This window comes from Clarias gariepinus, chromosome 12, assembly GCF_024256425.1.
Source record: "Clarias gariepinus isolate MV-2021 ecotype Netherlands chromosome 12, CGAR_prim_01v2, whole genome shotgun sequence".
Lineage (NCBI taxonomy): Eukaryota > Metazoa > Chordata > Actinopteri > Siluriformes > Clariidae > Clarias > Clarias gariepinus.
The window spans coordinates 23,734,711-23,786,682 of NC_071111.1; the positions used below are offsets into that span (position 1 = coordinate 23,734,711).

The 51,972-nt window shown below is 38.4% G+C and overlaps 2 protein-coding genes across 2 annotated transcripts in view; one reads left to right on the top strand and one right to left on the bottom strand.

Moving 5' to 3' along the window:
- Positions 1-4,651, bottom strand: part of LOC128534514 (CD63 antigen-like) — an 8,846-nt gene extending 4,195 nt beyond the window's left edge. The window contains exons 1-5 of the mRNA XM_053508962.1: positions 4,336-4,651; positions 4,167-4,250; positions 3,897-4,007; positions 1,380-1,454; positions 1,181-1,276 (exon numbers count right to left, since the gene is read on the bottom strand). Coding sequence (XP_053364937.1) covers positions 1,181-1,276; positions 1,380-1,454; positions 3,897-4,007; positions 4,167-4,250; positions 4,336-4,395 — 426 coding nt within the window. The 5' untranslated portion in view covers positions 4,396-4,651. The remainder of the gene's footprint in view (positions 1-1,180; positions 1,277-1,379; positions 1,455-3,896; positions 4,008-4,166; positions 4,251-4,335) is intronic.
- A 13,074-nt stretch (positions 4,652-17,725) lies between these two features.
- On the top strand, positions 17,726-49,182 carry LOC128534274 (leucine-rich repeat-containing G-protein coupled receptor 5-like). The gene is made up of 18 exons (XM_053508642.1): positions 17,726-18,215; positions 25,716-25,787; positions 29,608-29,679; positions 34,454-34,525; positions 37,727-37,942; positions 38,311-38,382; positions 39,254-39,322; positions 39,407-39,478; positions 39,900-39,971; positions 40,081-40,149; positions 42,007-42,078; positions 42,201-42,266; positions 42,369-42,440; positions 42,576-42,647; positions 44,442-44,567; positions 46,199-46,329; positions 47,023-47,106; positions 47,187-49,182. Exons 1-18 carry the CDS (start codon positions 18,019-18,021, stop codon positions 48,251-48,253), a joined length of 2,673 nt encoding a protein of 890 aa, XP_053364617.1. The 5' UTR covers positions 17,726-18,018; the 3' UTR covers positions 48,254-49,182.
- The last annotated feature ends 2,790 nt before the right edge of the window (positions 49,183-51,972 follow it).

Consider the following 51,972-nt stretch of genomic DNA (forward strand, 5'->3'; position numbering starts at 1 on the left):
GATAGCTATGGTTTATTAATTAGTTGGCGAACTGAAAAGAAACTAAGGAAAACTGAGAGCAAAATACAAACTTTGCTAAAACTTCGACTTCGCTGGACAAGTCCACGATCAAACACATAGAATCAGACATCAGGGCTTATGTCTGATCCTAAGTGTTTTTAATTTTATTTTAGAGCAAGCGAACATACCAATGGGACTGCGTGTTGCTCTTTCTCTCTCTCTCTACGTCGCCAAGTGCTTATTAGACATTGGCTGGGTCTTTGCCTCTGTCTTTTCTTCATGCTTGATGCGCTCTTAAGGCCATAATATCATACCGGATGCTACCTAATGTTCTCTTGATCTGCGCAGGTATTTGTAAGCCTTAAATAAACCTGCCGATAGCATCTGTGGCAGCGTCACCTAGCAACCACGCATCTAAATAACCACAAATCTGTCTGTGCAGGGCTCTGCAGTATAGCCACCTGCAGATCTGCCCGAACAGTGCACAGTGTTCTCTCTTGTGGATCTGCCTGCGTCATTACAATTGGTAATATTTTGGGTGGCTGGAACGAATTATCTGGATTTACATTATTTCCAATGGGAAAAAACGTTTCACAATATGAAATTTTGCCTTAAGACCTCGCCTCCGGAACAAATTTAATTTGTAATGCCGATTTTCCACTGTATATACAGGCGTCAACTAGGCAATATAATAAATTGAATTTCATTTCATTTTTTACCAACCATTTAAACATGAATGAGCAAAAAATGTAGAAAACGCGTCATATAAGATACATCATCATGTGTTTTTATTGATGTTTTTATTGCATTTGGCGAGATCAACATTTTGTTTTCAACCCTTCCCTTGTTGTTCTAGCCTTCCCCATCGAGGTTTCAGTACCTGTGCTTCCGTATAATCAGATCCTTAATGACTGTGCTCGGCACAGTTGTAAAAAGTGGTTCCTTGTGTTACTATAGCAATCCCGTTCGCTGTTGCTTTTTTCTTTCTGTGTATGTGAACATCCCAGAAGGTAAGGAACACCCAAACCATCCTATCTAGTCTTAGTGATGTCACAAATGAGCAGGTGGACATGATTTTTTTTTTTCAGACCACCACACATACAGTTTGATCTATTCAAACTTAGGGCTTAAATTCATTCGGAATTTAAAAATACAACAGAAATATCAACCGGGTGCTTACCTGCCGTTGTAGTTTGTCGAGCTCATTATGGAAGACCTCGTCTGTGTTATATAGTGAAGTCATGTTTCTAAAACTGTCTTCAATTTTCTTCTCTACCTGAACAAACACGAGCAACACTCATGATAAGACGGGGCTGCTCTTACTTTAAAGCAGTGAAAATACAGTACAGTTTTGAAATATTCGAGTCTCTGGAGCGTACCTGTGGCTGTTTGAGAATGGCTATGATTGTCAGGGCCAAGAGGACGATGAATTTAATAGTCATGAATATGCTGTACTGTGGAGAGAAAGGGGAGAGCACAAAAGACTTAAACAAATCACAGATAAGAACTTGTGATCAGTGTTAGAACAAATTGCAGTATTGTGAAAGAGTTATACTTAGGAGAACATATTTATACAGTGATACCATAAGACAAGTACAGTACCAGTCAAAAGTATGCCGTCTTCCTAACGGCTCTAATCTGAGGTGCTGGTTGTTAATTAGTGATTTCTGAGGCTGGTGACTCTAAATAAACTTCTCCTTTGCAGCAGAGGTACGTTTTGGTCTTGCTTTCCTGGAAGGGTCTTCATAAGAGGCAGTTTCATCATGGTGCTTGATGGGTTTTGCAAATGACGATACTGCTCTTGCAAGAACTGTTCCAGATGACGTTCAGCTGACCGCCGTGTCTTAAAATAACAACTGACTGTCGTTGTTGTTGTTGTTGTTATGTTACTTAATTACTTAATACCATATTTGTCATTTTATTGTTTTTGTTTTTTTTAAGAAAAAAAAATTGTTCTAAAATGTAGAAAAATAAATCCAAACTTGTGCCCAAACTTTTGACTGGTACTGGACTGCATTATTAATAAGCACTATGTTGCTTCAGAGAGAAGTTGATGTTTTCTTGATGAGTTATTTTCTTAAGATTACGACCTGAAAGAAACAGGATGTTTGAAACTCTCGTGACATATTTATGGCGTGTCTCTCAAGTGTGTGGAGCTGCCAAGAAACCCAACAAGCTAAAAAATGATAAAGGGATGTCCTAAGCTCCTTTACAATGTTTGGCTGTTTTGGAGTTTGGAGGACAGCTGTGCACAAATCTGCTGCTGCCATTTCCTGAAGATCTCTCTAGTTTGGTTAAGTTTAATGCTAATCAATCGATTTTATGCCTTCATTCGATTGTATGCATTCTTTCACAAGACAGTCACGGGCAGTTGTCTAAAGCATCTCACTGCATATCGTACTGTGTATGACTGTGTATGTGACAAATAAAATTTGAATTTGAAGACTTAAAGACCCCACGTAATTTAATGCTTGAAATAGCATGCAACTTCTCTTCTGAAATGAGCAAATAGTCAAAAGCAAAAGTTATAGTCACATTTTTAGGTTTAACATAAAAGCATTTTTTTTTTAAGTTTACAATTATATAGTGCCCAGCTAAAAGAAGAAAAAAAAGAAAAAACACTACCTGGAATTAATTAAGCACACAGTTACGAGCATTCCATTAGATAATTACTGCATTATTGGATAAATATGGTTCAGCCGCAACAAGTTTTATAACCCTAACTAATGCAGTGAATAGCTTATCATTTCTTAAACAACCATGGCAGAAGACACATCCTGTGGTCAGGGCAAAGGTGTTTAGATAGGTCAAATAATTGTTTTCCATCCATCAAAGAAAACAACTAAGGAGATTGTTGAAAGTACTAAAATTGGGTTAAGAACTGTCTAACATATAGAATAATGCTGAACCATCATTTTCAAGGAAGAAATGTGGTCGGGAAAATTTATTTTTTATTTTATTTGGTGAAATAAAAAAACAACAACAATAAAGCTTACAGCTATGTTTAATTATCAAAGGCAGAGTGTTTCAACATGCCATGTGCTAAGAGAACTCAAGGGATTAACCCTAACCAGCTGTGTAGACTTAAGAAAGACACACTTCGGGGATACTTATTGGGAAAAAAGCATAGATTTTCTAGTGTGCATAAAAAATAGATCGTCGAGCATTGGAAAAAGGTCATGTGGTCTGACGAGTCCAGATTTACCCTGTTTCAGAGTGATGGATGCATGAGGGGAAGAAGAGAGACAGATGAAGTGACACACCCATCATGCCTAGTGCCTACCGTACAAGTCTGTGGGAGCTGTGTGATGATGTTGCGTCTGTTGGTCAGGTCTAAGTTCAGCAACATTATGCGCCCAAAAAGTGAGTTAAGCTGACTACCTGGATATACTGAACGACCAGGTTTTTCCAGCAATAGATGGCACAGGCAGATTCCAAGATAACAATGCTAAAATTCATCGGGCTCAAATTCTAAATGAGTGGTTCAGGCAGCACAAGACATCATTTTCACACATGGATCGGCCACCACATCTTAGCCCTTAATCCCATTGAGACTCTTTGGGATGTGCTCGAAAAGGCTTTACACTGTGCTCTGACTCTCCCATCATCAACACAAGATCTTGGAGAGAAATGAATGTGACTCTGGGCGGTTATAAATGCTGTGACATTGCATAAGCTTATTAAAATGATGTCATGGCTGTAATCAAAGCAAAAGGCAGTCCAACAAAAATATTAGTGTGTGTGTGTGCGAGACCTTTTTTGGCTGGGCAGTTTATGTACCATAAATCAGTGTGTACGCCCACACACATTATTAAAAAAATTCTACTTTTAAAGCACATTTACTTAAACACCCATACACTGTGCATAAAAACAAACAAACAAAATAACCGCCTTACCAAAAGAAGAGCTAAGACATGCTCGTAGTACGCTCCATACACTCCGAGGATGGAGAGCAGGATAGTGACCAATCCAAATCCAATGCTGAAGAGCACACTCTGAGTCCCATCCTGAGGGAAAACAACATAAATACGCTATCACGATCTCTTCAAACGTTTTAAATCCATGAAAAGAGAATGACTCTGAAGATAAACTGTATGAGAAACAGAGCTAAACAACTGAATCTGTAATCTATCCATCATGCAGCAGGTTTATTGGTGTGCTTTTACCTGCCAGTAGTAACCACTTATAACTGGCTCGATCTTAAAAGTGCTTGCCACGATTCCAACCAGAAGCAAGACCACCCCCAAGAACTAAGAATAGAAAGGTAGCAAAAAATTAAAATAATCTGCGCCACCGTTACATTTTAAACAACTCCATCAAGACTTGGTGACTTACCCCGAGTAGAATGTTGAGAACGATGCACAATCTCCTCATGAAAGCGCTTCCTTTAGCCATTGTGCGCAGAAGAAAAGGGCACTTGTGTTCCTGTTTCCCTTATGATAAATAAGCCGAGGTCCCACGGGTGTTTTTAATGTGGTTCTTGGCTGCGTTGATTCAGTGCTGTTTAAAGATACCTCATCGCAATGTTTTGGTTACACGGGTGGAAAATGACCAAATTTGGAATCCAGAGAGCCTTCCCTGCACTGTCAAGCAAGTCTCCAGGACATTCTTGGCCAGGAGAAATATTCATAGGAGTGTTTCAATTGGACTCACTTCATGACGTCGCTACTCAGAATTCTATTATATAAGAGAGTGAGGGGAGGTGGAGCTGAGAGGTTCTGGGTGTGTTTCCTCACATTATCAGAAAATCCTAAAAGCTTGGGAGTACACAAACAAACGTTTAGTGCCAGCAGTAATTATCCTGTGTTGACAATCACACACACACGCGTGCACACACACACACACACACACACACACACTCTCTCACACACACACACACACACACACACACACATACATACACTCACACACACACACACACACACACACTCACACACACACACACACTCACACACACACACACACACACACACACACACACACACACACACACACACTTGTCTTAATGTCATTGTGGGGACTTATCACTGACAAATATGAATACACTGAATTAATGTAGATTTATGTCCCCAGTAGCATTAAAGGAAACTTATGGCTTTACTTTTTTAAAGTTATAGTCACATATATCCTTAAAACCTAAAAAAACAAACAAATAAACAAACAAAAACACACACAAATGTTTACACACACACATAAACAAACACACACACACACACACACACACACACGCACAATGCGCACACACTTCCCCTAACAATAATTAATGGAGCAAAGGAATGTTGTGTCCTCAGTAACCTTAATGGAAACTTATTTAGACTTAATGGAATTTTAATTATTTATTTGTTTTATTTATTTGTTTATTAAAAGCTATAGTCACAAATCCCCCAAAGCAAAACAAACAAACAAACAAACAAAAACACTATACTTGCATTTTTCTTGTGGACTGGCTACATGTCCCCACAAGGTCACACACACGCACGCACACATGCACGCACCATGCACGCACACACACACACACACACACACACACACACACACACACACACACACACTGACTTACTGTACTTGTGAGGACTTTCCATTGACAATTATTAGTGCAGCAAATAAATGTTACATCCTAGTAACGTTAAGGGGAAACTTTAGTCTCTTTTTTTTATATATATATATATTTTTTCATTTTAATTGTATATTTGTATGCTCCTGTCACCAAACAAATATTGCTTGAGAACCAGCAAAATCTGTCTTATATTCGTATCCTTGTGGGGACATTTGGCCTCAGTCTGACTTACACCCCTCCATATACTCAACCCGTCACGCACACACACACACACACACACACACACACACACTCTCTCTCTCTCTCTCTCTCTCTCTGTGTGACGGCTGTTTTGAGGTATTTCCATCAACTCTTCAGTAAATCTAAATAAATGCCTCTTAAGTTCCTTAGACGCTCCACTCACACAGAGAAACAGGAAGAAGAAGATGAAGAAGAATCAGATTGAAGCAGTTTTGGTCCCCGGTATCTGTCAAGATTTGAAGATCTGGCAAGATTTAAATGTTTGTTTGAAAGCCGAAGTGTGCAGACTGTGAATGTGATTTATATGTGTTTAATCTTAGACAAGACAGAATTTGGATTGGATCAGTTGGAAGGTTTGTGGCGAGTTCAAGCAGCAATTACAGACCGGTAACTATTTAACAAACAGGAGCAGAGTGAAGTGGGAGGGAGTGCTGCCTGGGAAGTGTGAGGTTATTATTGCCGAGCTGAAGTTTATTGAATGAGGTTGTAGACTCTCCCTAGTTGGATCGCTCACTGTAATGAGACTGAATAACTGTGCAGCCCTGCATTCAGTCATTACTCAACATAGACAGGAGGAACAACACAAGTAACTGGGTTTCGTTTTCTTTTTTATATTAGAGCTACAGGATTCAAACTGGGCAAATACAAGATTGTTAGTATTCTAAAACAAAAACACAAATTGAATTTAAACAACCTCTGTACATTAAACTACCAGTCCTTAATTAACCACCTAATCAAGATTAGATTAGATTAATTTCAGCTTTACCGTCATTAAGTGGGGTAAATACACAAAGCTAAGGAAATACACTCACTCATCTTCTATACCGCTTAATCCTGAATTCAGGGTTGCGGCACCTGGAGCCAATCCTAGTAGGCTTAGGGCACGAGGCAGGGTACACTCTGGACAGGGTGCCAATCCACACATACACACACTTACATACACATTCTTGTATAATTGCATAATTGGGAACGCCAATTAGCCTAACCTGCATATCTTTGGACTGTGGAAGGAAACCTGCAAACTCAGGACGGGAATCGAGCCTGGCTGGGAATCGAACCTGGACCCTGGAGGTGCAAGGCGACAGTGCTAACCACTGCACCACCGTGCCGCCTAAGGAGATATATTTAGTGCAAAATAGCAAAGAGACAATGATGTAGAGTGGCACAAAAGTACCTGAATTATATAATTTTGCATCTTCTTCTGCACACTACATTCAAGCTTGTTCTTTGTTTTATGTCAGATATTTAATAAAATCTGTGTGCATGGAGTTTGCATGTTCTCCCTGTGCTTGGTGGGTTTCCTCAGGGATTCCGGTTTCCTCTCACAGTCTAAAGACATACAGATTAAGCTAATTAGTGTTTCCAAGTTTCCCGAAGTATGTGAATGAGTGTGTGCGTGCTTGTTCCCTGCGATGGACCGGCTCCCCATCCAGAGTGTCCCTGCCCGGTGCCCCGAGTCCCCAGGAATAGGCTCCAGGTGTGACCTTATCCTGTGCAGGACAGAGAATGAGAAGTATTCTTTGATATTTTCTATATTATTGTTTATTTTTATTTTCCTCATTGCATGTGTACAATGTCCTTGGGCACCTTGAAAGGCACATATAAGTTAAAACTTATGATGTTTTTGTACCTTGTTATCAAATACTGTATTGGCCTGGAAAAATGAGATCGGGGTCAATAAAAGTGAAAAGATTAATCCATGTGATTAAAAGATATGTTTGGAAAGTATGGCACTTTCCAGAAAAATATGACATAGAATTATAGATTACCCAACAATGCTTTTGAGTAATCTATAATTATATTTCATATTTTTCTGGAAATGAAAACACTTTTCATTTTTTTATTTAGAAGTCCACAAATTTGCAACTTAATACCATGCTGTTCCAAATGACCTATGTAGACTTTCATATAATATGATGTATATTATATTATATTAATATAATATTAATAATATTACAATATATAATAATATATAATGTATAGCAATAAACTAAGTATTCAAATATAATAAACATTATATACAATAAACACACAAAATAAAAATTGTGTGACTATATATATATATATATATATATATATATATATATATAGTCCGGGTAAGTCAGGGCAATAGGCAGGGTACTTCCTCAGTGGAGTGATAACCCATGGCAGGGTTGACACACTCCTGCTCCCAATCACACATAGTAGTGATTGGAAAATCTGTAGTGATCACATACACAAGTTGACTGTCTATTGAAACACTCTGTGAGATTTCATACATTGACAGAATGACATCTGATTGGCCAACTGTCATAAAACAGAACATTAGAGTGTTGATAACATAAGAAAGTCCAGGCAACTCATTCAAAATCTCAACAAAAATGATGGACCTCTATAAGTCCGGTCTCATCTCATGAGCAACTTCCAAACAATTGAAGATACCATGAGCATCTGTACGCATAAAAATAAAGATACAAATCTTGCGATCACACAGTCACTGAGACATTTAGAAAAGAGGCACAAATGATTTTTCCAGGAATTAAAAGCTTTGATGTGTGAAGCCTGGGAGTAGCAGCATCCTGTTGTTGAGATGTTTTTGCTGGAAAAGAGGGTTAGTGTGCTTAGAAAATTGATGGCATCATGAGAAGGGAGGATTGTTGAGAAATACCGAAGCTCCTCAAGACATCAGACGGAAAGTTAAAACTTGATCACAACTGGATCTCCCAACAAGACAATGATCCTAAACATACCTCTAAAGTAGTAACAAACTGTTTGAACCCAGCAAAGTAAAAGAATTGAAGTGACAATCACGAAACACTGATTTGAATCCCTCTGGAAATCTGTGGACTGGAAGCATGTCTGAGTATAGACGCCCGAAATCCTGACTGAGTTACACCAGCTCTGTAATGACGAAGTATATGTAAACTCACTCACTCTATATTGCTTGTGCTGTACAGGGTCGCAGGAGGCCTGGAACCTTTCACATCACTAAGCATTATAGACCATGTACAGGGGGCCAATCCATCACAGTATGTATGTAAACTTTCAATCTCAGTTGTATATATTGTGACAAAAAACCCTTAAAGTTGGTTCTTAGACTTTTTTTTTTTTTTAAGACACATGGCCTACATACAGTACAAAGCCAAAACTTAATACCAATTTCCTTTCAGCAGGGGGCAGAAAAACACAAGTGAGTCATATACGCCAGTGGTTCTCAACATTATTCCTGGATATTTGAGTGTTTTCCCAGCTCTACCACATTCAGTTCAATTAAGAATGTCTACTTTAGGTGTGCTGGGAGATAAGAAAACACGAAAAACACAATATATTGAGAACCACTCACACCATGACAGTTATCAACCTGCCAAGTCCTTGTGCTGACTTCTGAAAATTCTGTTTATCTAAGCTATAAAACGTCTAGACAGCTGCGTCAAGCAATATGTAAAACATTTTATTTTAAATTATATGCACGTGTGATAAAACAGAGTGACTATCTCATCTTCTATCAAACTGTAGGAATACAAGAGAAAGTGAATATAATTTTACTCCACACTGTGACAGGTGAAGTGAACAACACTGATCATCAACTTTACACCAGCAAAGTGCTGATAGGATCATGGTCACCCCAAGGGGCCAGAGAGCCCATCTGATGAGACAAGGGAAACCCAAAACCTAGGTGGTTCTAATAGCATTACCATTAGAACCACCTAGGTTTTATGTTTCCCTTGTCCCATCAGACGGACGCTCTGGCCCCTTGGGCATGACTCCTCAGGGACTCTGGGGGTGTGCTGTGTTGTCTTGCACCAGGACGTTTCCAGTGGGTGCTCTGGGTTGCAGGGTGGGGGCTCGGCTTGTTTGTCCAGAGCATCTTATAGGTGCTGGATTATATTTGGATCTGGGGAGTTTGGAAGCCAGGTTGGCGGCCATTGGCTTTTTGCCTGTTGGGCCTCATGCACAACACACTAAGAGCATCTGCGTGTTATTTTGCCTTTCTCTCATGGCCAGCATTGACATTTTTGATTTTTTTTTCCTGTGGCATCGGACCAGAAATGTTGGCCTTTGGTCCCAACGGTCATGGGTGAGCCTTGGGTGACCGTGATCCTATCACCAGTTTGCTGGTGTAAAGTTGATGATCAGTGTTGTTCACTTTACCTGTCACAGTGTGGAGGAAATTTATATTCACTTTCTATTGTATTCCTACAGTTTGATAGAAGATCAGATAGTCACTCTGTTGTATCACACATGCATATAATTTAAAATAAAATGTTTGACATATTGCTTGACACAGCTGTCTAGACGTTTTATAGCTTAGATAAACAGAATTTTCAGAAGTCAGCACAAGGACTTGGCAGGTTGATAACTGTCATGGTGTGAGTGCGACCACAAAGATACTGTGGATGGCAATAACAACAAAAATCCCCTGACAATGAGAAGTGCTGTAACTGCACAAGCTCTATAAACCTAGATATCTTTTTCTTCTTTCTCAGACCAAACCTTTTTTTACCTAAGGTCTTACCAGAAAGTATATATACAGTATATCATTCTATTATCATATACAGTGTGTATGATCCAGTTAGTTGTTTGACTACTCCTAAGTGTCCTAGTATCAATTGGGTTATGATTTCTTCCTCTCTCTGGTTCCTGCCATATACTTATACAGATACATACACATTTCTGTATACAGTACAGGTATCTTCCTGTATCACCCGTGTTTCAATATTTTCGATAGATCTTGTGCATATGATCCTTAAGTACTTTCTTCACTTCAGACCTGATGAATGGAATTTCTACTTGATCTCCAGACCCGTATTATACAGTTTCAATAGTTTATGTAATATTTTAAACAGTATACCATGCCGACATGATAAACGTCATGCTGGTAAGTGCTGACAAGATGTTAGATATAATTATGACAATGTGTTGATATTTTTTTCGATAGCTTTCTTTAATTCAATAATGATATTGATATTTTTGTCATACACTGATATGTCATCTGTTGTTCTCTTTTGACCAGCTAAGTTGAACCATTTGTATAGGAATGGGAAAACTAATCACATACAAATATTTAAAAGAACCCAGATCAGGAAAAATGTAGGTTTTGTACAGGTACTGTTACACATCTACTTGATTTTCTGTTACAGAATTATACCTATGGATGGCATAAATAATTGAATAGAGTTACATACTATTCTGCAGAAAATACTAATCTAATGATACTAACCAAAAGTCAAAAATTTATATACTGTACACCTTAGTCAAATACACCAGATCTTGTGGATCAGATGATCCCATGTGGTGACCCCTACGGGTAAAAAGGGACAAAGCCCAAGAAAAAGAATCCTAGGAAGCAGTCCATGTGAATATGAAAAGTCAGAATAATAGTCCATAGAAAAAATCATTTTAGCTTTTATTTCTTTTATCTCATTCCCAGTGGGATGGAAGTCAACATACACTTAGATGGTATTTTTATCATTGCCTTTAATTAAATTCTTTAACTTGGGTCAAATGTTTCGAGTAGTCTTCCACAAGCTTCTTACAATAAGTTAGCTAAGAAATATTAGTCTATTCCTTCTGACAGAACTGGTGTAACCCCAGCCCGGTATGAGAAACAATTTTTAGTTGTTATATAAAGATGACTTTTGAAGCATTTATTTTCAAATGATATAAAAGATTAAGCGTCTTAGAATCGGAAGACTGCGACACTACATCCTCATTAAGAACAAATCCATGAATAAAGTATTGCAACTAATCATGTTTTTCTTCCTTTTCTAAGTCTCCCTAGCTTTAAAGTGGGAACAGTGGGATTAAACATACGAGACAATAGTATAGACAAACAAGTTAAGAACAAATTCCTCATCAATTTACAACTCTGCATGCTTTTATACTGCGATTTAATATTTGTTGGCTCTCCAAGCAAGACAAACGTCAAAAAATTGTTAATCGGTGCTTAATGCTTGCAGACGAAGTAGACATAAATATTGACTGTTTCAGTTTTTACGGGCATTTCTTAGCAACATTACCTTAAAATAATATATATATTTTTTTTTTCTACCCTCCATAACTGCACTTTCTTCTGTTTGCTAACAATGAAGTGGAAGTGCATCTGGCTGCGGTTTGTTGGTGGCATGACAACATCCTCAACTTAATTGGTTAATTCTTCTTTTCTTTTCTTAACCAATAGGGAGAGCTAATTTCACCCTGGCTTCCCTTGGCATGGTTCTGACAAATCACAGTTTGATAATGATAGGACGATAGTCTTATCTGATTGGCCTGATCTGACATGCTGGTAAAAGTGTAATACCGTGTTTCACCACACATTCATTACTGTTTCACGCACTGTGTGAAAATACACAAATGCTTAGTGAAAACAGAGATGACAAAACAATTTGTGCAGTTTTATAAGGAAATTAGCTATTAAGTTTTACTGAATATCCTGCAGAACCACATGCAGATCTTCTGAAAACAAAATTTAGTGTGTAACTAGTCCCGTCTAGTCCCGTACTGTTTGTTGTAGACCCATAAAAGAGGGTGTCAAATCGTGAGGCTTATTCGGGAATGAGGTGCTATGACGTTTCTAAGGTGTGTGTGTGTGTGTGTGTGTGTAAAATCCCATAGACTTTATATTGAGACTAACTAAATATAAAATTTACCACATTTTAAGAGGCTTGCAGGTTGTGTCAGAACATTTCCCGCAAGAGGGTGTAAGTTGTATCCCTAAGGCGCGAGAAGTGCCCAAATTTGCCCCATTGACATACTGTATTATGCTAAATGTACCCCCCATTAAAACAGAAAGTGCTCACATTTGCATTCCCTACGTTGGTAACTTTTATAGGAACTTAAACTGTGGATCCCATTGTCATAGAGAGATGGATGTGGGCTCATTTTAATCAGGCAACAATCAATACCACCCTCAGGATCATTGTGAAGCTGTCAAGCCACGCCCTAGCACCTCTTTATAGCACCGTAGCAACTGATCCTGTAGACTGTCATTATAATAGGCCCAGACGTCTGAGTTGTGCCACGGCAAGCACCGCATACCTACAGAAAATGTACCTGTCTAGTTTTCATTGTTATAGTGAAATCTCATACCAGAAAAAAAAGTTTACCAAATCGACAACCACATATTCTCTTTAGTTAAATAATGATGATACATTAAAACGTTTTATCTGTTTATTAATAGCCCGAAGTGTTAATAGTGCGAAGTGTTACTATAGTTACCATACGGCAATAAACACACCTAGTCTCAGAGCCATCATTATATCGTTTCAATAATCAGGTTTTGTATACAAAAAAATGAACTTCTCCACACATTACTGTTATCCTGTTTGAGCAGCCTTCTTCCAACATCGTATTCTGCAACAAGCTCCTGTGATGCTCTCACGTGTCGTGTAGCGCTTCACCTCCTGCTCCTGCGCTTCTTTTGCACTAGTCTTGTAGCGCCGCCTCTTACGTTCTGTATGTCCTGAAGCGCCGCCACATATGTTCTGTAGCGCTTAACCTCCTGATCCCTATAATCTATAGGTAAAGTGTCGTTCCAAAGAGTCAGTGTTGGATCTGAGATCATAAGGTCTAAAACCCTCTGTATCTCGGCCTTGTAGTACTCGAGCTGCTGCTCTAGAGACAGAGGGCTGGGGAAGGATGGTATGACTGGAGGGCAAAGTGCTTCCATGTCGTGTGAAACAGAAGCGAGTGGAGGAGCAGAGTAACGGGCAGCGATGCGGTTAATGATTGCAACCCATGATGTCTGATCTGTATCGTCCTCAGCCTGGAAGAAGAAGAGTCTGGAGTCTGCGGTCATGAGGCACAGCACATGGGGTCTCTTTTTGTGATCCAGAGGGTACGCCACAGCATGATGCAGATTAATGGCGTTCTTGTCGTCGGTCTGGCAGGTGTCAGATGGATCTTTTTGCAAATACAGAACCATGCCTTTCAGAACTGCAGTAAACAGCCTCCATGCTCTCTGGCGCTTTGTGGTTTTTATCCCATCTTTGTTCACAACTCTTTTGCAGATGAGATTTCCTGTCTTGTGGACAGCAGTTGTAGAATTGTTCTCAGTCCCAAATGTTGAACTGCAGCCAGAATTCCCTGGTACCGAGGTTTCATTTTCCTCCTCAGTCTGAGATCTTGTCCCTACTTTGATCTCTTCAAGTGGATTTGTTTTGTTCTCAGAGAACATAATTAATTTTTGAGAAACCAGCTGTGATTAAAAATGCATGCGCTGTGTATAAATGCGTCCTGTTTGTGACATCATCATACACGTCACAGCACCATGACGCCGTTCCAAATCCAGCCATTCGATGACATCATGGAGTACTGATCCCAGACACTGACTGCGATCATTTGGTCACAGTGGTAACCAGCTTTAGCTGGGTAGATATTTACATGTCCTACAATTTTTTGGCTTACCTCCACTCATATTTCTTTGTCTTCTTTTTTTTATTATTATTTTTTTGGGGATTTTTTTTCCCGATTTCCTCCCTAATTTAGTCATGGCCAATTCCTCCCTGTCACTAGGGGGCTCCCACATTAAGGCTACTACTACCATTTAGCCGGGAGGGCCGAAGACTATCACGTGTTTCCTGCCAGCCAACCGCATCTTTTTGAACTGCTCGCTCACGCACCGTTAGGGGCGGAGTAACACACTCAGAGGAAAGCGCTAGCCGCTCCTTCCACATGCGCGAGCTCACAGACGCCCCTGATTGGCTGTAGAGCCGTGATTAATGTGGGAGCACGAGGTACCTCTCATCACTTCCCTCTGAGAAAGCTCGGCCAATCAGCTCTCTCTAGACCTCCGGCTGTGAGAGGTAATCTTCTGATGATAGGACAAGCACTTTACCACTGCGCCACTCGGAGGCTTTTTCTTCTTTTTTGTTATTTTTGTCTGACTTAGCCAGATATAATTTTAGTTACTCGAAGTGTGAGCTTCCTCTCTGTGGAGCTTCTCTCCAGACAGAACATGTGCTGTTTACGTCGTGTTTGTCCAGTCACATGTTTATTACCTGGAGCTTGTGATGGGCAAATGAGGCTTCATGAAGCAAGAAGAGGCTTCAAAGCTGATTAATTTGACAAACGTTTCATTACTTGAAGACTCATTTATCACACAATTCCATAGCGCCCCCTACTGCTGAAACATGCATCACAGCATAATCAACCGTTATCCAAGGACACCAACCCTTTTCCTTGCATTCATTGAGATTCAGTTAAAAACTTGTCTTAGCAATAACAATATCAATGTCATTGTAAAAAAATTAAGGATGAACATAAACCCAAATGAAAAGGTGTGACGTTTAGTGTTTAGTGCTTATGTGACAGGACTTGCTATTGAAACCGCAGAGTTCATGATACAACAAATAAAAAAGTGTATTTTTATTTATACAAAGAATTTCCGCTTCTGTAATTGGCAATCCTTCTTCTTAAACACACCCTCTCACATGGAAATGAGAATCCAGGTGTACCAGTTCCAACTTGCACACAGTAATCAAGTGTATCCCCAGTTCATAGAATGCTTGTCTCAGCCAAATACCAGTCCACTTGAAGCAATTTCAATTGTACAATAGGGTATCTTTGCACATAATATTTTTCAAAGTTGAGCATACAAAGTAACAACCATTAAGATATGCAGCTTAATTCAAGCACCATTTCTAAAGATTCCCCCAGAGGTTAGGACTAATATTTCTTATTTCTCACAAGCTTAATCTTACTAGACTGACTAGATGTTGTGGCTATGGGGCCAGGTTGCTAGCCCGACACCCAACCTCCCTCCATTCTTAGAGCTTTGGGACCAACAACAGCAGCAACCCTGGTGCTAGGGTTTTAAACCCATGACACTCCAATCAGTAACCTATAGCCTCAACTGTATGAGCTAGCAATGGCCTGGAAAAAAATATTTAGTCTTAATTAAACCTAATGAGAATAAAAAGCCTTGTTGGGCACCATGCTGCATTAAAGTGCCACCTTAACTTATTATCTAATCATAAACTTTCAAAAAATATGCAAAAGTGTAAGTTTAACACTGTATATTTGTGTCCTGGGTGTTGCTTTGATCTTTTTGGTAGATTCTAATAATAAGAAAAAAGAAACATATAGAAAACAAATATCTACTCACATGGCAATACATGAATATTGAACATTTTATTTGCCATAATTTGGTGTCCAAACTCTATTACATCTAACATGCTCATAAAGCATTCATAGTGTAACTTATTTCAGTAAAAAACAATGATGCATTCATTCCCCTTCTATAGCCTCCTATTCTGTATATGGTCTCAGGATGCCTGGAGCTCAGAAGTCTTTGGGCACTAGGTGGGGTACACTGTGCCAGTCCACCGCAGGGCACACACAATCTTACACATGGCAATTTGTAACTGCTATTTTGAGGAAACCCACCAAGCACAGGAAAAACATGCAAACTTCATGCACACAGACCCAGGGCAAAAATCGAACCTTCGACCCTGGAAGTGTGAGGTAACAGTACTAACCACTTCACCACTGTATCGTACATCATTTTTGGAAAGTTTACTGGATTTAACATTCAAATGTAATGTTTAAAGTTAGAAAGTAGTTTAAAAAGACATTTTATACTACAGTGGAACCTTGGATTACGAGCATAATTTGTTAGGGAAGTGGTATCCCGAAGCACTATCAAAGCAAATTTTCCCATAAGAAATTATGTAAACTCAAATTATTTGTTCTACAGCCCAAAAAAATAAATACATAAAAATAATTAACACAAAATATAAATTAAAAATAAAAAAAGTAAAAATAAATCTGTTTTGTCTGAAAAATTAGCAATGTTTCCTTACAGAAATATATTTTGGCATATACTTCCAAATAAATATAAAAAAATATTATCAAAAGGTGAATTAAATAGTCTTGCCTTACATTAATGTTAAACTATTTTGGGGTAAAATAGTTGAAAGTAAATAGTACACGGAGGAAGTGAACTTGATCCTTTATGTACACAGTGTTATTAAACCCACACAGAAACAGATAAACATTTGCCTGATTTTATTGACATTTCTCCCAAGATTAGAGAGTATTGTAACTGACTTCATTGATACTCTATGATATTATAAGACATTACCATATACAAGAGTAAAATCTGCAGTCAGACATAAAGGGAGACAGACTGGAGAATTTCTTCCCCTGAGGTTGAGTGTGAGTTCAACAAAAGACAGAATTATCCCTTAAAATTTTACAGTGAAACATGGGAGTCTAACAGTACCACAAGAGTATCATGGTGTTTTTGACAGTACCATGATACTTATTTGCTGATAAATGTATAATAAAATTGTTACTTTAAATAAAATTGCTAGTTGTTCTGTTACTCTTCCTCTTTTCATTGTTTATGCACTTGTCATTTATGATTCGAGAAAGTCAGAAACTTTATTATGTTTAACAACAGTTAGTAATTTTATCATTATATGATATGATATTTTGGAGTGCGGGGTGAATCTAGTGAGTTCTCACCACATAGTGTGTCCATGGAATGCTCTTACTTTCACTATTAAACATACTGTAGCTCTGGTTTCTACTGTTGTTTTGCATGCAACTTCACCAAGTGATCTTCATTCATATTTCTTTCCTTGACCACATCATGCTCAAATGCTATTAAAATAGATAGATAGATAGATAGATAGATAGATAGATAGATAGATAGATAGATAGATAGATTTTAATCAAAGAATTGCAGCACGCACTAATGTATCATTTGAAGGTTTTTTGTGCAAATAAGAGTCTGTAATGTAACCCATTAAATATAGTACTGTATATTGTATTGCATTAGATTTGCATGTTCAACTGTTTTTTCCCCTTTCCAACAATTTTAGTGGTCGTTTCAGTTCAGCTGGACATTTTGCTGAAGCTTAGTGACCCTGGTTTAATGATAAGACCTCTTCAGTGTGTCCCACGACAGACCATCACAGCCATGTTGGCATTTGTATTGCATACTCTTGAACTGAATGAATTCAAAACTAAGTCAAGACAGGCTCGTGTCATTTAACCCTGACACATCCTCCTCAGCGCGAGCCGACTGAATCCACTCTATTCGCAAGGTAGTAAGTGACGTCACGCGCGCGAGACACACGGTAGTCTGAGAGGTAGAGAGCGAGCGAGAGAGAGAGAGAGAGAGAGAGAGACAGCCGAAGATAAATACCAGCCTGCACTCGGAGTAACGCTACTTGTGTTCCCGAAACTGTTATACGGTTATTTATTTGTGTGTAAACACCAGCAGCGCTGCGGTGATGTTGCCGCGTGCGCCTTTAATCCACTGGCTCGTGCTGCTGCTGCTGCGCTGGTGCTGTGAGTCGCGCGCGCGGACGGTTGACGGCTGTCCGGCAGAGTGTAGCTGTGATCAGGACGGAGAGTCTGTGAGAGTGGACTGTGCGGACCGCGCGCTCACTGCGCTGCCCAGGTCCATCAGCGCACGCGCCACTTACCTGTGAGTCTCACCAGCTTCTGTCTCTCTCAGGGTCTTTAAACTATTTATCTCCAATTTTTTGTCTTTATACCAGTTACCTACAGCTGTGCAGGTGTTTAAACTACTTATCTCTAAGTGTTTATGTCATTAAACTATTTATCTCCAAGTCTTTGTCTTTATACCAGTTACCTACCTTTATCTCTAAGTATTTAAACCATTAAACTATTTATCTCTATGTGTTTGTTTTTAAACTATTTATCTCTTAGTGTTTATGTCTTTAAACTATTTATCTCTTAGTGTTTATGTCTTTAAACTATTTATCTACAACACTGCAGGTCTTTAAACTATTAATCTCTAAGTGTTTATGTTTTTAAACTATTTATCTACAACACTGCAGGTCTTTAAACTATTAATCTCTAAGTGTTTATGTTTTTAAACTATTTATCTCTAAGTGTTTATGTTTTAAAACTATTTATTCCTAAGTGTTTGTCTTCAAAGTATTTATCTCTGAGTGTCTATGTCTTTAAACAATTTATCTACAACAGTGCAGGTCTTTAAACTATCAATCTCCAAGTGTTTATGTCTTTAAACTATTTATCTCTAAGTATTTATGTTTTTAAACTATTAGTCTCTAAGTGTTTATGTTTTTAAACTATTTATTTACAACAGTGCAGGTCTTTAAAGTATTTATCCCTAAGTGTGCAGAGTTTTATACCATATATCTAAAAGTGTTCATGTTTTTATACCAGAGTTTAAGTCTTTATACTATTTATTTCTAAGTACGTATGTCTTTATATCATTTTTCTCCAAGTCAATTTAAACAATTTATGTTTAAGTATGCTCACCTTTATACGTTTATGTCTAAGTGATTAAGTCTTTATACAGTTTTAATCTAAGTATTCATGTCTCTATACCATTTATCTCTGAGTGTGCAGGTCTTTATATAATTTATGTCTAAGTGTTTATGGCTTTATTTCCTTCATCTCTAAGTATGTAAACCTTTAAACCATTTATCTACAAGTTTTCAGGTCTTTATACCTTTTATCTCTGAATATTTGTCTTTATATCAGTTATCTTTAAGTCTTCATACCATTTATTTTCAAGTGTGCAGGTCTTTATACCATGTGTTTATGTCTTATATGTTCATGTCTTTACTCGCATTGGTACCCGTCATTGAGGGGAAAATAGTTACTGTAGAAATAGAAAAAGTTAAAAGATTAAAGCTAAACATAACCTGATCAGCTTTAATGTAATTAGTGATATGATTTCAAGTTGAAATCATATCACTGATATCGTACATGTCTGTATAGCAGAACTCTCTGTCTAACTTATTAATACAAAAAAATAAAATGAGTACGTTACGCCTTGTTTACTCTGAGTTGTACTTCTTTTGTAATAGCCAAATAAACACTCCCTGTTCGGTAATTAGAGAGTGAACCACAAATGAGAAATCGAAAAAGTAGATCGGATAAAGATAAAGTTTTATTTTAAAAACTCCAGCACGTTAAAATTCACTTATATCATTTCAGTGCTGTTATTTCAGCGGTGAAAATTTAAACTAATCCCAGTAAAAAATATTCAGTTTAGCTTTTCTAATTAATATCTATTGGTACAGGTGTGTGTTTACTTTGAGGAAGTAGCTTATTAGTAGCTTATTTTAAAGTAGATTATTACATGACTGTATATAGAGCCATAAGTAGAGCCACCGTTTTGGAACATATGAGACAAACTGGTTCTGAACTTACTACAGGAAAAATAAACATACATTGATCTGTCCATTCATCTGTAAAGGTTTAGTTTTCATAGTCTATTTTTATTTGGTGCTGTGTCACATGAATTGGGCACTTTGTAGGCAGATTACTGTCGTTTCTGTGCTTTCTGCATATTTGTGTATACATAGTAAACTATTGCGTTAATTGGTGACGCATATAGCCACGCCCATATTAAAAAAATGGGTTTTATTTGTCCAAAAACACATAGGTGCTGTGACGTAATCTGCTCATAACATCCCTTCTGTCTCCCATTTATCTCAAAGTGTTTATATCTTTATACCATTTCCCTCCACGTGATTAGGCCTTATAACATTTACCTCTAAGTATTTGTCTTTATACCATTTAGGTATAAAGACAAAGTTTAGGACTTTATACTATTTAAGTGTGCAAGTCTTTACACTGTTTATCTTTAAGTATTTATATCTTTATACCATTTACCCTTTTAGCATTTCAGGATCTCAGGAATAAAAAAATACTAATGTGAGTAAGGTATCAAAATTATATTCAATTAAAATCTCAAGGGTGATTGATACAGATAAGAAGTGAAGGCTGATCCCACGGAATTCAGATTGGAGATCTCGATGTCTCTAACAGAAGTCCACAGTGCATTGCATTTGGTTGGAGATGGGGCTACGTAGCTCCAGATCGGCCAGAGTGCCCGTGTTGACCTGTATCCACCACTGAAAGCACCTACAATGGTCACATGAGCATTAGAACTGGAACACCGAGCAATGGAAAAAAGATGGCCTGATCTGATAAATCCCGTTTTGTCTTTTACATCATGCGGACGGCCGTGTGCTTGTGCATCACGTACCTGGTGAAGAGGTGGCACCAAGATGCACCGTGGAAAGAAGGCAAGCTGGCAAAGCCACTGTGATGCATTGGGCAGTGTTCTGCTGGGAACCAAGTACACCCTTTCATAGAAACCGTATTCCCTGATGTCAAAAGAAATGTTTAGGAATGTAACGAGGAACATGTAGAAGAGCTTACAACATTGATTTAGCCTTCAAATTATCCGCATCTTAATCTCAAACAAGTTCGATCCATGGAGGCAAATACATGACTTAAATGTTCTGGTGCTAACATCTTGGTGCCAGATATCATAGCAAACATTAAGAGCTCTAGTGGAGTCCATGACTCAATGGTTCACGGCTGTTTTAGTGGCACAAAGGGAGCTATACAATATTAGGCAGGTGGTTTTTATTGTTATAGTTGGTGGGGTCCAACCTCTGGCAAACATTCTGGAATCACTTCACAATCTGGTAAAGCATCAGAGGTGATGGTAGCCTTAACCTCAACAGTTGGTGCACAGGTGTACCTGAGATTATAGAAACGTTCCTTATCTCATTGAGAGAAATTAGGGTTGGTGAAGATAATAATGCATCTCGCCACAGAGCAAAGATTGTTTTCTGTGCTTTTCTTCAGGAAAGGTGTATGAACTCAATGAAATGGCCAACAAAAAGAAATAAACATCTAGAGTGGAAATGAAAAAAACAATGGTTCATGATAATACTCCGTCCTCGAAAGCTGATCTGTCAACTGCTATTCGAGAAAGTTGGAACCGCATTAGTGGAAAATTGTTGTATATATTTTAAATGATTACATCAATTTTTTCTTCACACTTGAGTGATTCTGTAATTTTTCCCACTTTACTTGATGTGAAACAAAATATGTCATTAATTAAATCAAACTTGTTTCTGGTATTTATCACAAAGCCAGAATGTTCAGCTATGAATTATGTGATTTGTTTATTCGATACGAAATACAAAATATTCTGGAAGTGTGGTTATTCCATCATTTTGCCAGGCGTTGTAACACAAGAAGCTCACAGTAAGTTATTAATTGGTATAATTCTATATAGGTTTTTCTTCTGTCTTTCTTTCTTTTTTCATTAGATGCTTTTTCCTAAACAAAATGTAAGGAAAGAATTCATTGAATTTGTATCTGTGTGTTTACACCAATTATCCTTACAGTAAAATCTCCACTGTTGATTGAGCACTATCAGAGTTCATATGAGTCCGGCTAGACCTTTATGAACACAGTATGGTGTTAACTCTTTATAGGGCACTCAAATACTTGGAATTTTTTTATCTTTTCAAACTGCTCACTTGGAGGACAGCGCTATCCGCTCCTTCCGCTTGCGTGAGCTCACAGACACCCCGATTGTCTGTGGAGCCATGATAGGTGTGAAAGCGCTAAGCGCCTTCCATCCCTCCCCTCTAATTGACTCTACTCGGTCAATCAGCTCTTTCTAAGACCGGGCTGCGAAACCCTACGACATCACTCGAGATTCGAACTTGCAATCTCCAAATGATAGGGTGAGCTCTTTACCGCTGCGCCACTTGGGGTCATTAACTTAAATAGTAAAGTTTGAAGTTTTTTTTTTTTATGTACACGTTTTTATGCCCCTAGATGGTGGCACGGCATAGCGGTTAGCACTGTCGCCTTACATCCTCCAGGCTCGAGGGTTCGATTTACAACCTTGAGCCTGTGTGCGTGGAGTTTGCAAGTTCACTCCGTGCTTGGAGGGTTTCATTGCAGGGCATTACGTTTTTCCCCACAGTTGAAGACAATCAGGCTAGGTTAAGTGGTGTTTGCAAATTCCTCGTTGTGTGCGTATGTGTGCGCCAGTGGATTGGCACCCTGTCCAGAGTGTACCCCACCTTGTACCTTGTACCTTGACTTTGAAACATCAAAATAACAAAATCACAAAAAGCAAAAACAAGAATCTTGGAAAAAAGTATTGAATTTCCAAGTATTTCAGTGGGTAGTATTTCAGTGGGTAGTTAAGAGGGTACTTACCGTTTACTAGCTATACCGTTCCAGTCAAAGGTCAGAACACAAGTAAAAAAAAAAATTTCTACATTTAAAAAAAAAACTTTCTATTCTGTTCTGTCTTTTCATTTTAGGTCACGGAGGGTCAAATAAGCACTTCACTGCAGATCATTTGGTGTATGGTTGTGCATATGACTAATAAAATTTGAATTTACATTTTTTTGTTTTAATTTGGAGACATGAAGGTCAGCTGATCTGGAAGAACAATATTATCAAGTGCATTCGCAAAACTTATTAAGCACCATGATGGACCTTCCCGGGAAAGCAAGACCAAAACTTACCTCTACTGCAGAGGAGAAGTTCATTTAGAGTTATCAGTCTCAGAAATCACCAATTAACGAACAGCACATCAGACTAGAGCCGTTATAAAGGATTTACAGAGCATAAGTAGCAGATACATCTCAATATCATCTCAATAATATAACTTTTCAAAATACATTATTGTATATTTTGGAGGTCTTCAGCATTGTTTTAGAATGAAAAAAGAAATAAAAATCAGGAAGGACCATGGAATTAGAAGTTGTGTCCAAAATTTTGACTGGTATCGTAATTTTATGAGCAGTAGGAGATCTAAAGCTAACATCTGGAGGACATTTACTACCTTTTTACCTAATGTGAGTACGTTTGACCAGCGTTGCCCCTTTCAGGGAAACAGAGCTCCTATTAAAGGATGGTGCCAGATGTTTATTGCCGCAGCAGGTGGAGGCTGTTCTGCTCTAAGACGCTCAGAGAAACCTGATTCGTCTCTTTTATTTGATTATTCTTTACCGAGGCTGATTTTCAAGTTGCGTAATCAAATACCGGTATGATTATTTTGCCATCAATCAAACATAATTGTTTCGCAGTGCTCGGCACACAAGCTGTTTGTAGAACGAACTTCAGTTTTAACAGGGAAAGGTTTCACATTATCGCGAAGCCCGAAGGAAGGCGAACTACCTGGCCTCTTTTCTCGTCCAGGGCAAGGAGCTCCTTTGGCTGTGCATTTAATTGGAGCAGCCACGGTAAACAAACAAAGCCGCTATCTGTTCTTCTCCCGCTTTGTGTACCTTGCAGACACTGCGACTCCACAAGCCAGTAGGCTATTCATGATGGGTCCAAAGGAATGAGGCTGATAGAATTACGAGACTGCATGGTACCTAACAATTTTATCCATCTGATAAGATTGATAGGTATCCTACAACTTAACCTAGACGCACTGAGCCACCTGGCAAAAAGGCCTCCTTTTGTACTCGCATTTAGGGACGAGACAGTCCTGCGCAGCAGAGCTAAGAGGTAGAGAGACAAGGGAAGAGAACGACCATCAGCTTCTTTGAAAAGGTATCACTGCCCTGTGCGAGTCAGCTGCCCTGTAATTTATTTCACCCTCTCTACCCCCTGCTGCCTGGATACTTTAGACCCTTGGGAAAGACATTGAGGAACTATGAAATTGCCTCTTTTTTGCTTCGTCTAAGTTCCCTCTGCCACGCATTAAACCTAATTATGCAGCTGCTGCATTGTTGATGAGAAGCAATCCAGTTTCCTAGAAGGTGTCAGTGTGCTGCTTTCACTGGAGATCTCTTCACACAACAGTTTGGGTTTGTTTGTCCACTGCTCTGAAGAGGTCCTCTTCCTTAAACAGCAACTTAATTGTATTACCTTTTAGTTTTAATCTAGTTTTGCTTGTCAAACAGAAAAGACATGTTAGAGCTTGTAAAATTTATTAGATACACACTTTTTCGAAATTTTAACATTAGGTCCTGTAACCTTAATGGTTTTAAATGAAACCAACATGTCAAATGAATGCAATGAATTTAAGAGAATTAACAACACTTATCAGAGTCAGTACTTCGTAGAGGTAGCTTTGGCAGCAACCTCAGCAAGCAGTATCCACAGGTAGGTTTCACCTGAATTTTCAGATCTTCCCCGCTCCTAACAGCAGAATTACTCTAGTTTGAAGACGTTAGTTGTTTAAATTTTTGCTGAAGGGCAGCAAAAGGCATGGTGGCTTAATGGTTAGCACTGTGGCCCTGCACCTCCAGGGTCCGAGTTCGAATTTGTTTTTCTCCCACCAGATTCATGCAGGATAGGCTAATTGCCAATCCTAAATTGCCTGTAGTGTGTGAATGAGCGATAGATTGCATCTCATCCATCCTTAGGCCCTCTGTGACCCTGTGCACAGGATAAAGCGGTATAGATGATAAGTGACTGATGGGCCGCAACCTACATTCAATAGCTTTTTATGAAGGGATTTGACTAGACCACTCTAAAACATTTAACTTGTTCCTAGCAAGCCACCACACGGTAGCTTTGGTGTTTGGGGTCAATTCCTTGTTACAATATCTTCATCTGTCTTATTATCTTATTCTTCAGAACATCTTTGTTCGTTGCTTCATCCTAATCTTGGCAAGTTTTACAGTCAATACATATAAAAAAAACATCCGTACACCATTATGCTTCCACCACCATGCTTTACAGTCTGGAAAGTGTTGTTTCTGGTCATCGGTCATGTTAAAATTCCTGCTGATAAAAACACTGCAGTCTGAGCCAGATGTGAAACATTCTAGCACTTTGTTTGAGGACGCTACATGTGTTTTTGTGCAAATTTCATACAGCACTCTTTTTGCCAGGTCGTTTCTAAGAAATGGCTTTCAATACCACCATTCGGTTCCTGGTGGCCTCTCTGAGCAAGCCCCTTCTTTCCCAGTTATCTCGGTTTGATAACCCAAATTGTTTTCCAGCCTTGGAAAACTTCTAGTGTGTACCATTTCACAACCTTTATGTGGATCTCCACTGGAAAACTGAAGAGCCATGCTGACCACGTGTTTTTTCTTTCTCAAGCTATCTCAAGCTGCCGCAAAGGCAGGTGTTTATTCTTGAGATTTTATTCAGGCATTAATGGCACTACAAACTAAATTATTATTTTTTCTCTGTGTAGTGATCTGAGCATGAACAACATCAGCCAGCTGCCCAGCAATGCTTTTACCGCTTTTCACCTTCTGGAGGAGCTGTGAGTATAATCTCCAAAATCCATACACTTATTTTTTGCATTCAAAATTATGCATATATACAATCAGTACAATAGAAGTAAATGGTTTATAACCTTATACAGTTATATATATATTTATACATAACTGGGAAATAAATATTTGCTTGTTGCAGCCATAATAACGTTTTCTGAACAGCTAAATATGTCCTGGTAATTAGTGCATGTACAGAATAAGAATCATTGTGCACAAGGTTTGATACGAACACATCAAGAACACTCCAAATATCAGTATCGGTAAATCAAGCAGGTTTCAAAACACTAGCGATCAAGGCCAAAGGTTAATCCAAGAGACAAATCCTGGAAACAGAACAGAGGTCATAAATATCAAGGCCATACCAAATAGCACGGCTTAGAACTCAAACAGTACAAAAGGATTGGTGAGGGTTTGCATAACACACTGGAAAAGCTCATAACCCGTGAATTCATAAGTAAGTGTGTGTTAACAAAATGGTCGAGCTTTTTAGGCTAGCGTTTGCCTCTGCAAGGAGGTAGCTCTTTTAACAAGATAATGACACTAACACACAAGTGTTAAGGTTGTAAGAACACAAAAGCATTGCTTTTCAACTTTACAACTGATTCCTTTTCAAACTTTCACTCTATAAAAAAAGTTGAGACTGCAGAGTTTCTGTCTGACTTTTTCAGTCATGAAAGAGTTACCGTTATAAATGTTTCTTGCAAGCAACTATGATATGAACAGTTTAAAAAGGAGTATATCAACTATACAGTGAGTGCAAAAATCTGAAAGCACCAGTGAACAGACTTTTATTGTGCGTTCTGTTCTAATTTAATGCATCAATTTTTTATTGAAAATTATTTTCTCAACAAGAACTTGATTGAAATAGAATCTTTTAATTATTTACTTGAATTCCAGAGTATTTGGTTCATTCCCTTTTGACTTTAATGGCAGTGTAGCTGGAAGCCTGCATGCACTCCACAAATGTTTATACAAAACCCTATGGACCATTTCATGAGTCAAACTGGGACTTTTTTTTGTGCAGAATAACAAAAACCAGTGGTCAAAACTCACTTTATTTCTCTATATAATCCCCTGCCACACTAATGCACTTATCTCAGGGTTAAACTAGTGCTTGGATACCATCAAGGTAGAAAGTTTTCTCAATATGCTAGAGAAATATCTATATAGACTGATTCAAATCTGAAGCGCTGGCCTCCCAGGAACTCCTTTAATGACCCAAACACGTGGAAAAGGGCTGTACGGGGAATGTGCCAATAACTCCTTTTTCTGTGATTTGGAAAAATGTAATCTGTTGATTTTCAAGGGTTAGACATTCCACTTGATAAATTTTCACGGGAATGACTGCGTCGGGCTGCGAGCTACGAGCTACCTTAGCCCGGGATCGTCATTCACAGCATTACTGCCTTTGTTAAATACATTTGCATCGTCCTAATGTTTTATTGTGGCTAAGAGTCTTATCGCTGTACTGTGCTTAAAGTCGGTTTTCCACCTTCATTCCCCAGAAATGTTGTCACAGATCCCGGTTTGACTTGAACACCCCTCTTAGATCAATTAGATTAGACATGAGGAACATCTTAATGTTAACAGGAAATAATGCAGAATCCTAAATACTGAATATATGTTCAGTATTTAATGTTAACATTTACATTATATTGACATCTGAAATACTGGTATTGATATTTCAGAAATACGAAAACTTTCATTTATCTTGGGTCCCCACTGTATAAAGATCTATATCTATGAAGTTCTATATGATTTGACCTTATTAAGGATCAGGGCTCATGATTATGGCCCAGTATATAAACGACAGAATTTCCAAAGCCTCGATGTTGTTAGACATGATAGGATTTTGTGTTAAAAAAAAAAAGAAGTGGCGTTTTAAAATACATCTTTTCTGTTTAAGGGTGTAACTGGGTATGTAGGTTTTTGGACCACTGCAGGGACAGAAAAGTGGCTGTAGGGTCATGGGAATAAATAGGGATTTAGTGACTCGTATTAGGCTGTCTGGAGCAGAAAGATTTGTTGTATTCTGGTCATTCATTCCCCAAACCCTTCTCAACTGTAATAAACTTATATATCAATATTATGTTAATTGGTGAATCATTCATACTGTAGATGGGGTCAGAAATCTGCCTTTGGCGTCTTTATTTAGGTTGAGACTATTTAGTGAGCCCTTGTGCCATATGGACGTTATTTAGAGGACAGTATCATCCCAAAAGAGACAACTTTCATTAGAATAGATTTTATGTTTTATCATGGGTTAAAGGTATTAACCGTGTTTGTCTTTATAAACAAACCCTTTTCTGCATAAACACTGGTCTAATGTCTAATTTAAAGTAACGGTGTGCATCAGTGTGACCGAATCTGTTCAATCGAGGTCAGAGTGCACAAACATTTTTGGACCGGTTCACTGAATGACCCACCCTGCAGCCATCATACGTCTTCGTCTGTCCTCAACATCCCCCTTTTCAATTCTCCTGTCTGACCCTTAAACCGACAGCAAGAATGAACAGGTAGCCGTGATTTATTAAGCACAAATTCTCCCATGAGTGTTTGCTCAGGTGTAATGTCTCGGCTCTTGTATTTGTCCAGGGCAAACTGCCCACTGCCTCTGCGTACAAGTTGACCGATTTCTCAGAAACCCTGAAACATACGGAGAAGCGGTGTTCCGGTTTGTTAGTAGCGCCTGGATGCGTGCCCTTATTCATTATCATGTTTTCATGTTTCCCCCCTGCCGATGCCCCTGCCCCGGACCAGATACAACATCTCTGTGCAACAAATGGCACGGCCGCGTTAGAATGCGGACCCTTTGGTTTTTAGGGTACGAGCAGACTCTTGGCCTCTTTCTTGTCGTGTTTCTTGAGACGCTGCGGAATTTAACACCGGAGCAAAGTGCCAAGAGCGGAGTCGATTCGAAGAGGTGAAACAGGATACTAGCATGTATACTGTATCTGCCTCTGATTAGCGCCAAATGACTGATTCTAGGTCGATATTTTTCACACTGTAATTATTAACCTTATTAAAAATACAGTCCGGAACCTATAGCACCACGTGTTCCTAATTAAAATATATTTAATCAGTCACAGTTATACTGTATGTTCCTTTTAGTTCATAACAATATAATTAAATGCCTGGATACTAAGGTCTGCTAATAGAGGTGTGAATCACCAGGGATCTCCGATATAATATTATAATGATGACTGGATGCCAATTAGATTTTTATTAGATTTGTTAAAAATGTTATTTCAATATACTTTTTGAAATAGATTTTGTATAATTGTAAACACTTTGTTCCACTGTATATTACGCACTACTGTACATCACTGTGCTACCTGTCTCTAGTTGATTCTTTTTAAATTTCCTTTAGATACAATAATCTACGGAGATAAACAGTAACATGACGTGTGGATTTGTGAAAAACCAAAACTGAATATCTGTAGCCTAGGCGTTTATAAACATACATGGTATAAAAAGAGAATAAAGCTGGGATTTTGGATGGATGGAGATGATTATTACAGCTTAATCATTCTACTGCATAGGTAAAACGTGTTGGAATAGACATCAAACATTATTGTGGTAAAAATCTAAACAATCTAAATACATATATAATTTTAAATCACATATATAATTTTTATGCACAAGTTATAATAATTGCTTTTCTTTTACATTTTTATGGTAGTTCTAGTAACATACAGTGGAGTGTAAAAGCTATAATTGTACTTGCTATTACCTCTAACCTAAATGGCATGCGATTTTTTCCAAGGATTTAACATATTGCTTGTTTTGCTCTCACTGTTTTCACAGACGACTGGCGGGAAACGATTTGACGGACATCCCTAAAGATGCTTTTGATGGCCTTGTCAATCTCAAAACTCTGTGAGTGAGCCTTACTGCTTTATTATAGTTCACATATTTGCCTGTGAGTATTTATTGTTGAAGCAGGACTATTTGAAGTTTCTTTAACAATAAACTAATATTAAGTGGCAAGATTTTACATGACCCCAACCCTAATCCTCCTAATTAGAACCTCCGTTTCAATTAATATAATTATACAGTATGTTCAGAAAATATGGTATGTACTTTCAATCCTCAAATAAATTTATTTTACTTTTATATTCAATATTTATTCTAAAAAAAAAATTTAAAGGCCAAGTTTAAGGAAATATTTTGTCACAATGATCAAACAAGTTGGACCATATACTTTTCATCCAAAGAGATATTTTTTTTCTTCAATAAATAAATCTGATTCACAGTAACATCAGTGAAACACTAGAATCATCAAACAATAATTGAGCATAATTAATAATATGACATAAATACAAGTCACCCCTAACTACATAACTGGTGTCCCAAAAAAAAGTTTTATTTTAAAATACATTTGACAATTAGAAATTGCTCCTGGGTCATAGGTCACTATATGAAGAGCACTGGACAAATTTAAAAGCTATGTCAGATGTCTCTCTTCAGTTGTTTAGAAAAGTCATCATTTATTTTGCAATTTTAATGCAAAGCGTTTAAATCCACCATTAGTGTTACTTCTTTTATAATTATAACTTGAAAAAAATCGACATACAAACAAACTACATCTAATAATTTGACTTTGACGTAATTGAAAACTGTAATTAAAGATTGTGGTCTTTACATTTTGTAAATAGTTATGATTTTATCTGTAAATTGTCATTGTTGTTACCATGATTAATTTATATATATATATATATATATATAAATGCATTAAGCTCAATTTTTTATATTTGTGACCCAAATTTCACCTTTTCTGTAAAATGATGCAACCTTAACACAGGTGTGTTGTAATTTAGTTGTAATAATGTTGCGATAACCTTCACCATTGGGACATAGTTTTAGTTTTTTTTCACTTAAAAAATATATAAAATATGAGATGATATAGTGTTGAATGACGACTCAAACACAAACCAACTAAATTTCAACCTTTATTAGCAGCATTAACATCCATTTCCACAACGTCCGTCCACATCCATGGTCCCTTAAGTTTCTGAAAGGGTGTAAAATGCCAATCAAAGATTTACTGTATGTGTATCTCATGCATCTCTATGTGTTGTAATGTTACTTCTCTGTTTTATTTTCTTTAAGAAATATTTACATGACGTGCATCTTAGCTTCCAAATTACTCTATGTACGCTTTCACAGGACAGATCTCAGATGTCAAGTGTTTTGTTTTTAACCACTTTGGCTGCTTTCCATTTTAATATTTCTAAATTGCTGCTGTGCAGAAATTGCAGATCAAACAAACTTTAATCAAGGTAAACAGAACAAATATGCCAGGAGCTGCCAGGAGTCCGGTGATGAGCAAACAACGTCACCCAGGGCAGGATCAGAGTGAAATGAAACAGAAAACCAGAATCGGATCACACCAGGGAATCGACACAGAATAAAATCAGGCCCGGTTTAGACTCGACGATAAATAGCACAAAGCTGATACTTTGGTGTGACAAATGAGAGTCTTTAAATACTGTGTGTGCAGGTGTGTGTGATCAGTGAGCAGGTGTGTTGAACCCAATGTGCTGGGAGAACTGCAATGCATTAATGGGAACTGTAGTTAGGTGGCAATTCTGGAGCATCCATGACCCATGATGCATCACCAGTTAAGATGTACACAGCCCTTCATAACCCAAACATCCATTAATGATTATACATCAGTTAGTGTTTATGAGTTTCTGTGTGTAGATGCGCGCGCACACACACACACACACACACACACACAGATATGTTAAGTTTCATTTCGTCTGATGTGTGTTAATTATTCAGAACTTTAAATAGGGCATTAAACTAAATTCATGGTAGCAAATGGGTTTTAGTTTAGTCAGGGTGAGGTGGTGCATTTTACTTCCTTTTGTTTTTTCATTTGAATGGGTTTAAAGACCAGTTCACAAACAAACAAACCATTTTCCCTCAGTGTAGCAAATCAATTTTTCATTGGGTTTTTTTAACTGATGCCAAAATACCTGCTGCTGTGTCTGAAACATAATTAATGCACTTTATAGCTTACAGGCATTGCAAAAATATTGAAATTCATTTTCATAAAAATGAAAACATAGCTGCACACTCAACTTGAATGTGGAATGATGTGACTTGCCTTCTACACTCAACAAAAATATAAATACAACACCTTTGTTTCTGCTCCGATTTTTCATGAGATGGACTTAAAGATCTAAAATTCATTCCAGATACACAATATTACCATTTCTCTCAAACATTGTTCACAAATCAGTCTAAATGTGTGATAGTGAGCACTTCTGCTTTGCTGAAATAATCCATCCCACCTCACAGGTGTGCCACATCAAGATGCTGATCTGACATCATGACTAGTGCACAGGTGTACCTTATACTGCCCACGATAAAAGGCCACCCTGGAATGTGCAGTTTTGTCTCACAGCAAAATGCCACAGATGCCACAAGCATTGAGGAAGCGTGCAATTGGCATGCTGACAGCAGGAATGTCAACCAGACCTGTTGCTCGTGCATTGAATGTTCATTTCTCCACCATAAGCCGTCTCCAAAGGCGTTTCAGAGAATATGGCAGTACATCCAACCGGCCTCACAACCGCAGACCACGTGTAACCACACCAGCTCAGGACCTCCACATCCAGCAGGTTCACCTCCAAGATCGTCTGAGACCAGCCACTCAGACAGCTGCTGAAACAATTGGTTTGCATAACCAAACAATTTCTGCACAAACTGTCAGAAACCGTCTCAGGGAAGCTCAACTGCATGCTCGTCGTCCTCATCGGGGTCTTGACCTGACTCCAGCTCGTCGCCGTAACAGACTTGAGTGGGCAAACGCTCACATTCGATGGCGTCTGGCACGTTGGAGAGGTGTTCTCTTCACGGATGAATCTCGATTTACATTGTTCAGGGCAGATGGCAGACAGCGTGTGTGGCATCATGTGGGTGAGCGCTTTGCTGATGTCAATGTTGTGGATCGAGTGGCCCATGGTGGTGGTGGGGTTATGGTATGGGCAGGCATCTGTTATGGATGAAGAACACAGGTACATTTTATTGATGGCATTTTAAATGCACAGAGATACCGTGATGAGATCCTGAGGCCCATTGTTGTGCCATACTGTACATCCATGAACATCACCTCATGTTTCAGCAAGATAATGCACGGCCCCATGTTGCAAGGATCTGTACACAGTTGTTGGAAGCTGAAAATGTCCCAGTTCTTGCATGGCCAGCATACTCACCGGACATGTCACCCGTTGAGCATGTTTGGGATGTGCTTGACCGGCGTATACGACAGCGTGTACCAGTTCCCACTAATATCCAACAACTCCAAACACAGCTATTGAAGAGGAGTGGACCAACATTCCACAGGCCACAATTGACAATCTGATGAACTCTATGCGAGAAGATGTGTTGCACTGCATGAGGCAAATGGTGGTCACACCAGATACTGACCGGTTCTGAGTACCCAGACCCCCAATAAAGCAAAAAACTGCACATTCCAGGGTGGCCTTTTATTGTGGGCAGTATAAGGTACACCTTTGTTGAGTGTATATTAAAGTACTGCACAATATAGACTCCATTACGAGTGATGTATTTTCGCCATACTGGAACCATACTCAAGCCATACTCGAATCCTGTTTGAACGTCTCCTTTGTCCCAGTCGATGGTCTCTCACTCTCATTACAGAATGTTTATGGAGATAATACCATTGGCAACCTCAACGAGCACAGATAAATGAAGAAATATAAAGAAGGGACAACGCAGTTGGAGATCATTCAAAGGAGATTTTTAAATGGCTTGGAATGCAGCCTATGTTGAGTAGTACCTTTGTCTAGAGAAAAAGTTATTCTACCAACATGTGCAGTTTCAGGATAAAGTTTTAAATTAAATATGTTGCCATCCAATAAATAAAAGTTTTATAGTGACACTTTTTTAGATCTTAATTATATGTGTGTTCTGCTGTTTAGAATAGTTTTTTTTCACTGTTATAAATAGTGAAAAAAAAAATACATTGGTACCTCAGCATACGAATGTCCTGCCGCCTTAAGCGAATAATTAATACATTTTTCCTCTGCGTATAAATGAGCTAAACCGAGCGGCGGCTAAGTTGCGCGTATTTCTGGGAGCCGTTCGAAACTAGTTTGTGTCAGTAGAAAGCAAGTGACGCAAGTTTACAGATTTTTTTCTGGGCTTATGTATTTTTTGCATTTTACGCAAGGTTTAGTAAAGACATAACACCATGGGAACATTCTTGGGACCGTGTTAGCAAGAAGAAAAGGGAGCCACTTTCAGTTTATTTATTGAAGCAGCCGGTACAAAAAGGAATAATAAGTTAAGGTTAAATGAGGTTTTAATTAATTAATTAATGGCCGATTTTGATTTCCATAATCGGCCCCCAAAAACCCTAATCGGAGCACCCCTAGGCTAAACCCACTGTGTGGAATCTTTCCTGTTGGTTTAAGGCGCTTTGGTCTGGGATGCACCAAGGTTTGTGTAGTATATGGAAAATGCAGTGCGTTTTCATGTGTAGCAAAATGGATAGTAACTAACGACAATATCCTGAGTATGGCCAGCTCTGCTATCTTTTCGAAATCTGTTTTTTTTTTTTACCTACTCTAGACCCCGATGCCCTCTTTATTCCTTTTTCTCTCACATTCCCTCACAGAATGCTCCAAAACAACCAGCTTCGGGAGGTCCCCAGAGAGGCCTTTAAGAGCCTACAGAACCTTCACTCCCTGTGAGTACATCAGAGCACGCATATGGCTTAATGTCTTTCAGACACACTCTTTCTCCTTTCTCCTCTCTTCTTGTTTTGGTTACAGATTGACCCCCTCTGTGCCAAGGCTCTGTTAATTATCATATGAAACAGAAGGTTGGGGGGGGGGGACTAAGCAGAAAGTGACACAAAAGAGCGGACCTTTAGACTTCTCCAAATGAATTCAGTCCTCACGAGGCCTCAACTTTGATCAGTAAAAAAAAAGAAGAAGAAGAAGAAGAAGGAGAAAGCGGAGTACAGGAGGCGGGAAGAAGATTATCTTTCAGTGTGTTAAAATGTGCTAGAACCCATCTGCTGTCTTTATCTCTTTCTCATCAGCTTCTTCGCTCTCAAATACATGCAAACTGTCAGCCTGAGATCACATGAATCCATAAGCACTGTTCTGTACAGCGCTCTGCCTGGCAAAGGGAACAGGGTGCTCATTGTTTGAGAGTATGTTGTCTCTTTGGGTATCTTTGGTAATAGTTGTCAGGGAAGAGAAAAAAAATGCTTCCTTTCTTTGGCCTTTGTTTTCATAGTGGTCGGAATGAGGTGAGCAGAACTGCAGTAATGGAGCGCAGATCGGCTATCTAGTTTCAGCTAATTTCACAGCGGAGATTTCGTCATCCGTTAAAATGATTGAATCTTTAGGAGTAATGGCTTGCGATGTCCGCCTGCTGCGGTTATTACTTGAACAAACTCAGTTTAACAAGAAAAGGTTAACGACCTAAAGGATGCACAGTATAATAAAAGTATCGCACCAAATCACCGCTTTCCGAACGTACAGTACACTGCTTGTTCTTACCTGTAACTTATTACAGTATTATCATGTTTCAGATAATGATATCCAGCTTACAGTATCTACATCCTCAATCAAACCAAATAGTGTTCCCTATCTGCAAAGCTTTGTCAGGTTGACTGGAGGAACTGGAAGCCATTTTTGTTAAATTAAAGTGGATTTGCAGTGACTCATAGATAATTACATTTATGGCTGTTCATGCAACAAGTTTTTGTTAATTTGCGTCCTGTTGGATGTTTATTTCGATGCTTGCCATCTATTCATTCAGATATAAATGGGGGAAATGAACTGAGAGGAAAAAGGTTATCAGCCTATAATTTTGTTTTACCCCTTTAATTCAGGTTAGAACAACCCAGCGAAGTTGACTTTGATAAGGTGACATTGAGATAACGTCAAATGAACATCCCAAACACAACGTTGCAAATACAACCTCGAAACAACTAAATTGTAACCTTTATTTGCAGCATTTATGCAGAACAACATCCAGTTGCACAATGTCCGACCAAATTCATGGTCCCTCAAGTTTTTTACAGGGTGCGCAGAATTCCAATCAAATACAGGAAGGACACAACAGTTTTCCCACACACAGCGTACGGATCTCATGGCATGAATCCCTTACTGTTGTATGTTACCTTTTCATTTCATTTTCCTTAGAAATATTACAATGAGGTCCATCTTAGTTCCTTAAGTTACTTTACTGTCATATGGTCATTGAAGTGCCCAATGTTACAAAGTGTCCAGTGGTGTGCCCAATGTTATATAGTGTCCAGTGGTGTGCAGAATGTTATGTAGTGTCCAGTAATGTGCCCAATGTTATATAGTGTCCAGTAATGTGCCCAATGTTATATAGTGTCCAGTAATGTGCCCAATGTTATGTAGTGTCCAGTGGTGTGCCCAATGTTATGTAGTGTCTAGTGGTGTGCCCAATGTTATGTAGTGTCCAGTGGTATGCCCAATGTTATGTAGTGTCCAGTAATGTACCCAATGTTATGTAGTGTCCAGTGGTGTGCCCAATGTTATGTAGTGTCCAGTAATGTGCCCAATGTTATGTAGTGTCCAGTGGTGTGCCCAATGTTATGTAGTGTCCAGTAATGTGCCCAATGTTATGTAGTGTCCAGTAATGTGCCCAATGTTATGTAGTGTCCAGTGGTGTGCCCAATGTTATGTAGTGTCCAGTAATGTGCCCAATGTTATGTAGTGTCCAGTGGTATGCCCAATGTTATGTAGTGTCCAGTAATATGCCCAATGTTATGTAGTGTCCAGTGGTATGCCAAATGTTATGTAGTGTCCAGTAATGTACCCAATGTTATGTAGTGTCCAGTGGTGTGCCCAATGTTATGTAGTGTCCAGTGGTGTGCCCAATGTTATGTAGTGTCCAGTAATGTGCCCAATGTTATGTAGTGTCCAGTGGTATGCCCAATGTTATGTAGTGTCCAGTAATGTACCCAATGTTATGTAGTGTCCAGTGGTATGCCCAATGTTATGTAGTGTCCAGTGGAGAGGAGTTAATATTGAGTCCAGTTTCATTATTGGAGGTTCAGGTACAAAACTGTTTGTGGGAAAACTATTAGGCGACTGCAGTCACAAGTCATGGGTCAGGACCATCTTCATGGTCAAGTGGAGATCTCCATGCATCAAGATCTTTAACCAGAACCGGGTCACCAAAATCAGTCAGACAGGTCCGGAGCACACTGGCTCACTGGCAGCTCAGGAGCGTTATGTGCAGCTCGACAGAGAGAGACGGAGAAAGAGAGAGAGAAAGAGAGAGAGAGAGCAGTTAGGTATGGTCACAGTCACATGAAGTATAGAGTGAATGTATATATGGTGCAGACTCCACCAGCAGGGCTAATTATGACAGCAAAACAGAGCATGGAGGAAACACAGACATGAGGGCTCCCTCTCTGGGAAGTAAAGCACTTAGTAACCTTACCGTCAAAAACAGGAGTGATCAATGAAAGTGGGGTAGACAGCATCCAAACATACCAGTTTGTACAAATCTATTCACAAAAGGCTTGGCTAAATAAATAGGTTTTCAGCCTGGACATAAACAATGAGACTGCCAAGCTACATAGTTAGGAGAAATTTAGTGGAGCCTAAATGGCTATTGGCATGTTTTTGGAGAACATGGTAGAAGTCCATGAGGGGAACAAGCAAAGAAACTCCACACAGACAGCAACAAGAGCTACAAGAGCCATCCATAAGAGAAATCTCACTTTAGTTTAAAGTATAATGGGGAGACACAAAGTGTATGTCCAGTGTCTTCTCTATTACATTATATTCCATTAAAGCCATCGCAAGCACATACACTTCTGCTTAATTTACTTAATTTAACCTGTTATTTTAAAACATAACCAGTCAAATTCACTAGTCATTTATTCCTCCAGACGTTTGGACGCAAACCATATCTCAAGAGTACCGCAAGACTGTTTCGAAGGACTGTCCTCTTTGCGCCACTTGTGGCTGGATGACAACGCTCTGACCGAGGTACCAGTCGATGCCCTGCGTCCCCTCTCTTCCCTGCAGGCCATGACCTTCGCCCTTAACAAGATCACCCACATCCCGGACCGAGCTTTCGCCAATCTTTCCAATCTGGTGGTTCTGTAAGTGCTTCCTAAAATCCTGTTTTTGCACCGCATGTAACAGCATGGAAAAGAAAAATACACACTCCACCCATTGCATACAATTTCACCAGTTTAAGTCCACCGGTTAAAAATAGCAGCTTCATCATACCATTTCGTTCCGCATTACTGTGCTCGTTCTGGAGTCAGTTTAATTAGACTTGGTAAAAAAACAAGGTGTTTTTATAGTCGAGATTTTAGTCTAGAATGACATCAGGCACAATAAAAGAACGTGGAAAACACTGGGGGGGCTTTTTTTTTTTTTTTTTTTTTGATCCAGTCAGCTTTCAGCTCACCAGGCGGCGAGGGGTGTGTTTTTCTGACTGCTCTCTTTTGCTGTCTCACTGCAGGCATCTCAATAACAACAGAGTGCTGTCCCTGGGAAAACAGAGCTTTGATGGACTACAGAGCCTGGAGACTTTGTGAGTCCACCTCTCATTAACATTCAGCAAAAGTTCCGCTGTCCCATTTCCCTCTCTCTATTCTCCGTCCATCTCGTTTAGTTTCTTCTTCTCAGATAAAGAAGATAAGGGGTTTCAGCTCAGTGAAGAAAGCCTTTAGTTGCCCTCCTGGGGAATATTTTACTTGCGAACCTGGAATTGTTTGTGTGTTAGGGAAAGGGGGTAGTGTAGGAGGTGAAAAAAGTTTCGCACATTCCAGGCAAATTATACTTAATCCACAAGTCTTGCGGTATGTCTAAAAATGGAAAGTGTGATAATGCAATCTTTGAGTTAGAATTAAGTCTACTGCTCCAGACTGCTTTATCGAATAGTTTTCATCAGATATACGCTGATGACACTCCATTACTTTTGCCAATTTGCCAAAAACAAACAACAAAACATACTGTAAAAAAACATGACAGTATAACATATCACGTACATTCATTGGCTGGTTCATTAGACAAACCTTGCTAATACTGGGTTGGACCCCCTTTTGCATCCATAATTGCCTCAATTCTTTATGGCATAGATTCATCAAAGCACTGGAAGCATTCTTTAGATATTTTGGTCATGATAGCATCTCAGAATAGAAATCAGTAACTGCAGATTTGTCAACTGCAAATCTTCCATCCATGAGAGTAGCATCATCCATGCATCCATGATGCAAATATTCAGTCCACCTCATCCCAAAGGGGCTCCATTTGATTGAGATCTGGTGACTGTGGAGGTTATTATTACTCATTGTCAGAGTTGAAATGACCTTATCTTTGTGACATGCCAATGTATCGCAGCAACACGCAGCATCCTAAAATCAAAATCTGATCTGATCAAAACCCCCGTCTTCTGTTGCAAGGGATTTGAACTATAACAGTCTGGAGGAGTTCCCCATGGCTATCAGAACCTTGAGGACTTTAAAAGAGTTGTAAGTGTCCACATTGTCTCTTTCCTCATACTATCCGTACCTCTTATTTTCACAACTTTCACAACTGCTTTTTTCGTTTTGCAGGGGATTTCACAACAACAACATCAAATCCATCCCTGAGCATGCCTTCATTGGAAACCCCTCTCTCTTAACAATGTAGGTCTCTATACTGTACAGTATGTGTTCATTAATCTTCAGTGCCAATATGATTACACTATAAGTAAGTGCATTTAGCATTGAAATTATAAACGCCTCAAATTCAGATTTTATAGATAGTAACTCATTATGTCGAATACAAATCACTCATTACTTTTTAAGATAAGTGCTGAATTTAAGTCTGCACCTACATCCTCATCATCTCAATATTTGAAGAGATCAGCGAGAATATGACTTTAGTTCCTGCGTAAAATGTATCAAAAAGTTTTAAGATTAGCTCTGTTTACAAGCTCTGCTTTTTTCCGGTGTACATTCTCCCTCAGATGCCTTAAAACCTTTATTAAACTATATAAACCCAATGTTTTTTTTATTTGTTTCTTTTAATATTTTTTATTTTTTATTTATTTTTTTTTTTTGACAGATTCTTCTACGACAACCCTATTCAATTCGTTGGCCAGTCTGCTTTCCAGCACTTGCCGGAGCTCAGAACACTGTGAGCCAAGCTGAATCCATCAATCTTGATTTTCTTCATGATTACGTTACAGCAGCAACTTCAACCACAATGAGACTCTTACATCCATTTTTACCCCTGTTGCGTTTAGGTCTTTAAATGGAGCAGCAGATATCACGCAGTTCCCGGATCTCACAGGCACACATAGTCTGGAGAGGCTGTGAGTTTCCTCTGTCCTATGACACCATACTCTTAAATACACAGTTTACAGTAGCACCTTTTATGAATTACTACAAAATCATGGGATAACTACATGAGCAAATACACTGTGTAGTGTCCAGTTCATTTTTTTTTAAATGAACAGGGTTTTAAATATTGCTACACACAACACACATTATACATCACTACCTTAAAGTATTGCTCTTGTTGCTTAAACTATATCCAGTGTCGTTTAAAAAAATTGAAATATCCTAAGAAATTAATAAATCTAAATGTATACATATATAATGAGGAAATAAATTAATAAGTAATTAATTAAATGTAGTTTAACAAACAGCCTTTTTCATTTTAATTTTGATTATTATGGCTAGCATAGCTCATAAAAATCATAAATATCTCAAAATATTAAAATATTTAATTTCCGGTTTGAGTACTATGATATTACTGTGCATGATTAGCTATTCAACTGTCCTGACCTAAACCCATAAAGAATCCATGGAGTATTATCAAGAGGAAGTTGAGAAACACCTGACCCAACAATACAGACGAGCTGAAGGCTGCTATCAAAGCAACCTGGTCTTCAATAACGCCTCCACAGTGCCACAGGCTGATCATGTCATGTCAGATTGATCCAGTAATTCATGTTAAAGGAGCCCTGACCTAGTACCATGTACCAAGTGCATAAAACGATTTTATCTGAATTCCTGTATTGTAAAAAAAAATTATGTTAGGAAATATTCTAATATTTTGAGATACTGTATTTTAAATTTATAATCATCTAAATTAAAACCAAAAGGCTGGAAATATTTAACTTTATTAAATATTATATCTAAATGTAATTAATCTAGAATATATGAGATTTTTAATTTATGAAAGAAAATTAACTTTTTCATGATATTCAGTTTTTAGTTTTACATTTACTGTCTATTTTTCTTGGTTTTGGTCTTCCATCTCCAAAAATAATGTGGGTCAATGTGTTGATTACTCTGCCTTGCTCAAGTGTTCTGGAAAAGATTTGAGTTTCCCCACTGACCTAAGAAGTATATAGTGCTTCCTGAAGAGGAAGATGAACAGTGGGTTTGAAAAGTATTTAGATCGCTTACAATTTTTGGTCTTGTTGGGTTCCAGTTGAGTGCGAGTGGTGTTTTATGGCTGAGTATATAGAGATAAGCTACTTTTAAATACAACTAAAGGTTTCTGAAAGAATTAGGAAATTAAAGTTGTTTTAGAAAGGTTGGACTTTCTAAAGCTTAAAGAAAGCATTACATCTAAAAGATAAAAACAATGTGCTGCTCATTATCTGGTTAATACCATCTCTATGGTGAGGGCTAGGGTTAGGGTTAGGGTTAGCCCATGGTGGTGGCAGCATCATACCATAGGCGAGCTTCTCAGCAACAGGGTCAAAGAGACTGTTCGGAATTGATAAAAGGAGGAATCCAGACTAATGTTAAAATGTGTTTAAGGAAAGCATCTTGGATTTAGGATTAGTCTCTGAATGTCCTTGAGTGGCCCAAATAAGGTGTAGACTTGCACCCATAAAACTTTTCTGTAGAGACCTAAAGACGACAGGTCACAGGAAGGACATGAAGCTGTAAATTCTGTCAACATGCTTTTGAATGAAGGATTATGTTTATCTATTAAAATGAAAATAAAACTGATTTTTATTAAATCTATTTCTAATAGATTTCGAATACTTTCCAGACCAACTATTTACATACCGTCTAACTGCTCCGAGTCCACTGGGATTGGCTCCAGGCCTCCTATGATGATGATTTACTAAATAAGCAGTACAAAGAATGATTAAGAGAGATAAGCGAGTTTACTTGGAATTAATTGCTGTACTCATCTCTGTGCTTAGCGCTATCACAGGTGCAAGAATCACCTCTCTACCGAGCTCAGTGTGTGAGCAGCTTCCCAACCTGCAGATACTGTAAGTGCCTCAATATCTACTGTTCATAAACCACTACACAGTACATAATATTTTAAGAAATATCCATCGATGAGGCAAGAAACTATGACAGATGCTTAATTCAGAGACATCTTACTTTCTAGAGATCTTTCCTACAACCTAATCCATTCTCTGCCAAGTCTCCAAGGCTGCAAGAAGATTCAAAAGATGTGAGTTATGAATCGAACTGCATACACTATATTTTTTAAGCTGATATGATCGGCAGTAACATAACGCTGTAACAATAACTGATGCTTGTCTTTACTGACCAGCGATCTCCATCATAACCAGATCCACGAGCTGAAAGCAGACACGTTTCGAGGCTTGCCTTTACTCAAGTCCCTGTGAGTATTAGTTACTTCTGCAGTAATGCAAAAAAATTGCTGACATCCTGTATCACCAACAAGTGGAAAAATCCTACATAATCCGTCCACTAATTGATTTTTGTTTTTTATTGTCAATTTTTGATTTTGTTGTAGTGGCCTGGCCTGGAATAAGCTGTGCTCTGTCGACCCGCTCTCCTTCGCTGAGCTGCCAGCTCTCACCAAACTGTGAGTTCCAGCAAAATCTTTAGTAATGAGCCATGGCCAAGAGCATACTGAGTCATGAACATAATTCAAGTGCTAACATTACGTTTTCAGATAACCCCAGAATAATTGGCACCCTCGGTGGTGATAAAAATGTTAGTGGTTAATTTGGGTAATCTTTTAATATCACCCTGAGAAATGTCACATATTATCGAAGTTGATTATTCTAAGAAAGTAATTTTAGAAAAAACACATTTTTAAAGAAACTACATTTCACATGCTCTAACCTTGGTGAGCACTTTCTATTTCACTGTAGAAGCACAGAGTGTTGTATTAGGTTTTACAAGTTTGTAAAATACAGAGCATGAAATACCTATTTATATCTATAGATCCTCCAGGGTCCTAGGTTCCCTCTTGTGGATTCCTTTAGATTATTCCACAGGTTATCAGAAGGGTTTCAGATCAGGGGAACTGTTAAAAGCTTGTAGTAAAGGATCATTATCCCACTGGAAGATCTGCAGTAACCATGAGCCAGTTTCTCAGTCATCCATCTGAAAGTAGAATCAGGTCAACTGGACTAATTCAGTAGAAACGTTTCACTGCTTCTCCAAGTATCTACAGTCTTAGTTAAGTTGGAAAGTTCCTCATATTTACGTAAGTCATCCAAAGTCAAATGATCCTCACCTACCACCCCTTCATTTGAGGATGAAAATGTACGAATATTGGACAAAGAGGATAGATGGTCCGATAGAGGGTTGAAAGAAGCCAACTATATGTAGTTGGAAAATCCTTCTCCCTACAGAGGTGAAGGTGTTCTATTTTTCATGATGCCCTTCATCTATCCCAAAGAAGATCAAGACTTCTTTACATCTCCACCAAGAAAGCCACACTTAAGGACTACCCTTACTTTTTCCGGTTATTACACCTTAACGACTCTTTCTAATTTCTATCTGTTGTCTATACCCTATTTACTAATGATCCTCCCTCCTATTCTTACCTTCCCTATTGTTCACATAACAGTCCTTTTCAGATGCAGTAGGGGAGGATCCTTGAAGGACTTGATTACAAAGAACTTTTCAACTTACCTTAGACTGAAGATGCTACTTGGATGAGTCGTTAAAGGTTTCTTACTAAACTATGAAGTCCAGTTGACATGACTCAACTTCCAGACATGAGCCAGTTGTAACCTGTTGAAGGATCTAGCCAAATATTCAATGAAATATTTCTTGTAGTTCATTGGGGTCCATAATGCCCTGTATCTTAATAAGGTTCCCAAGGAAAACAGGAGTAAAAACAGAAACAGGACAGATCCTCCACCATGTTGTACTTTTTCTACAATGCCTCTCTGATCAGCTTCATCACTGAGTGCAGGGTGTGATCGCTCAATATATCTATTTCATTGTGCCACCTGCCTTCAAAGGAAACGCAACACGTGGATCACTGTCTGACATCTTGTGTCTGCGTTATCATTCTCTGGCATCTGTTATCATAACACTTTTCTTCTATCTGCAACTCCTCCTAAACCATTCATGAAAATTTGACCAAACATTCACAGAACATTCTTTGGGCAGGCAACACATTTCTTCCTCAGAAGATTCATTTGTGTGTTACTTCCTCTTTCAAATTGGTTTATTACATTTTTGGAGTTTAAACTGCTTAATTTTTTAGCCCTTGCAGTGAATATGATCTTCATTTGAACCTTTTCTAAGTTCTACTGGTCACAAATGTGCCATAAATGTCTGTTTGGAAAGTACCGATGAATAAAGTGCCATTGCCCAAGATAAAATGCTGTATTTGGATAATTTCTCTTCTTTACAGTGACCTGACTTCCAATCACCTCTCATCTTTACCTGTGGTTGAGATGCACGTGTTGACTCACCTGAAACTGGCTGGAAACATAGACCTCCAAGAGCTAATTCCAGTGGAGAGATTCCCCAGACTGAGGTCAATACATGTCAAATAAATACACATAGACTTCATGTATATTTTGCATTTGATGAGCTTGCATTAGTATTTACCCCCTTTGACTTTTCCCACATTTTCTAATGGTACAACCTGGAACTGACATGGACGTAACTTGGGTTAAACAAACAGTATTGTTAACATAGTTGTTGGCCAAAAGCCTACATGTAATCTGGCAGACCCTGTTGAACTTTGTACAAAAAAATAGCAAACTAGCAGAATGTGCAGACTTAAAGCTGTAATAGCAGCCAAAGATGGTTATTGGTCCAGGAGATACATTAGGTGTGCTTTTTTTTTGTTTAACAATTGAATTAAGGTGGCACGGTGGTATACGTTGTTGCTTCACACTTCCAGGGTCGAGGGTTTGATTCCTGCCTCAGGTCAGTGTGTGTGGAGATTGCATATTCTCCTTATGCTAGTTGGGTTTCCTCCCACAGTTCAAAGACATGCAGATTAGGTTTCCAAATTGTCCATACTGTGTGTGCCCTGTGATAGATTGGCACTCTGTCCAGGATGTACCCCATCTCATTCCCAAAAGTCTCCTAGGATAGGCTGCAGGCCCCTGTGACCATGCACAAGATAAGCAGTATGGAACATGAATAAACAAACTACTGTAAAGCTACTTCATGTGAACTTTTACAGGTACAGGGCTGGGTGGCTACTGGTTCTGTTCTACTATAGTGACCTTCTAACCTTCATGCAATATTTGGGACTGAAATCTGGACACTAGCATGTAGGTTAGCAAAAGGCTAGTCAGCTAACATCTGTAAAAGAGATAACGTTATGGATAACGCCTTCAATACAGGGATTAGTATGGCCGGTGTTATGGAATTATCCAAGTACTATTTCTGTATTTTAACTTTTTATATTAACTCTAAAGCCAATACTTCTATAAACTAATGTAAAAGTAGAAAAAGCTCACAGTTTAAGTAGCCATATTGAATTGATGTCACTTTGAAATGAAGGATGAATCTGGTAGTTGAAGTTGAAATTCTAAGTTCCAGACTGTTTGGTGTGGTTTTTATCAGTTGTGAAAACACGTGGGGAAGCAGGATTAATCTTAGTGTCGCAGTAGAGGAAAATCACATCTTTTCAGGTGCTAGATATACAGTGGTACCTCAAAATACGTGGAGAATGCTGCGTATTTAATCCGTTCTGGAGGCGAGTTCTTTACGCAAAATTTCGTATTGTGAAACACATTTTCCCATAGGAAATAGTTTAAATGCAGATAATCTGTTTTAGCCACCCAAAAATATTACCAACATGACTAATTTCCATGATGCATTTTCGCTAAAGGGGAAAATTTGCAAGGCTGGGCGTTCATATGCTGAGATACCACTGTAGTGTTTCTAATGGTAAAAATCCTGCTTAAGTCCATTTCAAGTCCAGATTGTTCCAGGTTGTGAATAGTTAAACAATGCAGTGTGTGGAAGCACAAATGTTATTTATTTTTGCACATATGAACAGGATGTTTTGAAGGATAAAATTAAGAGACTGGGGGAAGGGTAATTTCTCTTGAAATTTCTACTGCTTGAAAGTCCGTGGATAACGGTATTCTAGATCTTCTTCTCAGACAGAACCAATCTAACCTAGGCTTCCCTTCACATTTATAGGGTCATGGAGATGCCCTATGCATTTCAGTGCTGTGCTTTTCTGACCTGCGAGAAACACATGATTAGTTGGGAAAAGGAGAAGAACAGCAGCAATGACGTAAGAAGGAAAGACGGTGTCGCCTCCAGCACAGGTGTGTACACTTTAGCTTATTGTTTACACAGTTTATAAAGTGTAAAGAGTTAGCTTCTGATGTGGATTTCCAGAGTATTCCATTCTTCCAGACTTCTCTTCCCTGCAGGCATGTTTGGTTGTCAAAACTCTTTGGTGACGTTAATTCGGCAGTGTTACAGATGTTGGGACAACATTGGTATTACTGTAGGTTGTTTGACATTGGAATGATGTTGACTATATGATGAAGGGATAATGTTGAACAAATACAACACAATGTTCCAAAATCAACTTCAAAACCAAATTAATGCCGAACCAATGGCCTGAGCAGGCCTCGAACAGGGTTTTTACCACTGGACTACTTAGAAACATGCAGTTGTGCCCGTCCCAATCTCCGGTCAGAATCCTGAACCCTGTTATAAACCTAAGGGACCATGGATGGGGACTGACATCATGTAAATGGATGTTAATCGGCATGAATGCTCCAAATAAAGATTACTTTTTCATTATTTTGAGGTTGCACCATTGTGTGGGTTGTTTATTCAATGTTATCTCCATTTCATTTTATCAAGAATATTTTAACTACAGCATTGTCCTGACGGTTGAGTAGAACCAGCCAAAACATGATGATAAAGGCTATTTTCCTACACGTGCTTTATAAAAACAGTAAGAAAGTACAAGCTGATTTGATGACGTTTCTTTTTTTTTCTAAAAGGAGACCATGAATTTGAGGATCTTTTCCCTGACCCTGAAGACGATTCTGTTTTACACCACTCAATCCAGTGCTCCCCATCACCAGGTAACAAAAGAACATCTAATCCAAACACAGTTTCTTTTCTGATTTCCATCCTAAACGTTTCTTCTATTTCTTTTATCCAGGCCCATTTCAGCCATGTCTTTATTTGTTCGAGAGCTGGCTCATCCGTTGTGGAGTTTGGATCGTTGCCGTCATGTCCCTGATTAGTAATGCTATGGTCATGGTGTCTGTCTTTCTTTCTCCAACATTTTTGTCTCCCGTGAAGCTGCTGGTGGGCTTGTTAGCGCTGGTTAACAGCCTGACAGGACTGTGCAGTGGAGTTATGGCTCTTGTAGATGCCCTCACCTTTGGGAGCTTTGCAAAATATGGCGCAAACTGGGAAAGCAGTGCAAGCTGTAAGCTCACTGGATTCGTGATGGTCTTTGCATCCGAAACGAGCGTCTTCCTGTTGACCGTGGCCGCTGTGGAAAGAAGTTTTTCTGTCCATAATGGGAAAGCAGCATTGGATTATAGAGCCTCAAAAGCGATGGTTAAGCTAGCAGTGCCATTTTGCTTCATCTTGGGTTTGGGGGTAACATCGCTACCTCTCCTACACGTTACTGATTACGGAACATCATCGCTCTGCCTTCCTGTTCCCCTTGGAGAAAACTCTGGTTTGGGCTTGATGGTGGTCCAAGTCCTGGTCAACTCTTTATGCTACCTGGTCATGACCGTAACCTACACGTGTCTGTATTGCAGCTTAGAGAAAGGCGAGCACGACAAGCTCTGGGACTGCTCCATGATCCGCCACGTGGCCTGGCTTCTTTTCGCCAATTGTGTCCTTAACTTCCCTGTAGCATTCCTGTCGTTTTCTGCCCTGTTGAAAATCTCCGCCGTGGGTCCGGATGTGATCAAATCAGTGCTCCTGGTGGTGGTACCCTTACCTGCGTGTCTTAACCCTTTGCTTTATGTGCTCTTTAACCCCCATTTCAAAGAGGACCTGGGACTCTTGCTCAGACACACTGGGGTGACGCTGCTGAGGAACCAGCACCTGAGCCTGGCCTCGCTTGACTCAGACGATGCCGAGAAACAGTCATGTGACTCCACGCAAGCTTTGGTCTCTTTCACCAGTTTGAACAAACAACCGACGTGTTTGGCACAGGATCCCAAGCCACATCATTTCACTGTGCATTGTGTGTGCACGTCTTAAAGCTGTGTGTCATCTTAAAAATGCAAGACTTTTCTAAGAATTATTTTACACACGGCCCAGTGTGTAAGACAAACCCAGTCAGCGTTACATCTGTTAGTGTGAACGCATAAATATGTGCTTTATGTTGGGTGCACATAGACAAGACTTCAGTATCGCTGTGTGTGTTGGTCGAGTAAACATGAGGAGAATACTGATGTCTGATGCTTTCTTCAGACGTGGTGGCACGGTCTTTACTGCCATTAAAGGGGCAAATGGGGCAATCCATGACTTTTTAGCTGTGTACCAAGCAGAAGCATAAATGCAGTAACATTGTTACCTTATATTTGCATAATATTTTACCTCTCTTTGGGTTGTATTTCCATATTTTGTGAACCTTGAGATAATCAGATGTAAAATACACAGTAATACTTGGTTAAACCTAAAAGCTTAATAATACAGTTACTTTACATGTTATGTAATATTATACCATCCTATAGACACTGAAGATGGTGGGTCCGTGTGTGGTGTATTTTTCTTTTTTGACCTATTCAAAGGTTAATGTATAAAACATGTAATTTTTGATGGTTGACAAGACAGTTAAGACGATTATTTTCAACTAGCAACACACACTTACAAGCCTGTATGCTGTTTCCATTTCACTTTGTGTTGTAGTGTTCCATGCTTGCTGTTTAATGTGTTACAGAAACAACATTTTAGATAATTAATGAAGGATTAAGCAACTTTTAATTGTTATACCACGATTTTAAATAGCACTTGTTTAAGACTTCAGATCTTCGTTTTTAATCAATTAATCAACGTATTTGTTTACTAAATGCCTTGTCCTCCTGTGAATGTATTTATGTAACATTAAATAGAGAATTTTAATTGGATATATGGATTGCTAAATTGATACGTACACTACCAGTCAAAAGTTTGGAAACACCTTCTAATTTCATGGTCTTCCTGATTTTTCTTTTATCTACATTGTAAAAAAAATACATTGCTCAAGGTGTCCAATCTATGCAATAATCTTCTTTGAACAGTTGATATTGAGATGTGTCTACTAATAGGGGAGGAGGTAGCTCAGCGGTTAAGGCATTGAATTAGTGTTTGGATGGTCCCAAGTTCAAACCCCACCACCACCAAGTTGCCACTGTTGGGCCCTTCAGCAAGGCCCTTAACTGACACCTGCTCAAATGTGTAAAGAGATAAAAATATAAGTTTTGGTCTTGCTTTCCTGGTAAAGTCTTCATTAGAACCAGTATCATCATGGTGCTTGATTGGTTTTGCGAATGCACTTGACACAATACTGTTCTTGCAATAACTGTTCCAGAACAGCTGACCTTCTTGTCTTAAAATAACTCCTGCTTGTTATTGTTGTTGTTACTTAATTACCAAGTGCCATATGTCTTATTTCAGAGTTTTAAAAATAACCCAGTATTTTTCTAGAATGTAAAAAAAATAGATCACTAAACTAGAAACATTGAATTAGGAGGTGTGTCCGAATTTTTGACTGGTACTGTGTGTTAAAGCTCAAATAGTAGACATCTTTTTAAAAGTCTGCAAACTAGGTGTGTTAATGATCCGATTAAGTACAACTCAGATCCTGCATTCTGGAATACTTGTTGTTTCTTTCTCTTTCACTCCTTTTCTAAACACGCTGTTTCAGTGTCTGTAGCGTTAAATCAACTTCCCCTAAACGCTCCTTTGAGGAAGTGCATTTTTCTAGCCATTCAGAATGCAGGGATTGGAAATGTTTATGTTCGGAAAATGATCAGGCTTTTCTCACCCATATACCAGACAAACATAATAAGCGGGAAAATGTATGTAAGATTGTCCATTAATAATGGCGTCCTTAATATTTAAGGATATAAAAGTTAAACCATGACTACAAGCTGAAGAAGGCTATGTGTAATGATGGAGATTAAACGCAGTCATCATCAGCAGTATACCAATCACTGGCCTGTTTATCAGACCTGGTTCTCGTAAACAAACACTACATGTTATAGCTGATCCAAATACTCCATATTCAAATCTCATTATTTTTCTAACATACTAATTAGAACCTTTGTATGAAGCTGAACAATTGTCGAATTTAAATCTAAACAATTGGAGTAAGTAATTATGTGTAAAGAAAGAGCTGTCACACTGAAATTTATTAGCAGCTATTCTTCACCACTGAAGTGTACATTCCTGTAGAATGTAGAATGTCTGGTTTGTTTTTATACCTCAGATATTTTATGTAATTTGTATTAAAGACATTTAAAAAAACAAATAATGCTTTGGTGTAGCATGTGAAACTGGAAAAAAATGGTTATGAGGAGAAATTAAGTGAGTAAGGTATTAGGATTGTAACACAGGCTTAAATAAAACATGGCACAACTGTAGGTATCTTTAACTGTTTGAGCCACCACTACTCATTGTATAAAAAGAGGGAAAGAAGAAACATTGTTTTGATAGGTAGATAGATGTGGGTTTGTTATAAGGTGGTGGTTGGTTGGAATGGGTGGTGGGATTCGGTGGATGTGTAATTGTGTGGATTAAAAGTGGATGTATGATGAGTGGATGGACGAATGGTTAGATTGACAGATGGACGCTCAACTCGAGGAGTTCCACGAGTGACATCACTTGACTGTTCATGTCAACAGTAGTAAACAAAGCTGCACTTCTTTAAACATTTAAACGAGTTGTACACTATATACAGTCACAATAAGTACAATTCATTAGAAGCTATATGTTTACATAATATAAATCAATGTGAAAACAAATATTTAAAATGTCTTAAAAAAAATTTAAAAAGAAAGACTGCGACCAAAAATAACCATGACTATCACTGGTATATTATTTTGTCAAACTGTGAAAGAAATTATAGTTACTTCTGTACAAATATTGACAATATTTTTTCGTTCTTGAGTAAAATTCTTGAAATATAAAGATAAAAAGTAAAAGATTTTTGTTGATCACCTAATGTGTGTATATATATATATATATAAAAAGGTTATGTATTATATATATATATTTATTTATAAAAAGGTTATGTATTATATATTATTTTATATATTATTATTATTATTACATTTTGAGTAAACTTCACATGCATAAACAAATATATGCTTTTTTAGAGGTTGTTTTTCTTATTGTGTTGTAGTAGTTGTGATAATAATAATAATAATAATAATAATAATCATAATAATAAAGCTTATTACAACTGCTTAGACAACGGCTCGTGACCTAAGAATAAAGAATATGAATATGAATAGGAAATAAATATGAAAATTAAAATAAAGGGTAAATTTAACTAGGGATGAATAAAATAAAAATATACAAATAAAAGTTAAAAATAAAATAACTGTACACAAAAATACACAATACAGAAAATATATGGAGAATATATGAAGAAATGTAAAACAATAAGAGCAGCGGAATAAATGGTAATAAAAGAAAGGTAATGTCGATGGTTGTGCAATCCACATCCACATATTAAAAGTGACTTATGCAGTGCAAATATGCTTAAAGTGATTTATTTAAAGTGACTTGTGATTGAGTGATTTGATGACCACGGAGTGTAGTTGTGCAGTGGCCAATAGTGTAAACAAATGTCCAGAATGTCCAGTGTGTGTGTAAAAACCATATGTGTGGGTCAGTACTGTGTGGAGGTGTGATTGTGATTGAGAGACCGTATTGCCTGCGGGAAGAAGCTCCTCCTCAGTCTCTCTGTGTTGGCCTTCAGGGAGCGGAAT

Coding starts and splice junctions, on each gene's coding strand:
- LOC128534274 (XM_053508642.1), top strand. CDS start 18,019: ATGTTGCCGCGTGCGCCTTTAATCCACTGGCTCGTGCTGCTGCTGCTG. Junction 42,079..42,200: donor CTTCCCAACCTGCAGATACT/GTAAGTGCCTCA, acceptor CTTACTTTCTAG/AGATCTTTCCTACAACCTAA. Junction 42,441..42,575: donor TTGCCTTTACTCAAGTCCCT/GTGAGTATTAGT, acceptor ATTTTGTTGTAG/TGGCCTGGCCTGGAATAAGC.